Source organism: Ammodytes marinus (genome assembly GCF_949987685.1).
Source record: "Ammodytes marinus genome assembly, chromosome: 16".
NCBI lineage: Eukaryota > Metazoa > Chordata > Actinopteri > Uranoscopiformes > Ammodytidae > Ammodytes > Ammodytes marinus.
The window spans coordinates 5,536,138-5,605,526 of NC_137220.1; the positions used below are offsets into that span (position 1 = coordinate 5,536,138).

The window sequence follows — 69,389 nt, forward strand, 5'->3', positions numbered from 1 at the left end:
CAAATTGTTGGGTTCAAATGTGTATTTTGGGTGTCTTCTAGAAGCAATTTTCATGGTTTATTGTAAAAAAAAACTTTATTTATCGCACACTGCCCATTTAGTTTATTCTGATTTCTTGCCTTTTTCAGCCTCTGTCTGAAATGCTCCGTTTTAGCTCCTGTCCCCCTTCCAAAAAGCCCAGTCTGCTCTGATTGGCCAGATCCATGTGGGAATGTTAATATTAATTATATAGTTTACTGCATAGCTCATAATGTTTCTCTTTGTTTCTGTTGCTGCAGACGGAACTAAGAAGAGTTTTAGGATGAAGGGATCTTCCTTCCAAACAGTTTCTGCTCTCTTCAGGGTAAGAATAAGTGATATCACTCAGATACCACCAGCAAACATCCTCAAACGTTCTATTAAATTTTATATTTCTAAATTTAAAATGTTTAAATGAAGATCAACTGATTGCACATTAACGGATCATAATCTGTGTTAATACTTCAGGAAAACCTGAACAAACTGATGTCCAACCTCCGGTCCACACACCCACACTTTGTGAGATGCATTATCCCCAATGAAGCCAAGATACCGGGTAACGAGAAATTAAAGACGACTTGAGTTTTTAAGTTTAAGATAGATGAGAAAAATCTCTCACATCTTGGCGTCTTTTCTTTGGGTTTTTGTATGGGTTAAACTGAAGAGATAAACATGTTAATTTGTGAACGTTAGAGAAGTAGGTTGTTAACCGTTAACTGTTTTTTTAGGCTAATCTAATGAGTTGCTAGCTCCAGCACATATTCAATAGGCAAATGTGGATGTTATAGATCTTTTAATATCAGTGTTTGTTGATCTACTCATCTAACACATAATGTCTTGTCCCGTAGGCTCCATGGACAACCACCTGGTGCTGCACCAGCTGCGTTGTAACGGTGTGTTGGAGGGGATCAGGATCTGTAGGAAGGGATTCCCCAGCAGGATCCTCTACGGAGACTTCAGGCAAAGGTGATGATTCACACCACTTTGTTTCTGATGTGCTAGATTGCTTTCATGGGTGACTAAAGTGACTTTCTGAGTTTCTGACTCAGTTTCTAGAAAAGCGGCATATAAAAATAACATTTAATTTAATTTACCCTTTATTTATACTCAAGAGATCATTGAGAGGGGACCCTCATTTACAATGAAGTTGAGTCATCAACATTATACGTAATAGAATTATTATTGTACCGTTGAGTCCGTTAAAATTAAACCCAGGTGTCCAACAAGAAAACTAACCACATTTCATGTGGTGAATTGCATTATTGTAGACAAACTACAGTTTTGAAACCGCCCATATAAGGGATTTTATAAGAGACAACAAAAAAAAACTCACTCGACTCTGAACCTGAACTCTCTTTGTGTCAGATACCGGATCCTGAACGCCAGTGCGATCCCTGAAGGCCAGTTTATGGACAGCAAGAAGGCTTCAGAGAAACTGCTCTCTTCTATTGAGGTCGACCACGCCCAGTATAGATTTGGATACACAAAGGTATTCACCAGAAATATCAGACAATGGTTGTGTCTATACTGTACGTGAACTTCTTAAGGCTACAGTTTAGTCAATAATTTACTGACAGCTCTGGAAAAAATCCAAAGAACATTACATTGATTACTGGAAATGCTGGAAAGTAGTTCATAGAATTAATAAAGATCTTAATTTCATTCAAACACATACCTATAAATAGTAAAACCAGAAATACAGGTCATTTCAAGTGCAGAGTGGACTTTCAGTTATTGAAATACATTCTGAGGGCAGGATTGCATGCCATTGGTTCTCTCGGCCGCCCAATCAATATTCTAATACGGCTCTTAGAGCACATAACAGTATTTCCATGCAGCATTCATTGGCTGCTCTTAGGGCAACTTGTTGGATGTTGGATGGAAATACTGTAAGGTGCTCTAAAAGCAGCATTAGAATACATGCAGCAAAGGTGCCCTAAGAGCAGCCAATGACTGATAGATTTAGGCTGAATTCCTGCACAGACTACCATTTATAGCAGACATACAGTATACCAATGTAGAATAATTAGGAGATAGTTAGCTCAATATTCCCTAGGCAACCGCAAAATGATATTAAATTAAAATTCCCACTCAAATATCTTTCCAGGTGTTCTTCAAAGCTGGTCTACTGGGTCTGCTGGAGGAGATGAGGGATGAACGTCTGAGCGTTCTGCTGACTCGTATCCAGGCTGTTGCCCGGGGCTACGTCACCAGGCAACGACTCAAGGAGATGACCAAGAAAAGGTACATTCTGCTTACAGCTTTAGTTTGATGAATATATGTGGAGTTTCTAGTGCAGGTACATTCAGGGAATAAAATTAGAAATATTGTACAATCGCTTGAAATTTTATTTCACCTTAGAATGATCCTTTTATAACTACATAGGAGCGGGGATTGTCGCCATGTTGCACCGCCATGTTTCTACGGTAGCACAGAATGGACAAACTTAACAGCCTTACACTTTTTAAATATACTTCATCACTTGATATTGTGGAAAGACATGAGGCAGCATTGACATCTGGAATCTCACCACGGAATGACACTAAATATCACGCACTGTATCTTTAAAAGGGTTGTGGAAAAGTCATTACATTTTTCTTAAGCGTAGCCACCCCAGTTCAATCCTACCAATAGCCTAGATTGTTAAACTACTTGTTTTCCTTTTTTTCACTCCATAGAGAATCCATCTTCGTCATCCAGTACAACATCCGCTCGTTCATGAACGTGAAGAACTGGCCGTGGATGAAGCTCTACTTCAAGATCAAGCCGTTACTACGCAGCGCCGAGGCCGAGAAGGAGATGCAGAATATGAAAGAGGAGTTCACTCGACTCAAACAAGAGTTTGCAAAGTCAGAGACCAGACGCAAAGAGCTGGAGCAGAAAATGGTCATGCTGGTCTCTGAGAAAAATGACCTTTACCTTCAAATACAAGCGGTATGTAATCTGTCTGTCTGTCTGTCTGTCTGTCTGTCTGTCTGTCTGTCTGTCTGTCTGTCTGTCTATCTATCTATCTCTAAACACACACACAATGCACAATATGTGAAATATGTGAATTTTTTTAAGATGTACAGTGGCCCTGAAGGTCAAAAACACTACGACATTTCACAAAACACAATAACATTACAGAAATCTCTTTGCACCTATTTAAAAATGATTCTGTACAATAAAATAACACACACTTTTACTGCACTGCTAATGCTATAAAACCCCACCTGTGCCCCTGCTCTTAGGAGAGGGAGAACCTGTGCGATGCCGAGGAGAGGTGTGAAGGCCTGATCAAGAGCAAGATCCACATGGAGGCTAAAGTGAAAGAATTCTCAGAGCGGATGGAGGAAGAGGAAGAAATCAACGCCGAGATCACGGCCAAGAAACGGAAGCTGGAGGACGAGTGTTCTGAACTGAAGAGAGACATCGACGATCTGGAAATCACCATCGCCAAAGTGGAGAAGGAGAAATACGCCACCGAGAATAAGGTGGTTCCTTTAAAGAGCACCTATTATGCTTTTTTTAAAATATTTTTCTGACCTATAAATGTTGTTATAATGTTATACAGTCATGCTAAATGATACCAAAGTGTCAAATAATGATGTCCATGCATTTTAGAAACCTTTCATTTCATTTGCCACAGAGAATAAGGTTTATTTTTTCTTTTATCATAGGTGGCGTCAGTGATTTTGGAGAATGCCTTTTGTCGAAATCACTTTTTGTCAATATCAGTGAATATCTGCACACGATCCACTACCTGTCCGTACTGTGTGTGCGCACTTTTAATAAAAAGTGATTCTGACAACGAGCTTTCACCAGAATCGCTGACTCCCCCTTCAACTGCTCATATTTTATTGCTTAGAGTACATTGGTCCCTGCATCCATTTTGCTTTCTTCTTATGTTGCAGTCAATGTAAAGCACTTGGCACTTCAAAAACACCTTGATTCGTTTGAAAGGTGCCATAGAAATTTTTGATTATATTGATTGATTATCTTGTTAGGTGAAGAATCTGATCGAGGAGCTCACGTCTCTGGAGGAGAACCTGATGAAGTCTTCTAAGGAGACCAAAGCTCTGCAGGAGGTCCACCAGCAGGCGCTAGACGACCTCCAGGCAGAAGAGGACAAAGTCAACTCACTCACCAAGATCAAGCTCAAGCTGGAGCAACAGGTCGACGATGTAAGTATTTGGGGCGACTGTGTCTTAGGTGGTAGAGCGGGTCGGCCAATGATCGAAGGGTTGCCGGTTCGATCCCCGTCCTGCCACTTGAGTCATGGTTGTTGTGTCTACAACCATGACTCAAGTGCATCCACCTTGCCTCGTGTGAATGTTGATAGTTAGCCTGCTATCAGTGTATGAATGTGTGTGTGAATGGTAATGTGTAAATGGGAACAGGTCTCCCTTAAAAATGTGTTTTTGTGATGCAGTGGCTTGGAGCAAATTTCCCTATACGGGACAATAAATTATATATTATATCTTATAACTGGATTGGTCGAGGTAATAAGCCATATTTCGGTTATGTTTGGTTGATGTGAATAATGTGTCCTGTAGTTGGAAGGGTCCCTGGAGCAGGAGAAGAAGGTCCGAGCAGATCTGGAACGTTCCAGAAGGAAACTGGAAGGAGATCTGAAACTGACCCAGGAATCAATCATGGACCTGGAGAACGAACGACAGCAAACGGAAGAGAGACTGAAAAAGTAACATTTCAATTGATACATTTTCAGTAGCTTAGTAGTAGTAGTTTGAAAAATAAATTCCAAGTGTCTTTAGTTAACCAAACTAGATTTTTCCCTAGGGGTAGCTTTGCTGTAGTTCAACTGTGTCCACTGTGATATGAAGTCAAGTGGTTAAAAAATAGGGTAGATGTTGTCCATAAATGTTTTCTGTGCATAACAAAATATGTATATATTTTCTCTTTTTAGAAAAGACTTTGAAATCAGCTTCCTGCAGAGCAAAATTGAGGACGAGCAAGCCCTCGACATGCAACTCCAAAAGAGGATTAAAGAGCTCCAGGTGTGATCTATCTATCTATCTATCTATCTATCTATCTATCTATCTATCTATCTATCTATCTATCTATCTATCTATCTATCTATCTATCTATTTATCTATCTATCTATCTATCTATCTATCTATCTATCTATCTATCTATCTATCTATCTATCTATCTATCTATCTATCTATCTATCTATCTATCTATCTATCTATCTATCTATCTATCTATCTATCTATCTACTGTACCTATCTAACACATCTTTACACATGTCCTCCTAGGCTCGTATCGAGGAGCTTGAAGAGGAGGTGGAGTCAGAGCGCTCAACCCGGGCTAAAGTAGAGAAGCAGCGATCAGACCTTTCTCGAGAGCTGGATGAGATCAGCGAACGACTGGAGGTTTGCTTTTCAAAGTCGCTTTATAGTTAAAGGTGCACTGTGCAGTTTCAGGGGAGGGTAATTTATTCACATTTGCAGAGCCTGCATTCAGTTCACCAAACATATGTTCTCTACATGTTACTCTTAGTATTGAATAATTGTATAATGATAAATCCAAAAAAAGGTATGTAAGACTATGATATGCAGTGAAACAGTAACTTTCTTACTTCAAACAGTGTTACCGGGGATCCAATATCCCTGTGAATAAAGTTTGTTAGTTCAGTTATGAGAATAGAAAATGTTCTTATCTGACACACCCAAAGCTACATTGTGCACCTTTAACTACTGCATAGTATATACATCACCACTACTTCATGGCATTGCATGGCTTAAAAACATTCAAATACATTCAAACAACCACCCACAGGAGGCCGGAGGCGCCACCGTCGCTCAGCAAGAGTTCAACAAGAAGCGGGAGGCAGAGTTCCAGAGGCTTCGGCGCGATCTGGAAGAATCTACACTGCAGCACGAGTCCATCACGGCTACGCTGCGTAAGAAACAGGCCGACAGTGTGGCAGAGCTGAGCGAGCAGATGGAGAACATCCAGAGAGTCAAACAGAAACTGGAGAAGGAGAAGGGTGAGTTAAAGATGGAGGTCGACGACGTGCTGAGCAACATGGAGAGCGTCCTGAAGAGCAAGGTGAGAGTCTACGGGCCAGATCCACTAACAATGGATTATGTGAATTTATAGCTCCATGATTTTTGCATAGAAATAGCTCCTGCAATCCGCCCTGTTTTAGAACCTTATCCACAAAAGAATTTACACTACTTAGCTACCCATTTTTTCATTTTCTTATTGAATTTTTATTTATTATTATATGATGCAGTGGTAATGCTGTTTTGTTATATTCATGCCAATAAAGCTTCTTACATTGAAATTGAAATGAGAGACTAAACAGGTCTCAACAGTGTTTAATAGCAGCTTTATCACTGCTTTGGCAATTAGCACTGGTCTTTGTGAATTACATGGTATTACTGGAAATGATGCAAATAATTATGAATATATATATCCAAATTTAAATAAATGCAAATGGAAAAGGCGCGACCAGGACAGTTTGCGTACATTTCTCGCGCATACTTTTTGAATTGGACGCTATTTTTCTTAATCTCATTTGCAAAGCTTTAGTGGCTGTAACAGCTGTGCAATCATTTTGTGGATAGGGCCTTATTTTTTCTAACAATGTTTTACTTCGGGTTTGATGGTCTATATTCCAGGCTAACCTGGAGAAAGTGTGCCGGGGCTTTGAAGACCAAATGAACGAATACAAGACAAAAGCAGAGGAATCCCAGAGGTCTCTGAGTGAATATGTTACACACAGCGCTCGTCTACAAACAGAAAACGGTAAGTTTCTAAATGTTGAACATCTTAAAAATGATCCAAAGCATGTGATTTAGATGGATGGATACATTAGTTTGTGTCCTATTTATTGTTAACAGGTGATCTGACGCGTTCGCTGGAAGAGAAAGAGAGCGCTCTGTCTCAGCTGAACAGAGGGAAGTCTTTCGGGAGTCATCAGATCGAGGAGCTGAAGAGACTTTTGGACGAGGAAGTTAAGGTCTGACTCTGACGGACACAATTAGGTCTTATTAATATTCAGTCTGTTACAGTCATAGCAATGAACCTTTCAAACCTTTGCAAATCTTTCCTTGTTCCAGCTTTTCAAAATGTGAGGATATGGAAATGTTCTTTGTATAATGCGATATTCAACTTAAAAACTGCTTAACCTTAAGTCTTTGGGGTTTTTTTTTTCAGACTTTGGGTATTATGAAACTATAACTGTAACCTAACTTAAACCCAACCCTATTTGCAGTATGATTTCTGTTGGCACCATTCTCAAATTCTACAGTAATAAAAATGTAGCCCCACTGAACTACATTTTTCTTATGATAAAAAACAGCAAATAACCACAGTCGTATATGTTTTTCAGGCCAAAAACGCCCTGGCTCACGGTCTGCAGTCGTCCCGTCATGACTGTGATCTCCTCAGGGAGCAGTATGAGGAGGAGCAGGAGGCCAAAGCTGAGCTGCACCGCTGTCTGTCCAAGGCCAACAGCGAGGTCGCTCAGTGGAGAACCAAGTACGAGACCGACGCCATCCAGCGCACGGAGGAGCTCGAGGAGGCTAAGTAAGAAACCCCTACACTACAGAAGAACCATTGTAATGTGAAAAATGTTAGGAAAACTCAAATTATCAAGGCAATTGTCTGCGCTAAATTGTTTTGACTTTAGAGGCCACTAATTATCTTTTGTTGAAATAACTTGTAATTCATGTAACTTCAAGTTCTGAGTTCTGCAGACTTCCAAAAAGTAATAGTTGTTCCAACAAATTATTTTTTTGTTCAGAAAGTTTTTCAGACACCCAAACTGTTAAATGTTTGAATCAACATTTTGGTTTGGTTTGTTACCTGTATGACCAAGAATTACTTGGCTCAACTGTATTGTATAGAATTCAATTGATTTTTTTACATTAGAAATATAATGTACGTTATTACTTTAAGTTTTGAGTTCTACATACTAAGAAAACTGAGTAGCTGCCAGACATATTTTTCAAATCAGTGTTGATGGGTTTATGTCGATTTGACACGAGTTATGTTGTGTTGAAAGGAAGAAGCTGGCCCAGCGGCTCCAGGACTCGGAGGAGATGACAGAAGCAGCAAATGTGAAATGTGCTTCTCTGGAGAAAACCAAGCAGCGACTGCAGGCGGAGGTAGAGGATCTCATGGTGGAGATAGAAAGGTCAAATGCTGCCAATGCCTCTCTGGATAAGAAACAGAGGAACTTTGACAAGGTACGTGGGCAATCTTTAATTTTAGTCATTCAGAAATATGTCCTCATTTATATATCATTAAAGGTGGAGTGAACGATTGTCAAGAATGCTGGTTGTCAAAATCACTTATTGTCAAAATCAGTGAATATCTCCTCTTAATCTTCTAACTGTACTCACTGTGTGTGACAGTACATGGGCATGTTGCTAGCTACAGTTGTGCGCGCTTTCTTTACATAACCTTTGTTTACACCGTATTTTTTTTCGTGCACACTCAGTATGAACAGGAGATATTCATTGATTTTGACAACAAGCATTCTCCAGAATCACTGACTTCTTTAATAACACACACTGTCTCCTCCTCTGTTAGGTGCTGGCTGAATGGAAGCAGAAACATGAGGAGATTCAGTCGGATCTGGAAGTGTCTCAGAGAGAGTCCAGAGGGCTGAGCACGGAACTCTTCAAGCTCAAGAACTCCTACGAAGAAGCTCTGGATCATCTGGAGAACATGAAGAGAGAGAACAAAAATCTACAACGTAAGAATTCTGTTGTTTCTATTCGATGGTGAAAAGTCCTTCTAACACAAACACCCGTCAACGGGTTTGATAAAGAATATTTTGTTTAACCTTTTACAACAACAACAGAAAAATGTGTCTAATACAGCTCCAAAGTTAAAGGTGGATGCTCAGAAATTGGCATTGTGTAAAGATGGTTTTAAACCTATGAATGACTATTTTTTTCTATACCTTTTCAGAGGAGATCACAGATATCACAGATCAAGTTGGACAATCTGCCAAAGTTATCCATGAGCTGGAGAAAGCTGCAAAGCAAGCGGAGCAGGAGAAGAGAGACACGCAGGCAGCACTGGAGGAAGTCGAGGTGTGTGTGATGTATTTGGCAGCAATGGAGGAAGTATACAGATCATTGACTGTAAAAGTACAAATACCAGACTGTTAATATACTCTGGTACAAGTCAAAGTCTTGCATTGGGGTGAGTCGGACCAAAACAGGTGGTCTCGGTCCGGACTAAACCAAACCATGGTTCGGTTCATATCTAGTGAGATAGCATTTTTTGGGATGGTTCAAACCTTCGGACGAATTGAAGGAAATCCTGGCTGCCTATCGCCAGTCACAAAAAGAAAAAATTAGTATGTCATTGAAAGTTATTAAGTGCACTCACAGAATGGCAATGTAAAACCAAACCTCGGCGGATCAAAACTATACAGTGGAACAAAAACAGTCTGAAAATGCCCTTAATGTACCTAGGTACATTCCACCACTGGTCTTTTGTTTACAGTCATACTGCCATTTTCTATAAGGTTTTTTCTATTTCTGTTTCTAGTCTTCCCTGGAACACGAGGAGGCCAAAATCCTGCACCTTCAGCTGGAGCTGAGTCAGATCAAGTCAGATGTGGACCGACGTGTGACGGAGAAGGACGAGGAGATGGACCAGCTGAAGAGGAACCACCAGAGAACCGTGGACCTTCTGCAGAACTCTCTGGACTCCGAGACGCGCAGCAGGAACGACGCGGTTCGGACCAAGAAGAAGATGGAAGGAGATCTGAACGAGATGGAGATACAGCTCAGCCACGCCAACCACCAGGCCGCAGAGGCAACCAAGCAACACAGGAACGTACAGACGCAGCTCAAGGTTTGTCAATGTTAAGGACTTAGAAAGAAGGGATGTTAATGGTTAAATGCGAAGTCAGCAATTCTGGAGAACGTTTCAATGTGAGGGCTGAAAATAAATCCAGTGTTCATAAGCAGCATAGGCTCTGTAAACAGGCGTGTTGCTAGCAAAGGTGGGCCTCCTTTGTTTACATACCCTATGTCTACATACCTGTTTACAGAGCCTGAGCTGTGAATTATAACCAGATTTTTTTTCAATGCACCTGAGTACGGACAGGTAGTGGATCTTGCAGAGATATTGACTGATTTTGACAAAAAGTGATTTCAACGACAAATGTTCTCGACAATTGCTTACTCCACCTTTAAGGAGCGTTGGTTATCAATCAGGAAAAAAATAAAAATTAACATCCCATATAGAAATTTCATACAAGTGTTTTATACCAATACATTGGGTAGATTTAAAGCTCCAAACCTTTTCTCTCTGTCCCAGGACACTCAGGTGCACCTGGATGAGGCTGTCACCACTCAGGAGGATCTAAAGGAACAGCTGGCGATCACTGAGCGCCGTAACGCTCTGATGAACGCAGAGAACGAGGAGATGGTCGCCGCGCTGGAGCAATCTGAGAAGAGCCGCAAGCTGGCAGAGCAGGAGCTGATCGACGTCAGCGAGAGGATCCAGCTGCTGCACTCACAGGTTAATAGATGATAATAATATTGAGGTATTAATAATATGGATAACGGCTTGCAATATTTTTTTACTATATCTCGATACACTATGTATATCTCGATATATTTATAATTTCCTCTAGAGCACATAATAAATGCACAATTTAACATCAACAAGTGCCTTCTATTGGAACAATTCAAACTCGCTTGTATGCCAAATCACTCCGGTGCGATGGATAATGTATCTATATGTTACTTTGTCAGATTAAGAATGGCAATATGACGATGGTAAATCAAAGTAAACTTTGATTTAGTAACGTTCATGAACACAGAAAGGCTTTTCAGGTCTGCTTTTTAGACCAGAGCAAACGCATTATCATCAGAGGAAACATTTTAAGTTCCTTGTAGTCACTTTAAATGTTGATTATTAAAATAAAAAATAGGTGATTACATTCTTTGCTTAAAACACCGTTCTCAACAACAATATCAGCATTTAACTGTGGATCGCAAACCACTCAGGAGTATAAGTAATATATCTAAATGTTATCCAACGACCAGAACACCAGCCTCCTAAACACAAGGAAGAAGATGGAGTCTGATTTAACTCAGCTGCAGTCGGAGATGGAGGACACCGTCCAGGAGGCCAGGAACGCAGATGAAAAGGCCAAGAAAGCCATAATGGACGTAAGTAGAGTGTTGTTCTATAAATAAGAAACTGTTGGTCTTTAAAGAAATAGTTTAAAAATGTTTGTTTTTAGCCTGTTGCCTCACTCTCAGGTTCAAGACAAGGCGACAGAAAACATTCCGTTAACAGTGTGTCCAATCTTTGAAGAAGAAATGGGCAAAGGTCTCTCATCACTAGTTAGCTTAGCTCAAATACTGGCAGTCAATGGAAAGTGTTAGCCTGCCTCCACCAACAGTCAAAAGATAAACTTTCCAACATATCTAAACGGTCCTGTGTGCTTGTGGTGACTTGTTTATTTACCATTTTTATGCCCAAACCACTACGGATGTGTTTGTCAGTAGGTCAACGAAACAAAAAAATATGTGTTTACGAGAAGATGCATGCACTGTTTCCTTGCGGCATGTATTTGATTCTAAAATAGCTAAAAATAAAAATTAATTAAGTATTCCTTTAAGATGATATTTCAACGTGATTTCACATTTTCCTCTAGGCGGCCATGATGGCTGAGGAGCTGAAGAAGGAGCAGGACACCAGCGCTCACCTGGAGAGGATGAAGAAGAACATGGAGGTGACGGTGAAGGACCTTCAGCATCGACTGGACGAGGCCGAACAACTCGCTATGAAGGGCGGCAAGAAAGAGCTGCAGAAACTGGAATCCAGGGTAAGAAAACAAGATGGAGAGATAGACATTCATGTGGAGAAAGATACTGTATAAGGGAGAGTGTATGTGTATGTATGTGTGTGAATATCCAAATATTACTGTGTCCTGAGGTTATGAAATGCTGCCATGAATATAAATTAATCATTGTTATTATTATATTCCCTTTTTTATTGTTGTGAAGCCCTTTGTGAATTTCTTTTGTGAAAGCTGTTATACTGAATAAATGTATTTATTAACACAAACTGAACTTTTTAGGTCCGTGAGCTTGAAAGTGAGCTTGATGCCGAACAGAAACGCAGTGGTGAGGCTATGAAAGGTGTGCGGAAATACGAGAGGAAAATCAAAGAGCTCACTTACCAGGTAAAAGGTTTATCCTGTTTATGTGAATAAATTAATGTATTTATTTCGGTCATACAGGTGCATATCAAAAAATGTGATTACAATGGAAACGTTTATTTTTTTCTTTCATGTATTCTAGATTCAGTCGTTTATTGACCAAATTTGACTTTGAATATGAATATGCAAAAGTGATTTGTGAAAATAAAAACCTCTTCTATTTAAGGGTGAGGAGGAGAAGAAGAATTCAGCGCGGCTCCAGGATTTGGTGAACAAGCTGCAGCTCAAAGTGAAAGCGTATAAGCGCCAGTGTGAGGAGGCGGTGAGTAAAAAATACACAAATGCTGGATGACATAGTAGCTGTATTTGTACATTTAAAGCTATACTGAGTAATACAACAACACTGTCTGAATACTCACATGAGATAAGCCTTCAGTGATCGCGCATGGATTGTATACCTTCTGCTGTACGTCCAGGTTTTTTCTTAGCAGTAGAATCAATAACTGAAACATTTTGTGGGCGCTTCTTAGGATTTGTATGAGCTCCTGTGCCAGTGGCTGGTGTTTTGTGGAGCTGATAGGCTTAACCATCTTTGTATCAACTTGTTTGGCGATGGCTTGAATGTAACTGACATATATTCCTACTAAAAAGTTACGCACTATAGCTCTAATTAACACTTTCCTTTCCTTTTATTGTTTTCTGTGACAGGACGAACAGACCAGCACGCACTTGGCTAAATATCGTAAAGTGCAACATGAACTGGAGGAAGCCGAAGAGCGAGCGGATATCGCAGAATCCCAGTTGAATAAATTACGAGCAAAAAGCCGGGATGTTGTCAGTAAAGCCGAATAGAAGAGTAGAAATCTGCACTAGTTACCAAGCAGAAGAGCATTAACCTCCAATGAAATAGCTTTGCATTCAGTGTTGTGTCCATGCATTTAGCTACTCCAATAGGTTTCAATATGTTTGATTAAGTTTAAGAAGTTTTTTTTTTCTTGAAGGAGCATTTGGTCTGTTTTCTGTTCTATCTAAAACAATGTATATCACCACATTTGGATATGTAAGAGGCATTTGGATCAAATTTCATCATCATATCAAAAATAAAAATCATAGTAAAAGAAATTGGTAAAAAAGTACATGTTTGAAACTGGGTGTCCCAAGTCCCGACAAACATCTGTAAAGCAGTACAAATTTCCCGGTTTTCCCTCCAAATAAAATAATGTTTTTCAGGATTACATGGAGGTTTGACGTTCTGTCCCACTCATTAGTAACACATCGATACGAAAATGAGTTTTTAACTTGTGAGTGTGTTGTTTGTATTTTAAATCAACCTTGCGTCTCTTTGAATAAAACGTAAACATTGCACCATAAATCTGAACTCTTCACTGATTGGTCTCATCAATCAATCAATGTGTCATCATCAAGACTCTTACTAGACATTGCAGCCGGCGCTTTCTTACAGAATTTGTCAGTATGCTAGCGGGTAGTTCTCATGCTAGGATAAAGTCGGCCTTTTCATCTAAGCTCCAGGAGACCTACTTTAGGCCTACTTCTTACTTCTATAAAGTAATGCTGCCTTCATCTCATCCATGGACCATGGTGTTGAAAGATGTGCACATTAGGCGTGCTAAGCCAAGCCATCAAATAATTGCCCCCTGTGGCTACTCTCGTAGTTTACCACCACCGGTATGACTGTGTGCGAACGAATTGAACCAGGAACCCTGTAAAGCGTCTTTGAGTGCCTAAGCAATAAAGCGCTATATAAAACCTATCAATTAATATTATTATTATTATCTTGACCATGGATGCATTAGCGCATAGACGTACATCAAAGGCTTTGAACATATTGTCTACCTGTCTGAGGCTGATGGAAATGAGGTCAATAGATTTGCAGATGTTTGGTCATCAACAACATGTTCAGACAAATTTAAAATGGTGGTAGACTGCTAGATTTTTTTTGTTAAATGAAGGGACAACCAAATAAATTCCGATTCATCCTATGGTGAACATTTATGTCAAGACATTTAGCTCAAATTTGAAATGTGTCACCATCAGTGTGGGTCTAGAAGAAAAGTCATGGGATCACTAAAGGCATTATGATTAATCCTATGGGTAACATGTATGTCTGTAAAAAAAAATCCAAGACAATCCGTTTGATAGTTGTTAAGATATTTCAGCCCTAGACCAAAGCAGTGAATTGACCGTCTGCCTAATAGACAAACAATTATTAAGCTTCCATGTCATGTAAATATCTTTTTAAATACTGTCTATGGTAAAGATAGCAGTCAGAAAATGTTCAAAAGAAAACTAGTGTATAGTATAGACAGCATCTGGTCTGCATTCTGTGTTGGTAATCCCCTAGATCAGTGGAGCCCGGGCAAAGTAAACAGTGATAGCTCAATGTGTTCCAGGAATAGTGTCAACGCTGCAGTTATTTATGCACTGACCCGGACCAAACCGCATTCTGGCCAACACAGAAAAATGCTTTGAGAATGTATTTGGGACTGGAAAGCACCGTGGAATGGATCTGAAAATGTAATAATATTAATACATCTCTTTTAAATCTCTTGAAATATTTAAAAGGATCTCAGATTTAACGTTGTGATGAAATAAAACGTTATTGCGAAAAAACCAACACACAGACAGTACTTTACTTCTTTACAAGCTTTTGTATGTGAAGCGCTCAAGAAAGAGAAATATTTTAAATACAGTATATTTGGACTATTTCTTCAGTTTGCTGAAGTCACCCTTAGTCTATGACTTTGTACCTGCAGTAAAAACCCATCACCAAAAGATGGAGACACTTCATCCAGGTTCAAATGTATTCCTTTTGCAATGTTAAACTCTCAAACCAAAAAAGAGCAACAATTCTGATGTTTTTTCCGACAAGAAGGTGTTTATTTGTTCAATATGTCAAAGTTTTTAACAACAAAAATTAAAATTAGAGATATTTGAGATTGTACTCGTACAAACTGCTACTATTTATGAAAATACAATTTTATAATCTGTTGTGTAAAGCACATTTACTATAATACAATGAACACACTGTTGAGCTACTTTACTTGAGTATTTACATGTTCTGATACTTTATTATTCTACTCCACCAGATATCAAGAAATATTTTATATGTTTTACTCAATCGCATTTATTTACTCTAGTTACCAGTTACTTTGCATGTTCAGACTGATAGTGCAAGAGGTATAATCAACAGATAAATTATGATGTAATAATATAGATTACAGTCAAACTTTCTTGATCCTGGGAGGAAATCTGCAGGATAAGTAGCATATACTGTAAGGTGGACAAGTAGTTAAGATTATCTCAACCTAAACCAGTTGCAACATTAACACAATAATTATGATACAATAATATATGATACATTTTACTGATTCTGCATAATGAGTATTTTTACATTTGGTGCTTTAAGTGTATTTTGATTAGCCTGGCTCCGCCCGCCTACCTACTTCCGGACAAATTTAATTTTCCCAATGAAATTAAGTACGATGGTCTGGTAGAAATGATGTACGATCTTAAATCTTTCTTCTTTGTTTTACATTTCATAACATTAACAGTTTTTTTTTCTATGTGAAACTAATAGAGAGGCTTTTGGAACCCATAGTGTATAACAAGCAGAGGGTGCAAATATTTTGACATGTGCGTTTAGTTAGTGCTAAGAAAACAGACACAACATCATTTGCAGATAAGTCAAACTCAATAAGATGAAAGAACAATGATGCATTAAATGAGCATTAGTTACACTCAGATGCTCTCACACTGTTTTTTTGTTTAGCTCAAAGCTGTGGCCAACACTTTAGCTAATAATAGTGAATAAACATTGCAGTAACACTTCCACTGAACTGTAAGAATCACATTAGCATCGGTTCACAGCCCCAGCTATAAAAAAACAAGGGATTAGATAGAAGAGAGTAGAATAGATTATAATGCCTTTATTGTCATTGTATTGTAAAAAAGTACAACTAAATTCAGTGTGCTACTCGGGTAAGGTTGACTTGGAATTGACTTTTGGCTAATTTTGGCATTTTAAACCCATGTATTATCATGTGTTTTATTATTTTGCACTGTCCCCTTCTTAAATGAACTGAATTGAGTTAAAAACACAAATAAAAAATTCAAACCACACAGACCTGTTGTAGAAAGAGGCCGGTAAGTTCAAAATGACCCACATATAAAAATCCACCATTTTCACTCCTGTCAGTGGCTGGCTAATCAGTAGCAGCTGGTATGTTCATGACATTTGTAGAAATCCGTGTAAAGTCAGGGTTAGAGTTACTGTGTGTGTGTGTGTGTGTGTGTGTGTGTGTGTGTGTGTGTGTGTGTGTGTGTGTGTGTGTGTGTGTGTGTGTGTGTGTGTGTGTGTGTGTGTGTGTGTGTGTGTGTGTGTGTGTGTGTGTGTGACTTTGAGCAGAGGAGGGTTATGTGTAGCTGAAGGTAACCCTCAAGGGGAGAAGACAAAGTGTGAAGGAAGGGGGACGGCTATGGAGGTACTCAAAGGAGCTGACAGGTTGTTGTTGTTGTTTAGAGAAACAGGAAACCAAGACGAGGACAAACACTGTCCAACACCTTGTCAGCATGGTCAGCTTTGGAGACGTGGGCTTGTGTTTAACCTGCAATTTTTATTTTATTTAAATGTTCTATTTCTATTCATTAGCTTTTAAATGTTTTATTTCTATTCATTCGCCTTTCTAATGTGTATTATGTATTTTAATCTTGCCCCTGTAAAGCACTTTGAATGGCCTTGTGTCTGAAGTGTGCTATATAAATAAACTTGCCTTGCCTTGCCTTGCCTAAACTAACAGAATATATAGATTTTACAGAGAGTACATATACAGTATACAAACGATGCACACTCAAAATAAATAAAATAATAATGTACTGCCCTACAAAAGCAAAAACGCAGCATTTGTATTTAGTCGAGATTGTGCTATATTAATTTGCATTTGAAAGGTACTGTGTTGTCACAATGATATATAGTGAATGCCATCATTTTTACGGTAGTCAGGGTCTTTTTCTTTATCTTTCTCGTGCTATGTCACTGTCCAGCTAGAATCATGTATCTTTAAATTTGGTAGTTTTTAATTTTTTCAAATGAAGGACTTGTTGATTGTTCGTGTTGATTTATGATAATAATGATAAAATCCCATTTGACTATCTGAAAAATGAAAAGTCACAAAACCAATAACTGGGTTGTTATGTTTAGTTTTTGCTGTTGGAATTCTGTCATGCCTACTGTTGTACATTTCATTTAATAATAATAATAATAATAATAATAATAATAATAATAATAATAATAATAATAATAATAATAATAATAATAATAATAATAATAATAATAATAATAATAATAATAATATATTTTATTTGTAATGCACTTTATATTACAAGAATCTCAAAGTGCTACAGAGACGTAATATAAATTAAGAAAAACAAATCAATGAGAATAAAAGCATGTAAAACAATTAAAAGGGGAACCTCAAAGACATTTTAGCTAAATGCTCTTTTAAAAAGATGGGTTAAAGGTTTGTATTGCATTTGTATTACTATACACTCGGCATTACTGCCTAATACTCATGATGATGTGATGTATTTTCTGAATGACAAGCCGCCGTTCACACTTGCTCCAGAGCTGCACTCCTCCTAATATGATGAGAGCTCAAGTTACAGAGGCTTCTCCTGGTCTTATTCTAAATCTGGTGGACTACAGAGCTGGCGTCATGTGTTGCTAACCGCCGATGATGTTCACACAGCCTTAAGTATAGCACTCATTGGACACCGCTATGTGTTAACTTGTAAACAAAAAACACACTTTCCATCAAGGTGGCTGGCTATCACTAACCTTGCCGTGGGAAATACACAGGGAAAATAGGCGTGGGATACTTTGCAGATAAGTTAAAAGCAAGAAAACTATTTGATTCCAATCATAACAGAGATGTATTTTAGTGAATTAATGTATAAGCCACCAGGTTTTAGTTTTTGTCCCAAAACATTAAAATAATGTCTTTAAGTTAACCTGCCTCTTTATCGGTGGTTAGCGCCGCCCAAGACTATTGTGATTGGTTTAAAGAAAATATGTAAACAAGCAAGACCATTTTGAGACTACAAATACATTGGTTTGAGATTACAACAATTCCAGATGACAACTAAAGGAGCAGAACAAAAGATAATGAATGATTTTGAAAGCCTTGACTTTACTTATGGCAATATTTAAAACATTTTATACGATCCATTTATACTTACTGATCTGGCAGCCTTAATCCCCAATTACCATTTACAATCTATTTTTACACTGACCATTTGACTGGATGCAGGTTTAGCTGCTGTTTCTAATATGCAGTGTCCCCGCTGCAGTGTCAAGCTTCCCTTTTAGATTAAGAGATAAATATAATGTCAGGGAGACCTCAATTGCAATCATTATACTATTCCTTTTTTTCTCATGACACATTCGGAGAAGATGACATTGTGCTTACGTCTGTCCAGAATTTGATGCCACTGGAAACCTGGTCAAAAATAGTACAAATCTCCATATGATATCAAAGTTGGTTGACTTAATAAGATTTTATCTGATTGAAAATAAACTCATAAATATCTTAAAACTTAGTTAAAGAAAATGCTTTTTTACTGTCTAGATTTTTTTTTTACCGGACTGTGTGGTCGAGACCGTATTAGATGGTTTTCATGGCAACAAGGTCCGGGCGGAGAACTGCGATGATTGGTTCAACATACTTATTGTGTCATACGAACCAGAGCATAGCCCTGCTCATCTAAACTATATTTCTGTAAGGTTTATCAAACTTAAATAATAATATCTTAAATATGGATTTATATATGCCTTACTCTTTTCAGATGCTTTAACTAGCATGCAACTTACTCCCCAAATGACATAGTTAGAAGGATTTTGTGGATTTGGTTTTACAGGGGCTTAAATAAAGTTAATCCATGCAAGGTGTCTTGGAGGTGATTGAGCAGATGGTCCTTTGAGGTATGAACTTGAAGGTCAGGATGCCTCATGGAACCACTTGGTCACATATGGTTTATACCATTTCCACAGTCTCTAAATCAATGTCATAACACTAACTACACCAATTAAGCCATTCATAGTGCAATAAAGATGACAAGCAGTCCCACTTAACTGCAAACACACCTTAAATGTTAAGCAGCTAATGACAGCTCTGGACAGTGTAGAAGGCATGTAAAAATAGTGCTTGAGGATCATCACCTGCTGCTGCTGACATGTTCCTATTACCACTGGAAGATCCTGTGCCATTTTTAAGTGTGGAACAGAGATCGATAATGCGACTAGATTGAAATTTGAATAGAGTGACATTGCCAAGTGTGGCACGTCCGGTCTGTTTGCTTCAGCAGCACATTCATCTTGATAAAAGCAGCCTGGACCTCCTGCTGTGCCTCACTTAGTGCTGAGACTTCCACTGATCGTCGGTGTGATTTTTCATTTTTTAACCGTCTACCGTCTTTCAACATTGGCTGCTGGTGACTGACTTTCATCTCTGAAGAATCTCTTGTTGGATTCTACTGGGGTGTGTGAACCCGGTAAGTAAGACACAAAAGTATAAATAATTAGATAGGTGGTAGGATGGCCTAGAGCAGTGGTTCTCAACCGGTGGGGCGCGCCCCCCCGGGGGGGCGCGGACACTCTACCGGGGGGGCGCGAGGGGGATGAAAAAAAAAAAATCAGATTTTTTTTTTTTTTTTTTTTTTTTTTTTTCCTGATATGTAGCCTAGTTCAGACATGATATGTATTTTTTTCTTTCTTAACTTTTTTTGATAGGTAGTTGCCAAGTTCATCACACAAACACTCCAATCCACTGATATGAGATCAGTTTGCAATTTTCAAGTACTGAATTAATGGTAGGACTGTGGCCACTAGAACTGGTCTCTGGTCAGCAAAGGTCTTGAAAACAGCATAAGTGTGCTTGTGACATGCGTGCCACCCATGCATGTGTATGGGCACGTGTCCCAGCAGATTTTGGAAATCTGAATAAAAAAATTTAAGTTTGTAGTTAGCAAGTGTAACATGTTCTTAGGGCAGAATTTCATAAATAAAGGTTTATTTTTTTAGCAAGATATTTGGTCAAAAGCTAGTGGTCATCCGTCCCTCTGTCCAGTTGTTAGGCATCTGGCTGCTAGCAAGTTATGTTGTCTTGCTAATTTTACTATTCATCTGAACTGAAATAAATATTGACTTTTTCCTTTATTATCTTCGCCAGAATGCACCAGAATGCTTAGATTACATGTTAAAAACACAAAAAAATCTTCTGGGGGGATGCCCCCAGACCCCCCTTCAGGGGTTTAGTTTTCTGACAAACATTACAATGGATACTAACATGATTTGGGCATTTGGGATTATAAATCATCTTTGAATTGGTTGTACAGCATATCACATGCTATTCATTCAGGGGTGCGATGGCCACCCCACTCTAGCTCTGTGGCCCACCTTGGCCACCCCCAGTCAAAATTTCCTGGAATCGCCACTGAGACACACACAACTCCGCGTTCAGGCTGCACAGCACATTAATCGCAGGTAGCATTTTGAGCTAAATCTGGCCACTTTCCAAATCCAAGACTCAATAGTTGAAACATTCTCTGAACTGGGTTGTCAGACAGCAGTGTTTCCCATTGATCATAGACTTTGTTTTGTGACTTTTTCATAACAGGTATACCTATTGTAGAATTTATTCTGTGTATGTTCTATTTAGGCTACTATTTTCTTCTCTTCTAAGGAGATTTTAAAAAAAAAAACATTTCCTCAGTGTCTCATTGATACAATCTCATAATTAGCTTTTAAAGTGCACCAGAATTTAACGTTAAAATATAAGAAATGTCCGGACCCCAACCCTAAACCCAATGTTCAACTCAAAGGTGCGCCACTGGCCTAGCCCTTGTGATAATAACAATAATAGATTATCTATCTATCTATCTATCTATCTATCTATCTATCTATCTATCTATCTATCTATCTATCTATCTATCTATCTATCTATCTATCTATCTATCTATCTATCTATCTATCTATCTATCTGTGTAGGGTGGTGTGTGTGTGTGTGTGTGGGGGGGGGGGGGTTGTCAGGGTCGGTGGGGGGGCCCAACTGCAATGACCCAGCTTTGGGGGGGCCCAGCTTGCAGAAGGTTGAGAACCCCTGGCCTAGAGGAAAAGAGGGGCCAACCAGTAGCCAAGAGGTCCCTGGTTTGATCCCTGGCACACTACAGTAGGGTGCTATTTGTAAAACTAGTGGTGGCTGGTATTACATCTACGGGGCCCACCACTCCTACCATTGTGTCCTTGAGCAAGGCAAAAATCATTTTAAAAAAAGACGAAGGGCTGGATTCGAACCCGGGTCTGGTGCAAAGAGGTTTGAGCGTTATGGGTTCGAGCTGCTCTATCCGAAAAGACATATTCAAATGTAGCCTTGTGTTTATTGATAAATTAAGCAAATTAACATACATTTGATAAGACTTTACCTAGAGATTTTTACTTTTTAAAACTTGCTTTTTTATTTTCAGATACTGTGTCACCATGAGCAGCGATGCTGAGATGGCCCAGTATGGGCCGGCCTCCATCTATCTCCGCAAACCTGAAAGGGAGCGCATAGAGGCTCAGAGCCGGCCGTTTGATGCCAAAACGGCTTGTTTCGTGGCCGATCCCAAGGATCTGTATGTGAAAGGAACTATCCAGAGCAGAGAGGGTGGCCAAGTCACCGTGAAGACTGCTAATGATGAGGTAAATATCCCTGGTGACTTATACCTGTGCACTTTAAGAGACACTGCAGGGGAAAAGGGAAACAATTTCAACCTAGAGATCATCATAGACATCCATAAACAATTTTTTTGTTATCACATTTTCTTTAGTGATGTTTGAATAAATATGCAAGTTTGGTTATATCTGACTAATTATGTGAAATTTTGAAAATCGTTAAAAAAACAAAAAAACATTTTGAAGTGGGGTTAAGCCAGAGTTAAAATCTTTTGTTTAATTTTTACAGCCTATTAGAGTCCAAGGTTTTTACAGAACAACTTAATGTATTCTTCTATTCTCACTTTATTCTTCAGATTGTAACAGTCAAAGAAGAGGATTGCCATCCGATGAATCCCCCAAAGTACGACAAGATGGAGGACATGGCCATGATGACCCACCTCAACGAGCCGTCCGTTCTGTTTAACCTCAAAGATCGTTATGCAGCCTGGATGATTTATGTAAGCAATGAGGAGGGACAACCTTGTCTTTTTCAGATAGATATAAACGTATGGATGGATGGATGGATGGATGGATGGATGGATGGATGGATGGATGGATGGATGGATGGATGGATGGATGGATGGATGGATGGATGGATGGATGGATGGATGGATAGATAGATAGATAGATAGATAGATAGATAGATAGATAGATAGATAGATAGATAGATAGATAGATAGATAGATAGATAGATAGATAGATAGATAGATAGATAGATAGATAGATAGATAGATAGATAGATAGATAGATAGATAGATAGATAGATAGATAATTTTAAATCTTGAAGAGTCATGCCTCCATTTCTTGCATTTTGGATTTGAAAGCATTAATATAATGTTCTCCTCCATAGACCTACTCTGGGCTCTTCTGTGCCACCGTCAACCCTTACAAGATGCTGCCGGTGTACGACCCAAGAGTCGTGTCCGCTTACAGAGGGAAGAAGCGCATGGAGGCCCCACCGCATATTTTCTCAGTGTCTGATAATGCATATCAAAATATGCTTACAGGTAAGAAAGAGTCACTTTAACCCAAACAAATGTTTAATGTTGAAACAAAACCTTTGCTGAATCTTGATTTTTTGTCCCTGACAGATCGTGAGAACCAGTCTGTCCTGATTACGTAAGTCCTGTTGCACATTATGTCAAAATGTATCGTAGATTTCAGTCAGTTAATAAATGTACAGTGTGGTTATTTCTGCTATTATTTTATGTTTCACAGGGGAGAATCTGGTGCAGGGAAGACTGTCAACACCAAACGTGTCATCCAGTACTTTGCGACAATCGCAGTGTCCGGTGGTGCTGACAAGAAAGACCAGCCATCCAACAAAATGACGGTAATATACAGCCACAATATAAAAGTCTGAAAACATAAAAAAATACCAAACAATGGGATTCTGATAAAGTTGGCTGTGTTTTCCAGGGAACACTGGAAGATCAAATCATTTCAGCCAACCCTCTGCTCGAGGCTTTTGGGAATGCCAAGACTGTGAGGAATGACAACTCATCGCGATTTGTAAGCACTGAATATGAGCAAGAGATTCCTACTTTATAGCCCATAGAATTGTCTCAGAACTGTTACCTTGTCTTCTATAAATATACCTGAAATCAGTTACATAAACGTATATATTTGTTGCGCAATTTGCCCAATGTAATTTACATTTCATAGGGTAAATTCATCAGAATTCACTTTGGAACGACAGGAAAACTGGCCTCGGCTGATATTGAAACTTGTAAGTTTGTTTTTCCAAATTGATAATATTCATTATATGTATTCTCGCAAATGAAAAGAGTAATTTAAAGTTCAACCAATCTAACTTGGCACTACTTACACCTGTAAAAAGCCACACTCCTAGACACCCCTGATTTAGCTAGATTCAAACCAGCAGTTTGATTCAGGGCCAATGAGAGCAGACTGGGCTTTTTGGAAGGCGGGACAAAGAGACACGCTCTAAAACAGACCATTTCAGACAGAGGCAGAAAAGAGGACATTCAGCAATGGCACTGTGGGAAATATGAAGGATTTTTTGGACACTGCACCATAAAAACTGTTTCTAGTAGAAACCGAAATTAAAATTATGAACCCTGAAAATAGGCACTATACCGTATGTGACTTTTAATACACAATTCTATGTAGATTTGCTGGAGAAGTCGAGAGTGACGTTCCAGTTGCTTGAAGAGAGAAGCTACCACATCTTCTATCAGATAATGACTGGCCACAAGCCCGAACTTCTAGGTACGTTGAGAATATCATATATCTTGCAGATTGTAAAGCAGAACTTTTGAAAATAAGTTCTTGTTTTTGTTTCCCTCTTCAGAAATGCTTCTCATAACGACCAACCCATATGATTTCCCCATGATAAGTCAGGGGCAGATCACTGTGGCCAGCATCGACGACAAGGAAGAGCTGGAGGCCACAGATGTAAGCTACTTCTGGTCCACCACTTCCATACATTTGCAGACACAGTACATTTTTAATAATTTTGTCCTCAAATGATTGTGTGTATGGAACAGTGGAGAGAACAACCTATTAAACAACAATACATTCTTAAGTCGTACTTTCATCTCTTTAAAAAACAAAAAAATACAAAAAATATTTTCAGAAAGCTCACAAAGAGATTAAAAGGAAACTAACTAAAACTGAATTTATCTGAAACAGATGGCCACCGATGTCTTGGGCTTCAACTTGGATGAAAAATATGCCATCTACAAGCTGACGGGCGCAGTGTTGCATTATGGGAACATGAAGTTCAGGCAGAAGCAGCGAGAGGAGCAGGCAGAACCGGAGGGCACTGAGGGTGAGACTTCCCACTTTAGTTATTTTAGTATCAACGACCATCTTAATGAAATTAAAGATGGAGTCAGTGATTCTGGAGAACGATTGTTGACAAAATCCCTTTTTGTCAAAATCAGTGAATATCTCCTCATGATCCGTTACCTGCATCTGTACTATGTGTGCGCTGAAAAGAAAATCTGGTGTTAATACAAGGCCTAGGCTCTGTAAACTGGTATGTAAAATGGAGCCCACTGTAGCTAGCAAAAGGCCAGTTAACATAGCATAGGCCGTAGATTAGAACTGGATTATTTTCATTGCACACAATTGGGTAAAGGTAGCGGATCGTAAAGGAGATATTAACTAATTTTGACAAAAAGTGATTTTGACAACAAGAATTATCCACAATCACTGACTCAACCTTTAACAAAACAAATGTCTTTTTTGTCTCTCAGTGGCAGACAAAGTCGCTTTCCTCATGGGCCTGAACTCTGCTGACTTGCTGAAAGGCCTTTGTTACCCCAGGGTGAAAGTGGGGAACGAATATGTCACCAAGGGCCAGACAGTCCCTCAGGTACTGAGACACATTTAATAAGAGATAATGCATTAATATAAATACAAACGTTGTTGATACTTTTTACTGAATTATTCTCATTTTCATATTAATGAGGGGCTAGAGGCCCAAAATTGAGCCCTCATCAGGGGGAAAATAATACTGTTTCATACACATGCAACAGTTCTTTGTAGTCTAAATGATGAAATAAACTTGTTTTACACATGTAAAAATTTATATTTTGTGTCACTGATTCACGTATCTTGTGAAAATCTTCTTAAATCACCTGATCAGGTCGCCAATGCAGTTGGTGCTCTGGCCAAGTCTGTCTATGAGAAGATGTTCAACTGGATGGTTGTAAGAATCAACGAGATGTTGGACACCAAGCAACCAAGGCAGTTCTACATTGGAGTGTTGGACATCGCTGGATTTGAGATATTTGACGTGAGTTCGGAGTCATTGGAGAAGATTTGCTGTAGTCATGCTTGTTTCAAATTCTGTCTAAAGTTCAATGGTTTGTTCTTGTCAACAGTACAACAGCATGGAGCAACTCTGCATTAACTTCACCAACGAGAAGCTGCAACAGTTTTTTAACCACACCATGTTTGTGTTGGAGCAAGAGGAATACAGGAAAGAAGGGATAGACTGGGAGTTCATTGACTTTGGTATGGACTTGGCCGCCTGCATTGAACTCATTGAAAAGGTAGGCTTAATCAACTGCACATGAGTATATATTTTACTTCATTTTAGACCCAATGTATAATGTATGCCTGTGATTCATTCAATAGCCATTGGGGATATTCTCCATCCTTGAAGAGGAGTGCATGTTTCCCAAGTCCTCGGACACTTCTTTCAAGAACAAACTGTACGAACAGCATCTTGGGAAGAACAATGCTTTCCAAAAGCCGAAGATTGTCAAAGGCAAACCTGAGGCCCACTTCAGTCTGGTGCATTATGCTGGGACTGTGGACTACAACCTCACCAACTGGCTGGAGAAGAACAAGGATCCTCTTAACGAGTCGGTGGTGCAGCTTTACCAGAAGTCGCCAATGAAAGTGCTGTCTCAGTTGTATGCGACATTCTCTGGTGGTGATGCAGGTAAAACATTTACAAAGGTTACTGAGGGCGCTTTTACACCTGCCTTGTTTCGTTTGATTGAAACAAACCTGGTTTATCTTCCACCTTTGCTGCCATTCATTTGGGCAGATGAGAACACAGCAATCGTACTCAGTTGTGCAACAAAATCGTACCAAACAAGCGTATCAAGACCACCTCTTCAACAAGGTCTTGGTACACTTCCAAATGAAATCTGGTCTGGTCCGTTTGTGGTAATAATGAGAGTGGCCCCAGCCGCAGGACGTACTGAGTATCTTTTGTCGCTAAGCTATCTTTTGTCGCCACCTACTCTATGCATTATGGGATGAGGAAGATGATCTACTTCTGTCATTTCTATCTGTAGTCTTTCAGCATTGACATTTTTACCAATTGTGGAGCAAACGAACCAATGTTTAATTTTGCCATCTGGTGCAAAACCAAGTGGGCGAACTATTAGGTGTGAAAACGCCCTGAGTCTTACTGGAGTTCTTAACACAAAGACCAGTGGTAGTCAGGGGTGGAAATGATCTCTACCGGGCTTCATATGTTGTCAAATGTCAAATTATACTGTATGTCTGTTTATGCTTTGTAGATGGCGGTGATGCTGGGAAAGGTGCAAAAAAAGGAGGAAAGAAGAAAGGTGGCTCGTTCCAGACGGTGTCTTGTGTTTTCAGGGTACAGACGTGATAATAGTTTATTTAGATGGGACTTTCCTTGTGTCAGTTCAGTTCTGCTTTCGATAGGCTCCATCAATCAAATCGTAACAGTTTGGTATATTGCTGAACTTTATGGAGACAGAATTTGAATTTAGCCCGACTGGTACTACTGCCTCAGGCACAGATATGGGCAAGAAGCAAAACACTTTTTTTTTTAATCTCCTGTAGGAAAATCTCGGGAAACTAATGACCAACTTGAGGAGCACCCATCCTCACTTTGTGCGTTGCCTGATTCCAAATGAGGTCAAAACCCCAGGTACAAAACGAGGCTCTTGTTGGTGCTATTAATGTCCAAAAAACCACAATGTGCTTTGTGTTTGTAGCTAATCAGTTCATGTGGACTTCTCTGCAGGGATCATGGACAATCATTTGGTCATTCACCAGTTGCGCTGTAATGGTGTGTTGGAGGGAATCAGGATCTGTAGGAAGGGATTCCCCAGCAGGATTATTTATGCTGATTTCAAGCAGAGGTTGGCAGTGATACTTACCTAGTACTTTATTCATAGTCATTGTGTTTTCATAAAGTTCTTCAATTTGTGATAATCTATCTTTATCCTACTATGAACAGATACAGAATCCTAAATGCCAGTGCCATCCCTGAGGGACAGTTCATCGATGGAAAGAAAGCTTCTGAGAAGCTTCTTGGTTCCATTGACCTTGACCACACACAGTACAGATTTGGAAATACAAAGGTATTGTAGAAAATGTCTTTGGGTATGGACTTAAGCCTTTACAATAAACCAAATTGTATTAATTTTAATGGACTGGACGCAGCCTTACTACAGCATATTGTTGCAGGTCTTCTTCAAAGCTGGCTTACTCGGCACTCTGGAGGAGCTTCGGGATGAGAAACTAGCTTCACTCGTAACGCAGACTCAAGCGGTGTGTCGCGGGTTTATCATGAGAAAAGAATTCAGCAAAATACATGCACAAAAGTAAGATCAACATCAAAGATTTTTTTCCTGTAAATGATTGAAAATTAACCAAAACCACATAAGACTAAAAACTGTTGCGTTTTTATATATTTCAGAGATTGCGTCTGGACTCTGCAATATAACTTGCGCTCGTTCATGAGTGTGAAAAGCTGGCCGTGGATGAAGCTGTTCTTTAAAATAAAGCCACTTCTAAAGAGCGCAGAGAGCGAGAAGGAGATGGCGAACATGAAAGAAGATTTTATCAAATGTAAAGAGGATCTGGCAAAGTCAGATTCTAGGAGAAAGGAGCTTGAAGAAAAATTAGTTTCTATTATACAGGAGAAAAATAACCTTCAACTGCAAGTTCAATCCGTGAGTATCATAACTAAATGCCAGTGATCTTTGGTATAGGCAATTTTTTAAACACTGTTCATTATTTTTTATTTTTTACTGTTTTTATAATAGGCTTTGGGAACTAAATCATAATTTTCATTAAACATTTCTAGTTTTTTTTTCAGAACAAATTTTGTTTTTGTTTGTTTACATTTTGTCATGGGAAAAAGGTAACCCTTTAACTCTGAAGAATATTTCTGATTTCATCGATGTCCAAACTATCGTACCTAAGTCTTGTTCTCATTATGGTTTGCTTAGGCTTTAAAACCGCAATCAGTGCAAGAGAGATAAAATGTTTCTGCCAAATTGTCTGCCTGTATTTGTTCTTTGTTTTTAATACTCTCTTGAATGCAATGTCTAATCTTGCTGTATTTGTATGCCCCTGTGAAGCACTATGAATTGACTTGTGTCTGAATTGTGCCAAATAAATACACTTGCCTTCCCTAGGACACGGAAACCCTTTGCGATGCAGAGGAGAGATGCGAGGGATTGATCAAGAGCAAAATCCAGATGGAAGCCAAACTCAAAGAGACGTCTGAGCGGCTGGAGGATGAGGAGGAGATGAACGGTGAGTTAACGGCCAAGAAGCGCAAACTCGAGGACGAAAGTTCTGAGCTGAAGAAAGACATCGACGACCTGGAGATGACCCTGGCTAAGGTGGAGAAGGAGAAACATGCCACTGAGAACAAGGTTTGTTATTTCGCTACTTGGTTTGGGACATACCTTGGGACATACATTTGCTGGTTGTTTGCTTTTTTGTTGAGTTTTTATGACATGACAAACAAAGTTCAATTATCAGTGTTCAATCAGTGTTTTTGGTCCCTTAGACTGTATTTTATTGCTTATCTCAGCAGGGAGAGAGTTCAAAGATTTTTGAGTGGTCTCTTAATTTTTGTCCAGAGTTGTAAATATCTTAAAGAAAATGTGCTATAGTGAAATACCACAAACAGTTGGTTTAAATGATAATTGGATAGCCTTGGATAACCAGAACTACAGTATGTGTGTTCTTTGAGACCTTCTCAGTTGTACTTACAGCTCTGGAAAGAATTGAGAGACCAGTCCAAATGTTCAGTGTCTCTTGTTTGACTATTTATAGGCATATCTTTGAGTAGAATGAACATTTTGGTTTTAAACTATAAAATACTGACAACATTTCTACCGAATTCCAATACTTTGTCGTCATTAAGAGCATTTTCAATAAGTAATGTAGAGATGGAGATTTAGGAAAAATCCAGAATGGTCTCTTAATTTTTTCTGGAGCTGTATGTGTTTTGTTCATATAAGTTGTATGTGCTACTTGCAGGTTAAAAACTTAACGGAGGAGCTGGCTGGTCTGGATGAAAACATTGGCAAACTGACCAAAGAGAAGAGAGCCCTCCAAGAGGCGCATCAACAGTCTCTGGATGATCTACAAGCCGAGGAAGACAAAGTCAACTCGCTGACCAAAGCCAAGTCCAAGCTGGAACAGCAAGTGGACGATGTGAGTTACTGCAATGTCAATAATTAATAATTCAAACACTGGTTTTATTGGTTGTATTATTTTTTGTGTTATTTCCATGTACAGTATTCTATTTCGTCCACATTTGTTTTGGTTTGATTTTGCATTCTAAATGTACTTTATATTTATATGCTGGACCTTATCTCTACACTTTTTATCTGCACCTTGCACTATACTGTTGTGTTTATTTGTGTCTCAGGTGTTGCTCTCTTCACTTGTGTTTATTTCTTTTTCTAAATTGCATTGTTCAGAGGAGCCTGAGGCTTAATAATTGCATTGCCTATGATGACTGCTGCTGTAATTGTTTGTTCATATGACAAACAAACGTCTTAAATCTTGGTGTTACTAAACATCTTGATTAACTTTTATTTTGTATAAGATAATTTTTTTGGCATTATTAGACAGATTGGAGAGACAGAGTTGAAATGGGTCAAAGAGGGGAAGACATGCAGAGAACTGAACCGGGCGGGATTCGAACCCGGGTCTGCTGCGCCCCCATCTTGATTAACTTTGTGCATTTTGCTTTAAAGCTTGAAGGTTCATTGGAGCAAGAGAAGAAGATCCGCATGGACCTGGAGAGAGGCAAGAGGAAGCTGGAGGGAGATCTGAAACTCAACCAGGAAACTCTAATGGACCTCGAAAATGATAAACAACAATCAGAGGAGAGGATTAAGAAGTAAGCTCATGCACTGATTGTAAACAGTGTGGGCCAGATCCATACAAGATTTGATTGGGCTTGCTAATATGTATTATGATGCTTGGTAATATTTTTTTGTCAAAATCCAATGAATGCCAATGAAGTTTGTTTAATTGAAATTGAATTGAAAGAAAGAGACAGAGATTTTACGCCTATTTAATACACTGGTCTCAATGGCGTTAAATAGCACCACTGTATCTGCCTGTGGCAATTAGCGCTGGTCTTTCTGTATTAGATGGCATTTGCAACTAGTCTTATTTGCACAGGAAGGGGGATATCTTACGATTTGTTTTTGAATATTGTGTGAAAAGGCAGCTCAATAATTTTGTGGATTTGGCCCTATTTGTGTGACTGAAATAAATCATTGGGTTTAAACTGACATTGTATACTTTGTTGTTTCCTCGCAGAAAAGAATTTGAGAACAGCACGCTGACCAGCAAGATTGCGGACGAGCAAGCGATTAACAACCAACTTCAAAAGAAGCTCAAGGAGCTCCATGTAATAGAACTCACATTAAAGTCATACACCAAAGATGCTCCTCGGAACTTTCAATTTATGTTAATTCTTACACCCCCTTTGGACAAAAGCGGTAGTGTTTTTATTATGCCAGCTGTTGTTCCTGGGTGAGCGTACCCATGACAAAGTGATTATGATCATCAGAGGAACAATTTGAGAAATATTTAAAAGTTTAATCAAACTAATATGAACTGCTTAATGATATTTACGCTTTACTGTTTCTGTTTTGTTTTAAGGCCCGAATTGAGGAACTAGAGGAAGAAGTGGAGGCTGAACGAGCCGTCAGGGCAAAGATCGAGAAGCAGCGATCCGATCTGTCCAGGGAGATCGAGGAGATCAGCGAACGTCTGGAGGTTTGATTTTCAAAGTCCATTTATTATACAAATGTTTTATTTCTTTTTTCCTTTTTTTTAATCCCATGTGTGGGATGCAAATAATGTGCACAATTTAAATGAATAACTATACACATGCACATACCTCTTCATCTATATTACATAAGAAACAGCCTCATACACACCTAACATCCTAGCACCCACCCTTAGTGTAAAAAAAAAACACAAAATATATATATAAATAAATAAATAATACTAAATAAAAAATAAATTAGGTCACCACAAAAATGTCAACTGAATATAGAACTAATATAGTATTTCCGATTCTGATTCTGATTTCTAAAAAACACCCGCACAGGAGTCCGGAGGAGCCACCGCCGTGCAGATCGAGATGAACAAGAAGCGTGAAGCCGAGTTCCTCAAACTGCGTCGCGACCTGGAAGAGTCCACGCTGCACCACGAGGCCACGGCCGCCGCACTGCGCAAGAAGCAGGCGGACAGCATGGCGGAGCTGGGCGAGCAGATAGACAACCTCCAGCGCATCAAGCAGAAGCTGGAGAAGGAGAAGAGCGAGATGAAGATGGAGATCGATGATTTGTCCGTTAATATGGAGACAGTCGCAAAATCAAAGGTGGGATTATTTTTTTAAACCTGAAGTATTGCATGAGCTTGGAGGCTAAAGTGTGAAACTTTTGTCGCCCCCCGATAAGGAATTCTGAGTAGTTACAATAACATTGTCGGTGCATCTACTGTAAATGAGGTAAGGTTTCGGTGATCGCGCATGGATTTTCTACCTTCTGCTGTACGTCCAGGTTTCTTCTTAGCAGTATAATCAACAACTGAAACATTTTGTGGGCTCTTCTTGAGCTCCTGCACCAGTGTCGGGGGGTGACACCAGTTTGTAAACGCTGCCATACTGAGAAATACCGAGAGAGTTTTTGGAAATAATAAACTTAATCAACTTTGTGTCAACTCATTTGGAAATGGCTTGAATGTAACTGACATTCATTCATATGAAAAAAGTTACGCACTAGCTTTAAGGGAAAACAGAATTCGATTAACTTGAGGATTTTTTTTCTTATCTTTACACCTTTTTAAGGTCAACCTGGAGAAGATGTGTCGCACACTTGAAGATCAGCTCATTGAGCTAAAGAGCAAGAACGAAGAAAACATGCGGCAGAACAATGATCTCTCCAACCAGAGGGCCCGTTTCCAGACCGAGAACAGTAATAATTTTTTCTCTATTTGTTGAAATTTTTTTAATTTGCTGATTTTAAATTGAAATGTATGTATCAATATTGTATCGAACAAGTGTTTTAGGGTTGGCTATTTCACTTCAAGGTTCAGTGTATAGATTGTATTGGCATTTTCCCTGGCAGAATTGGTAGAAATGGAATATAACAATCATAAGTATGTTTTAATTAGTGTATAATAAAAAAGTGTATGTAAAAAAAAGTATTACTTTAGTATGAGCCTTTCTCTATTACTTAAGGAGTGGGGCACGCTGCCATGTTTCCTCGACTTGTTTCCAGAGCACAGAACACTGCCTCAAGACTTGAGGCATCTTTAGTAACTAGGTTCTTGTCCTTGAAGGCCACTGTAGTTTCTGTAAATTGAGGGGTTAACAATGGAGTCTAGAATCTAGAGAATTGTCACATTAATATTAACATATACAACCGAGCAACTCTTGGCAACAGCATGATTCTTTCTATAACTAAAATAAAATAATGAAGGAGGATTGTCTTGCCTTGTCAAAACTAAATACATTTTTTTGTTTGGCTTGGGGTAGCGGAATTATCCCGTCAACTGGAAGAGAGAGAGAGCCTCATCTCCCAGCTGACCAGAGGGAAACAGGGATTCACAACACAAGTCGACGAGTTAAAAAGACAGATCGAGGAGGAATCAAAGGTAATTAAAGGTTTTTCAAATACTTTTATAATTTACTTGGCTATTTTTACTTAAAGGTGGAGTCAGCGATCCAGTGTTAATACACAGTCTAGGCTCTGTAAACTGGTATGGGCCCCCTTTGTTTACATACCAGTTTACAGAGGCCAAGGCTGTGTATTAACACTGGATATTTTTTCATCACACGCAGTATGTAGAGGTAACCGACCTTGAGGATATATTCACTGATGTTTACAAAAAGTCATTTTGGCAGCAAACGTTCTCCAGAATCACTGACTCCACCTTTAACAAAAACATTTTTCATGTTTACCTTTAATATCGGTGTTTTCCTCAACAGGCTAAGAACGCCCTGGCCCACAGTGTACAGTCTTCCCGTCATGACTGTGATCTCCTCCGGGAGCAGTATGAGGAGGAGCAGGAGGCCAAAGCTGAGCTGCAGCGGAGTCTGTCCAAAGCAAACGGTGAGGTCGCCGTGTGGAGGAACAAATATGAGACGGACGCCATCCAACGCACAGAGGAGCTCGAGGAGGCCAAGTAAGTACACTGAGATAACTTTGAAATATCAGGGTAATAACTTAGGCTTTAACTACATTTTATCAATAATGTATACAGTTATTAATATGATACAAGAGTGTAAGTAATATATGGATTGATTTTACATTTTTTATATTTAAGACATTTTAATTTAAAGGTACAGTTGCAAGATCTTATCAAATTTACTTACTGTACATATATGAAAGATGGTGTTTCCAATATCTATATGAATATCGTAATACTAATGACATTGTGTCGACTTTGTAACTCAACATAACTAATTAAACTATAACCAAAACAATAAAAGAACTCTACTTTTAAATTGTATCATTTAACATCATCCAGAAAACGTCCAAGGAAAGTATTGATTGATTGATTGATTTTATTTGACCTTTTGATATAAAATATGAACAGCACTCTTCAGCAGTTTCATACATTAAAATGCATAAATAGCCAGGGATAACACAAAAAAGCCCGAAGAAAATTACATGCCAAAAAATGAATTATTCCCTTACAGACACATTGATTTCTTTGACCTTTGTTTGTGTTAAGGACACTGCTGATAATACCTTAAGTCCTTTACACACAGTTGCCCATTGGTAAATAAAATCTCACCTTCCACAGGAAAAAGCTGGCCCAGCGTCTCCAAGAGGCTGAAGAACAAATCGAAGCGACAAATTCAAAGTGTGCGTCGCTGGAGAAAACTAAGCAGCGACTTCACAACGAGATGGAGGATCTGATGGTGGACGTGGAACGGTCCAACAACCTAGCCGCCACACTGGACAAGAAGCAGAGAAACTTTGACAAGGTATTTGCTTTGGCATTTTGACTTAAAGGTGCAGTTTGTGAAAGGAATTGATGTTTTTTTTAGAACAGACTAGGTAGAAATTGAATATAATATTCATAAATATTTTTTAATTAGTGTACACTATAAAGAAATTGCCTTAGAATGAGCCATTTATCTACGGAGCAGGGCGCGACGCCATGTTGCACCGCCATGTTTCTACAGTAGCACAGAATGGACAAACTTAACGGCCTTGTGCGTTTTTATATATGGTGGGTGAAGACGAAGAATAAGTACTATAAAATAAATAAATAAACATACATACAATTCCCTAAATACCTCTTCACCTCATCACTTGATATTGTGGAAAGACTTGAGGCAGTGGTGGATGATGCCATCTTTAGTAACTAGCTTCTTGTCCTTGAAGGCCACCGTAGCTTTGGTAAACATGTGGCATCAATTATGATTTTTCACCACTAGATGGCCCCAAAAATACACCTTTATTTCATGCAGTCCCTTAATTAACACTTCTTTATAAACATTATAATAATCAAGATCTATTGTTCCAATGACGTCAGATTCTAGCCGAGTGGAAGCAGAAGTTTGAGGAGTCTCAGGCGGAGCTGGAAAGTGCCCAGAAAGAGTCTCGGTCTCTGAGCACGGAACTTTTCAAACTGAAGAATTCCTACGAAGAAGCTCTGGATCATCTGGAGACCATGAAGAGGGAAAATAAAAACCTGCAACGTAAGTGAAATATTTTTAGTTCTACAAAACCAATTTGGTCAAAATGCTGATACAAACGTTAGACAGTTTTCAAAATGCGTGAAGAAATTCTGAAGAAAAATAACAAGGCACAACTTTAACTTTTTGGAAGTCTTAGTATGTTGAACTCAAAACTTACAAGTTTAGAAGTTACATTATGTAAGATAAGTTATCTCAACTAAAGATAATTAGTTGGCTTGAATATAGGCAGTTTTCCTTAAGAAATTTGGAGTTTTTGTTTGCCTCAAAGCTCAAGACAGTTGCCGTAGAAATTTGATATTTCCTCATTTCATTTTTACGTTATTGAGAGAAGTGAGAAACCATTTTAAATTGTTTATTTTAAAACCCTCTTCTTCAACACGCAGAGGAGATCTCGGACATGTCTGGACAGCTTGGGGAGACTGGGAAGACGGTTCATGAACTGGAGAAATTCAAGAAGCATGTGGAGACCGAAAAATACGACATGCAAACCTCTCTGGAAGAAGCTGAGGTACAACTGAAAACAAACATAGCCAGTAAAGCAACAATATGTAACTTTTAATAGATAGATAGATAGATAGATAGATAGACAGACAGACAGACAGACAGACAGACAGACAGATACCTCATTTATACCTAAGTAAAATTTGGACATGTAGAAAGTAACCAGAAACAACTTTATTTTAAGGCCACCCTGGAGCAAGAGGAATCCAAGATCCTGCGTGTCCAGATGGAGCTGAACCAGATCAAGGCGGAGGTGGACAGGAAGGTCGGGGAGAAAGACGAGGAGATCGACCAGCTGAAGAGGAACTCTCAGCGGGTTCTGGAGTCCATGCAGGCCACGCTGGACGCAGAGGTCCGCAGCAGGAACGATGCTCTGAGGGTGAAGAAGAAGATGGAAGGAGATCTGAACGAAATGGAGATACAGCTGAGCCACGCTAACAGGCAGTCCAACGAAGCACAGAAACAACTGAGGAACATACAGGGGCAACTCAAGGTACAATGACAAAGAAATAGTGTTAAAGTGGCTACGAGAAACGAGGAAATACCAGAAAAGCCTGTGTTCATGAACGACACTAAATTAAAGTTTACTTTGCTTCACCATGGTCATATTAAAATTATCAATCTGACATAGCCACATATGAATACATTTACCTCATGGCCATGCATCCTGCCGTCTCTCTTTCACTCGCTTCCAAAACAAATGTACGCGCCAGCACGGGCTAGAAAAGATCTTTAGCACAGCAGGTGTAAAAGTACTACCGCTTTTGTCCAAAAGGAGATGCTATAGTCTAGAATAACTGAAAGTTCCTTGTAGCCATTTTAAGCCCAAACTTAAAATTGTGGCCCGAATGCATGACTACAAAGTTAACCTCTTTACATCTAGATTGTCCAGCATTTGAGATGCTTAAGGAAGTGATCTTAACTATGGGTAAATGCATTTTCAGGACGCCCAAATCCACCTGGATGACTCTATTCGAGGGCAGGACGATATAAAGGAGCAGTTGGGCATGATGGAGCGTAGAGCCACATTGATGCAGGCGGAGGTGGAGGAGCTCAGAGCTGTAGTGGAACAAACAGAGCGAAGCCGCAAGATAGCAGAACAGGAACTGGTGGATGCCAGTGAGAGAGCAGGACTTCTGCATTCACAGGTAGGCTATTAACAAGTAGAAATGCATTATGTCCACTATAGAGTGCATCTCTACTATCCTTCACTGTATTTTTCAGTTCTGATCCGATTCTGATGTATCTGTGTTTGGACATTGTACCGATACTGTCCCATGATAAAACTAAAATAAAAACTTCAAATCTAAAAATAAAAGGACCAGCCCAAACTCCACTAAGAGAAGAACAATTGGAACTAAAGTAGATTTAATTTGCAGAACTTTTTTATTACTAAATTTTTTACAAGTTATGCTATATCACGTAGATTGAAATTATATCTTCAATAGTTATAAAAAAAGAAAGGACTATTGAATATGGATCGGTAGGTGGATGGTTGGCGTCAGTCCGATATCCGATATTGGATTGTATTGGTCCCATCCATATTTACAAGCATTTACATAACTAACGAAATGGCCATTTGATTTGTAAGAATTTACACATCTCTTCCATCTCTTGGTTAGAACACCAGTCTTCTAAACACTAAGAAGAAACTTGAGGCGGATGTGACTCAACTCCACGCTGAGATAGAAGAAGCCGTTCAAGAGGCGCGGAACGCCGAGGAGAAAGCCAAAAAAGCCATCACCGACGTAAGGCGCTTTTAAACAGCTCTTATTGGTTAACACAGGGTTCCCACGGTCACGAAATTCCCGGAAAAGTTATACAATTTGTAGAAACATTTTCCAGACCTGGAAATGGTTTGAAAATAACTGAATGTTTTGGAAAAGTTTTGAATTCACAAACATTTTAGGTAGTGTTTAAAACATGTTCATGAAAATGACGTTTTGTGTAACAATAAGTTACTATTGTTTAAAATCTTGCTTGTTTGCCTATCCACAAGATTGCCTGGGAAGTGCGTGTTTAATAATGTATGGCTTTTAAATGACAAAAAAACAAACACATGGAACATTTTAAAGTCATAGAAAAGTTTTGAAAATGTTAGTTTCGGAACCCTGTAACACAGTCTTGATGCGATTATTATTATTATTTTTTTTAAATAAAATGTACTTGTTGTGGCACTGTCAGGCGGCCATGATGGCTGAGGAACTTCGTAAGGAGCAGGACACCAGCGCTCACCTAGAGAGAATGAAGAAGAACCTGGAAGTCACAGTTAAAGATCTACAACATCGACTGGACGAGGCCGAGAACCTGGCCATGAAGGGCGGCAAGAAACAACTCCAAAAACTGGAGGCTAGGGTATTTTTATTGTGTGTTACTGATGTCCATATCGCCCAATAAGAACATACTAATAATAACAAAATAATCTGTACGCAAAATAGACAAGATATTAGACAATAATTGATCCGATCAAGGAAAATCAAGGCTTTCTAAAATGATAAATTGTCCAAAATGTTTATTCATTCAGGATGTTTTATTTGATAATCTTTATTGTTCCCAAAGGGCAATTGGTTTGCATAGAGTAGTATGAAACAGAACGCATCAAACAAATGAATAAATAGACATGTCCATCCAATAGGGTTTACGAGATTGTTATTGCAAAATAAAATATACATTATATACACGTACGTATGTCTGATTATATAGCTACCAACTAACTGAACTGATGGCGCACTACACAGATATTGAGGAAGCTTTTTTAATTTAAAATCAGCCCTTTAAGACTGAATCACGCTCTCATACGAAGGTCCGTGAGCTGGAGAATGAGCTGGACGCTGAGCAGAAGCGATCGACGGAGGCCATCAAAGGAGTCCGGAAATATGAGCGGAAGGTCAAGGAGATATCCTACCAGGTAAAGCTACGACTACTGTGTTTTTATATGTTATTATATGATTCCTTAAAGGTGCACTATGTACTTTTGGGTGTGTCAGAGAAGTGAACATTTTGTAAGGTATATTCTCAAAACTGATTGGACAAACTTTCCTCACAGGGAATTTGGATCGCTGGAACACTGTTTGAAGTTAGAAAGCTACCTGAAAACTTGTTGTTTACAGAAGTAGGGTCTACAGTTTGGTTTACAAACATATTATAGTCTTGCGTTTGGTTCCAGGTTCCTCAAAATGATTGTGTTTTGATTTATGATGATAAAAACTATTCAATACTAAGAATTAAATGTAGAGTAAGTATGTTTTGTAAACTAACTGCAGGCTTTGCAATTGTAAACACATCCCCCTCCTCTGAATCTGGATAATGCACCTTTAAGTTGTTCATTGCCATTTTGTAATTGTAAAACAATTAAAAACAGAATTCAACAGTTCACGTGGCTTCTTTTCAGGCTGACGAGGACAAGAAAAACAACATCCGACTGCAGGATTTGGTGGACAAGCTCCAGAACAAAATGAAAGCCTACAAACGCCTAGCTGAAGAAGCTGTGAGTCTAGAAAAACATCCATTCAGTGATTGGGAAATTGGGTAAAATATCATGGAAAGGTCATGAAAAAGTTTTAAAAAAATGTAATTGGTACAAATGTGCGGGAAACCTGGATTCAGTAACGTATGAGGTCACCAGTTCATTAAAGTAATACTTCACCCATGTGTGATGTCACACATGGGGAAATGTAGGGTTAGACAGTGAGACCATAAAACACTCTTTCTGCCATTTGTCAGGCTAGGATGAACCGATTTCTAAAAATGTTGCACATTTATACTACATAGGATCTCAGTGTTCAATACACCTTCATAGTTCCACCGGTGAGGTAGGTCTTTAGAATAACATGGTGGTTGATTTTCAGGAGGAGCAGTCCAACGTGCACATGGCCCGGTTCAGGAAGGTTCAGCATGAGCTGGAGGAGTCCGAGGAGAGAGCCGACGTCGCTGAGTCTCAGGCCAACAAGATGAGAGCAAAGAGCCGCGAGATTGGGTCCAAGGTACTGAGAAATACTTTGGTTTATTATGTAAAGTAAATCAGAAAAGGATCAGTAATATAGTTATACTATAAATTGTTATAATTCACAAGTGACTTGTAAAGTTTAATAATTGCACAGATTAATTATTGCAGAGGATTAAATATTATAAATAGATAGCGGTATTACAGATCTGCTTAACCTTTTGAAAGTGGAGTTGGGATATTAAGAGATGTTTTTTAACAAAGTCAAACATTTATCTGTTCTAGTTGTTAAGTTATTATTTTTAGTTTTTTGAGTATGCAAAGGTCCTAAATGGAATTAAGCTTTTTTTTCCAGTAAATTATTTTAATATTTTTGGTTTCTATAATCAATTTTTTTTTTTTTATAAAATATTGCATTAATATTCACTGTTTTGCTTCATGTATTTGTTTTGCAGGTGCAGGAGGGACAGGGAGAGTAGCTGGATGTTGGACACAGATGTGCAAGACGGGAGTGTGTGAGAGAGTTCATACTTTACCATATAAATATCATAGCATATTGAGTTGACTCTTATCAGTCATATCAATCATACTAGGATTAACTAAGCGATCATTCTTAAAATAGGTAAACAAAAGCCATGTAGAATTGTTATACTAACATATGCTACTATGCACGTCGTCACCTTTCCAAAAATATATTCGGTTTATCTGTATGAGAAAGTTTTGATTTTCTCATATTATGGATACAAGCTTGTTTTAGAGAGCACTTTGAGACCCAATATTGAAATAATAAGCTCTTGTTTGTAGAAATAGCTAATTGTGAAGAAAAATTAAACATTTAGCACAGCACAAAAACTAAAAACCAGACGAGACACTTAAATCCTATGAAGCCTTGTTCGTAAAGGGCTGCATGTCAAAATGTACTTAAAAAAATCTTTATTTTTTCAGTTAAACGTTATATAGTATCTATATCACCACGAGAGCATTTCATTGTTCTGGTCAAATTCATCCTTGTCCAATCATTTCCTCTCTTGATAAATTCCCGTGAGTCTAGTTTCCATTATTTTCTCATTTCTTTAGCTGTCTTCACTGTCATAGATTCTGTTTAGTGTCTTGTCTTTCTGTTAATTTAAGTTAAAAAAACAGCAATAAATGTTAGTAAAAAAAACTGTAAGTGTCCTGTGTGTTTTGTTTTTATCACATTTGACTCACTAAACAGGTCCAGATCTATGCTTTACTTTTATGTACAGTAAATAATAGTTATGGTATTATATGTCACCTTGTAAAAATACAATAAATCAATGAATGGGATTTTCTGAGATTTTATTTAAGTTAAGACAACATACATCCACTAAACACAACAATACAAACAATTCATTTTGCTGCACTCCACTTTTAAAGCCATCATGTGTAGAATTTAACAATGTCCTGCTATGGTGCCCACCCAGCCCTGGATGGATACAAAATTATTTTCTAGAAATGATGTTAAAATTTGGAAAACATTTAAATGAAAACTCGGCTTGTGCTTATTATCCTAAATGTGTGCTGTATTCCAACTGTTTTTCCTGGAATACTTTTAAATCTTTGCACCTCAAGATAATGTAAAATACGCCATGATCATACACAATTATACACATTATGGCTTTAAAGAAAGAAAGCAACATATAGTATGTTAAGAGTATGTTGTATACTAGTTCAGCTTCAGATACACAGCAGACTTCGTCATCCTCAAAGACGCTACTCTCTGCTTTCTTTAGCCTGGTGAAGGAGAAAATGAGAGAGGGATAATTAGTATTAAAGGTGCACTATGTAACTTTTGGGTGTGTCAGAGAAGTGAACATTTTCTAATGTTTTTTCTCATAACTGAAAAAACAAACTTTCCTCACAGGAAAATTGGATCCCTGGAACACTGTTTAAAGTTAGAAAGCTTCCTGAAAAGTTACTGTTTCACTGTTGTTGTTTACAGCAGCAGGGCCCACAGTTTGGTTTACAAATATGTTCTAGTCTTTCTAGTGCCAGGTGCCTCAAACTAATTTAGTTCTGATCTATGATGATAGAATTATTCAATACTAAGAATTACATGTACAGAAAATATATTTTGTAAACTAACTGAAGGCTCTTCAAATGTAAACAAACCCCCCTTCCCCTGAAATTGCATAGTGCACCTTTAATAAGATTCAGTTTTTGCCTGGTGAAACAGAAAATGAGAGAGATATATTAGTATTAATGATATTCAGTGTGTAGCCGGGAGCCTTTAGTGATTGACCTTGCCCATGTCACGACTCTTGACTTTCATCTTATTGATCTGAGACTCTGCGATGTCTGCGCGCTCCTCCGCCTCCTCCAACTCGTGCTGCACCTTCCTCAGTTTAGTCAGATGAGTGTTGGCTTGTTCCTCCTGTAATATAGACATAAAAGGCACGGTTAATATAATATAAAGAATATCCTACTGTTAATGTTTAAGACACTGGCCATGTTTCCATCTATTTGTCAGTGTATCCAAAGTTGACTTTAAAAATGAATTTGAATATTTTTTAAATTTGTATTTATTTGAAAGTGAAGAAATGATTCATAATGCACTCATTGTCATAATGCTTGTGCCAGCAAATACCAACATATCTAGCTATTATCAGACGACAACAATGGCGGTGTTAAAACATCAGTATGATGCAGCTGTAGTAAATGCCACACGACAACGGCGGCAATATTGTTTCCGTCAGTGTAAGCATTCTACCAATTAACAGAAGATCCCATGAGATCGAACACACAAACTTTGAGTCGATATTCATGAAATAAGGCATTTTGCATAAATACTTGTGGATGGAAACATATCTTCTGTTAACACTCTCCCTGTGTTCCAAATCACATACTCTTTCTCTTTACTACACTACATACTAAAGTACAGAATCATTTTAGGGCCACAGGAGAGAAAAAAAATCAGATAAGGTAGATTTTTATTTCATTATGTCAAGAAATGTCAAGAATAAAGACGAATACTCCAAAATGCTATTGGAGTTAGTGGAGCATATTATATATATTTTCAGCATATTACAATTGAAGTGCATGTATTGGGACATCCTACATCTTTTTCTGGCGTACTAAATAGTATGGAAGTATAGGGATTGGAATGCAGCCTCTATTTCACTCACAGCTTCCTCCGCCTGCCTCTTGTAAACTTTGACCTTCAGCTGGAACTTGTCCACCAGCTCCTGAAGCCTCAGCGTGTTCTTCTTGTCTTCTTCAGACTGACATTCAAACACAGAAACAAGAGACAAACATATTAACAGTGGCTGAAAATAACAAATCTTGTACTTTTTACTTTATTAAATTTGATTCATAAAGATCCATTCACAAACATCAGATATAATAGGAGTCAGGACATTTACTTTCATACTTTAAGTACATTTTACTGACAATACTTAGATATTTTTTACTAGAATTTGATTCTGATTGCAGGGCTTTCAATCATAAAAGTTTATTTTCACAACTTAAAAAGGGCTGGAATACTTCTTAAACCACTCAATCTAAAACAAATAAAGGTCAAGTGTGAGTTTACCTGATAGGTGAGCTCCTTGATCCTGCGCTCTAGTTTGCGAAGCCCTTTCACAGCGTCCGACGCGTGTCTTTGCTCAGACTCGAGCTCAGTCTCCAGCTCTCGTACCTGCAGAAGAGAAGTTCCTAAGATGTACATACTGTACATTCAAAAACCTCAGTCAGATTTCTCTCCCCTTATGAAGTCATACGGGAGAAGCCACGCCCTTTCATTAGCAACCTAACCTAGCACTACCTCCACCTGTCATAAGCCACACCCCTGAGTCCAACTGGCGATTCGATTCAAACCAGCAGTTAGATTCAGGGCCACCAGAGCAGACTGGGCTATTTTGGAAGGCGGGGCTTAAAGAGACATGCTCTAAAACAGACCATTTCAAACAGAGGCAGAGAAGAGGACATTCAGCAATGGCACTGTGAGAAATACCAATGTTTTTTTGGACACTACATCATGAAAAGAGTATCTAGCAGAACCCCAAATTACAATTTTGAACCTAAAAATCACCTGCAAAACGAGCCTAATATGTGACCTTTAAGTTACAATACGTTACCCTAGCCTCCAGTTTTTGGAGTTGTTTCTTGCCGCCTTTCATGGCCAGGTTCTCGGCCTCGTCCAGTCGATGTTGTAGATCTTTAACAGTGACTTCCAGGTTCTTCTTCATCCTCTCCAGGTGAGCGCTGGTGTCCTGCTCCTTCTTCAGCTCCTCAGCCATCATGGCCGCCTGAAAAAAAATTTAGTTTAGAATTTACAAGATTGTCGTTTGGGGATTTAGGATTCAGAATGTATGCTGATGATAGACTCCTGGAAATATCATGAAGGAATAGGTAGAAAAATCCCTTACCTCGCTTCTTTATCATTATTATTTTTCTCTCTGTCTTTTTTACAAGATGTTTATTCTTGTATATTTGCTTGTTTTATTTATTTATTTATTTATTGCATTGCTTGTTCAGTATTTTCTTAATGTTTACATTTCATTTTGAATCTTTGATTATGATTTGTTAGGAAAAAACAAATGTCTAGAATTAAATAAAAATAAAGTTATTAAAAAAAGAGATGGTTACTGTATGTATTTGGGCAGGTAAGGATTTAGAGCAAAATGGGCCATGCAACCAGAAGCTTACATCAGTGATGGCCTTCTTGGCTTTTTCTTCAGCGTTCCGAGCCACTTGAACTCCGTCCTCCATCTCGCCCTGAACGTGAGAGAGATCGGCCTCCAGCTTCTTACGACTGTTGAGCAGGCTGGTGTTCTGTAGGAAATAAAAAAAAATAAGTTGCTAAAATAAGATCCCAAAGTACAAATTAAGTTTTTTTTAGGTCTGTCACAATCTGGATTATACAGTAAGTGGGAAATTGTTTAAAAAGACATCATGATTTTAGACCTTTGAAATTGTGAGGGTGGAATCAACAATTCTCAAAAAAAATTAAATGACTTGTGATGGCACAACACCAATTATCCTAGAGTTAATCTAACAGGTTATAGCCATCTGTGCAAAGAATAAATACATTAAAATAAGGAAAATTAAAAATTAAATTGAGAATGGAATCTAACCGAGTTGATGATTTGGCGAATTGTAACACCCCTAGTAGTTGTATACAGTATATGAGTCTGAACATAGATATCGGGGCCTTGACAGTTTAAAATCTCTGCTAAAACTCAGGTAGAGGGGTGCTCCGGTGGCGAAGTGGATAGAGCGCGTACCATATTGGCTCAGGCATCATTGCAGTGGTCGCGGGTTCGAATCTGTTACTGCGTGTCATCCCCCCTCTCTCTCTGTCTCCCCGTTTCTATCAAATAAAGCTTGAAAATGTCAAAAAGATTAATTAAAAAAAAAGAAAAAAAACTCAGGTAGGTGTGTACCTGTGAGTGAAGCAGTTGAACCCTCTCACTAGCGTCCAGCAGCTCTTGCTCTGCTAGCTTGCGGCTGCGCTCCGTTTGCTCCAGCGTGGCTCGTATCTCCTCCATCTCCGCCGTCAGGAGGTTACTACGGCGATCAGACATGGCAACCTGCTCCTTCATGTCATCACTGCTCCTCAGAGCGTCGTCAAGGTGAATTTGAACTTCCTGTAAAGAATTAAAAAAAATAATGTATCATATATAATGATATAATAATCCTTCTGTAATAACCTTCAGAATAGTTCTTAGAATGATTGGAAAGGATTTTTGTTCACTGTTTTGAGAAAAAAATTATTGAATGTTGAGATAATGTCCGTTAAAGATGGTTGTATAGGAGAAATATACAGATGCAAACAGGTCAAGGCTTAGTCAAATGAACACCTTAATGTACGGTGTGGACCTTTTATTTATACTAGTATGAAAGAAGACATGTTATGTAATCAAAGTAGCCAACACATCTCAAAACTTTAATTTTTTTTGTATCTCACCTTTAGTTGAACTTGTATGTTCCTCAGTTGTTTCTGGGCCTCGGCAGACTGCCTGTTGGAGTGGCTCAACTGTATCTCCATCTCGTTCAGATCTCCTTCCATCTTTTTCTTGACTCTGAGCGCGTCGTTTCTGCTGCGGACCTCGGCGTCCAGGTTACTCTGCATGCTGTCGATGACACGCTGGCTGTTTCTCTTCAGCTGGTCCATCTCCTCTTCCTTCTCCGCCACCTTCTTGTCCACCTCAGACTTTATCTGGTTCAGTTCTAGTTGGACCCGTAAGATCTTGGTTTCTTCATGTTCCAGAGAGGCCTGAGTATGGTGTGAAATGCAGACATATACGTAGATTGATGATGTTTGAATATATCTGGTTTGGAGAAAAAAAATTCTAGTCCACACAATCGAGCAAATACTTATCAGTGTGTAAATTAGATTTTTTTTTTTACTATTGAAAATGAACACTTCCAGCTACAAACAACAGGTTTCTAAGCTTCAGTTTGATGTAAAAGTTGTGGAGGTTTGAAAGAAATGAAAGGGAGGAAGGGGATGATTTTGACTGGAGGCTGAAGGTGCTGCGTCAATGAAGCACATAATATAAAAATGTACTTTCTATTTGATGTGGATAATAAAGAGCATATATATTCAGAAGTAAAAAAAATATCAGTGTTGATCTCATCCATGTGTTCACCTATTAACATTCAGCTTCGGGCTCATCCCTTCCTCTTACCTCTGCCTCCTCCAGGGAAGCCTGTGCCTCCATCTTCTCTTGTTCGGCCTGTTTCTTCAGTTTCTCGAGCTCATGGATGTTTTTGCCCGTTTCTCCCAACTGCTCCGTCAGATCCATTATTTCCTCTGGGAAAGGAAGCATAAAACGTTATTATCTCAAGGCAAGACACAGCAGGCAAACTTATTGTTTTTTTCAAGCACTGATCAATTTCGTGATTTTTGGCTATTTTGCCAACTTCTAAATCACTTACATTAAAACTATTCATAATCATTCATTGAACTATTCTAAAGGTTTTACAGAAGGATTTCTTCAAATGTTGTTAATGGTCTGATTTATGATAAATTTTCTCTTAAAAACAAATTTGAACCTATTCACCTGCAGTGTCTTGCATTAAAAATGAATAACATTGCACTGCACAGTTCTATTATGTAAAGGATGGCGCTGACTTACGTTGCAGGTTTTTATTTTCCCGCTTGAGCGTCTCCAGTTGTTCCAAACATTCCTCGAAGGCGTTTTTCATCTTGAAGTTCTCTGTTCCCAAACTACGAGCGTCTTTATTAGCCGACTCCAGCTCGGCCTGACCCTCCTCGTATTTCTGCTTCCACTCAGACACAACCTGCAGGAAGGAATATTACACTATGAATATTTAAAACAAACTTCTATCACTGCTTTAAAAGAAGAAAGCTGGTTTAACTTGTGAATTTATTGTCCAACAGAAAATGAGAATGTCCTCTGAGCATTTTCATAAGGTTGAGTTGTAGCTTCCACTCAAAAATCTGTGAATGTTCAATGATTCTTTACCAATTATCCAGATATGTAACTTGAGAAACCAAAAATTAACATTTATATTAAACTAGTGTGTACACTTTTAGCATACAATTAAAGCATCCAAAAACACAAAATCGTACCAAATTTGTGCTGTTTTGAGGTTGTTGACACCACATGTGGAGCTCATTTCTGTGTATAGTGTTGTATGCCGGATTGAATGGATGCTAAATAAACCTGCAAAGTTATTGTACTATTAGACCGCCTTTGAAAGTCTTTCTTAAGGTTGAAAAGTCACGCATTGTTGCTTTTAAGTCTTGAGATTAAAACCTTGTCAAAGTTCCTCTGCTTTTTGTCCAGGGCAGCAGCAGCAGAGTTTGATCGCTCCACATCCATCATCAGATCCTCCACTTCTCCCTGGAGACGCTGTTTGGTTTTCTCCAGTGACGAACATTTGGAGTTAACGGCCTCCACGGCTTCTTCTGCGTCCTGCAAACGGAACGCAAGCTTCTTCCTACAGCAGAGAATTAATACAGTAAGATCTCATGCACTGTAAAAGTAAAACAGTGAGGATAAATCATAATTTTAAAGGGAATCGTCTGCATTAGATTTCTTAGTTTTGAGGCCAACTATAATTCTTCAGTTTTAGGGAAAACTGCCTACATTTCAGCCAACTCATTTTCTTTTTCATTTGTAATGTAACTTCAAGTTTTGAGATCTACAAAGAATTTAAAGTAAAAGTTGAGCCAACTAATTATCTTTTGTTGAGATGCTGAGAAAATTTAACAGAGTTAGAACTGTATGAAAACTTTCTGAACAAAAATAATAAGTTGGCACAACTAATATAGTGAAGAGAATTGCCTTGAAATTTAGAATTTTCCAAACGTATTCACATCTACAGTATAATAATCTATCTCCTGTTCTGTCCTGTAGTGTAGGGTTTTCTTACTTGGCCTCCTCGAGCTCCTCCGTGCGCTGGATGGCGTCGGTCTCGTACTTGGTTCTCCACTGAGCGACCTCGCTGTTGGCCTTGGACAGACAGCGGTGCAGCTCAGCTTTGGCCTCCTGCTCCTCCTCATACTGCTCCCTGAGGAGATCACAGTCATGACGGGACGACTGCAGACCGTGAGCCAGGGCGTTTTTGGCCTTTAAAGAAAAACCAGGGTCGGCCTTAAAGCCTCTGCATGGAAACCTGACAATATCTTTCATTTGGATTCAGAAAATCGCTTAAAATGCTTAAAATATCTCAACATATCATATCATCACCCCTGTATCAGGATATGTATCGTAGCGCCATATTCCTTCTCAATACACGGCCCTACTGTATAACCTACATCTTCAAACTTTCAAAATTTTCATTTACCTTAATCTCCTCTTCATGAAGTCTTTTGATCTCCTCAATCTGCTGAATAAAGGCTTGCTTTCCCCGAGTGAGCTGGGACATTAACGATTCTTTTTCTTCAAGCTGGCGAGACATTTCAGCTGGATGACAAGTGCAAAAGAAGACGTTATAAATTAGAAACGGCTTCATTTATGAGTGTGTGTCTGTGTGTGTGTGTGTCTGCTAGATTGATTGTTCCGATGTGTTAAATTATTCCTCACCATTCTCTGTCTGCATTCGAGCTTTCTGACTGGAAAGGTCATTTATGAGCCTCTGATGTTCCTCGTCTTTGGTCTTCATCTCGTTCAGTTGGTCTTCGAGTGAACGGCACAATTTCTCTGTGTTAATCTGGAAATGTGAAAGAGAAAAGATGTACTTGTTAAATATTTACACGGACCAAAGAAGGGCTGCACCACTTAGAAACAATGTCCAATTGCTCTTCAAATATTGTGACTGATATTGCAATTGGGATATGAATATGATTCAAGATCTTAGAGGGCATGATGACTTTTACATCATTATTCTCATTTTCTATAATGATAATTATGTGTTTTTGGTTGGAATCTGTATTGAACAAAGATGTTTTAATAAGTCTGTGGAATAGGATGTGTAGGCCGGACATCTCTGCAGCATGCAAATGTTTGATTTAAATTGGCGCATATAGCATTGAACAAATATTGCACCTTCCTGCGATTTGAGAATTACAGTAGGTCATTATTTCATAGTGTTTCAATTAACTGTGCAGCCCTAGAGCTAAGCATTATAATCACTAAGAATGTGAAACACCAACCTTAGTTTTGGCCGTGGTCTCCATGTTGCTAGCCAAGTCGTCTATCTCCAGCTTTAACTCGCTCTTTTCTTTCTCTAGTTTCTGTCGGACCCTCTGGACGTTATCCAGCTGCTCTCCGAGCTCCGACACACTGTCCGCGTGTTTCTTACGCAGTGCGGCCGACGTGGCTTCGTGCTGCAGCGTAGACTCTTCAAAGTCACGACGCAGTTTGAGGAACTCGGCTTCACGCTTCTTGTTCATCTCGACCTGAGCGGCGGTCGCTCCTCCGGCCTCCTGTGGGTTGTTTTTCACTTTAGTTAGTTAAATTACTCTATTTGTCAATTAACACAAGGATTCATTGAAAATGGGTCTTTGCGCATATCGCCTATGAAGAGACCACACTTCGGAGGGGGTCAGAGCGCAGGGTCAGCTGCAGTAAAGCGCCCCTTTGACACAATGGTAGAGATGGTGGGCACCGTAGATGTAATACCAGCCACTACAAGTTTCATTCATAACACCCTCCTGTCAGATGCCAGGGATCGAACTGGCGACCTTATGATTACTGGTCGACCCCTATTTCCCTTTTTTACTCTCGACCATCCTACCAACCCCCTTTTATTTTCTTTGATTGTTTTTAAGCCAAGCATGTTGCTGTGGTGATGTTTATACTATGCAGTAGTTACATAAAGGGACTGTGAAAACCAAACCTCCAGTCTTTCTGTGATCTCCTCAAGCTCTCTTGACAGATCCGATCGCTGCTTCTCCACTTTGGCTCGAGCCGAACGTTCAGCCTCGATTTCCTCCTCCAGCTCTTCGATACGGGCCTGAAGATGACAGAAAGGGATTACAATGATGTAACCCTGGGAGAATAAGCTACACCCAATAAAGTGTTTTAACATTTTGAAAGTTAAATTCTTCACCTGTAGTTCTTTAATTTTCTTCTGTAGCTGAGAACCAAGAGCTTGTTCATCTTCTACCTTTGTCAGCAGCTGTGAAGACTCAAAATCTTTCCTAGAAATCAATAAATGTGTCGGAGACTTTCAAAAAGTAAAAGATGTGCAACAACTTATTTTTTGTTCAGAAAGTTTTTCAGGCAAATTTGGCGCTGTTTACTGTTTAAATCAACACTTTGACAGACTTGGTTTTGTTTGTTATTTTTTCTCTTTCACAAATAACTTACTTTTTTAACTTTTCATCCAGCTGCTGCTTCTCATTCTCCAGATCCATGATGGATTCCTGAGCCAGTTTCAGATCTCCCTCCAGTTTTCTCTTTGCTCTTTCCAGATCCATACGGATCTTCTTCTCTTGTTCCAGGGAAGATTCAAGCTAAAATAACAATAGTAATTTTTTTTTTTATTGAAGACCAATTACTCGTGACTTCACTTGGACTTTGACACTTTTATTTTGAAAATCCTTGGTACCTACTTAACAACACCAAAGATGAAAAAATCTGTTATTTCAACCAATGTTAACACTGTTCATTCCCAGCAAGTCGACACCTAATGAGCCAGATCCACTTTTTGTTTTATATATATAACGCATTTCATTCTTAAATAACATCTTAGATAGATAGATAGATAGATAGATAGACAGACAGACAGACAGACAGACAGACAGACAGACAGACAGACAGACAGACAGACAGACAGACAGACAGACAGACAGACAGACAGACAGACAGACAGACAGATAGACAGATAGACAGATAGATAGATAGATAGATAGATAGATAGATAGATAGATAGATAGATAGATAGATAGATAGATAGATAGATAGATAGATAGATAGATAGATAGATAGATAGAAAGAAAGCAGGACTCTACTACAACATTAATGCTACTTTTCTGTACATGCAGTATCTTACCTCATCCACCTGCTGCTCTAGTTTGGTCTTGGCCTTGGTCAGAGTGTTGATCTTGTCTTCTTCTGACTGAAGGTCGTCCAGCGTCTGCTGATGTGTCTCCTGCAGCGCTCGACTCTCCTTCGTCAGTTTGGAGATATTGTCCTCCTGGCTCATGATTTCCTCAGTCAAGTTTTTCACCTAAAGCCATTTTTACAAACTCATGTGAAATTTGTCCTTAAACATGGTAATAAAGCTACAACAATTAGTATGATGTACAAACAAGAAAAGTGAAAAGTTATGGAAATTCAAATTTCACGTGTATAAAGAGCTATACATGCTGTACTTATAATTTCAAACAATAACAGTTGTGCCAACTAATTCTCTGTCATTCAGATAAAAAACTAAACCAAGTCGCTCAAAATGTTCATTCAAACATTAAACAGTGTTAAAACTGTCTGAAAAACTTTCTCAACCAAAAAATAAAAAGTTGGCATGACTTTTACTTTCTAGAATTCTTAGTTTGTAGAACTCAAAACTTGAAGTTACATTAAATATGAATGATAAGTTATCTCAACAAAAGATAATTAGTTGGCTCAAACGTGGGTATACATAGTTGTCCTTAAAACTTCAGAGTTTTAGTTTAATTTAAACACTGTACATATTGTTACCTTGTTTTCGACTGCATGTTTCTCCTTCTCCACTTTGGCCAGTGTGAGCTCCAGATCATCGATGTCTCTTTTCAGTTCAGAACATTCGTCTTCGAGCTTCCGTTTCTTGGCCGTTAACTCAGCGTTCACTTCCTCCTCATCCTCCAGTCGCTCTGAAACCTCCTTCAGTTTGGCTTCCAGATGGATTTTACTTTTGATAAGACCTTCACATCTCTCCTCTGCATCCTGGAGGCTGTCTGCCTCCTGATATAAAGCATTTGCACCAGTATTAGAGATATTAATCATGAAGACTATAGGGCCATTCCACAAAGAATGCATTGTGCTAAATTATATCAACTTGAATTGAGAGACAGAGAGAGAGAAATTGTGCATATTTAATACAGGGGTCGTTAAATAGCACCACTATAACTGCCTGTAGTAATTAGCAATGGTCTTTTTTTGAATTGGATTGTATTTGCAATGCAGGTTTAGAGCAGTTTGTACACATTTCAACCTTTACAGAACTTACGGACTGGACTTGGAGGAGGAGATCATTCTTCTCTTGTATGATGGAAACCATTTTCTCTTCCAGTTCCCTCCGTCGGTTGTCAGATTTTCCCAGATCTTCTTTGAGCTTCGTGAAATCCACCTTCATCTGGATCACTTCCTTCTCAGCCTCAGCGCTCTTCAGGAGCGGCTTGAGCTTAAAGTAGAGCTTCATCCACGGCCAGTGTTTCACGTTCATGAACAAACGGAAGTTATACTGGATGGTGAAGATCGCCTCCCTGTCAAAGTCAAACTCAGATAAGTTTACTCTAGAAGTTTAAGCCTATATGGTATTATTGTTCTACAAATTAAATTATGGTGGTTTGTTTGTTCATGAGGACAAAAGAAAAAGGTGTAATGGCCAAATGTATATCTTCTCTAATACTGCCAAACCTTTTCCAAGACAAACCAAAGGTTTGTCTATGTTAGGTTAAGTGGTACCGGTACAGTTTAAGGCTAAATGCTAACTTCTTCATGCTAAAATGGTTATGGTTATTATGGACCTAAGTAGTTTTAACAATAACATAATGTCATTGGTAGAACTGTAAGACGGACCAAATGATACGGTCCAGAATCATTTGAAACAGAATTTCTAGACGCCAACATGTAAATTTGCATCTTAAAAGCAGTGAATGATTAAATATATTACTTTCTGTCCATCATCTTCTTGTACTCCAGCCGGACGATGTAGGCCCGACACAGAGCCTGAGTGGACGTCACAACCTGGGCTAACCGATCATCTCTTAATTCCTCCAATGCGCCCAGAAGACCAGCTTTAAAGAACACCTGAAATAGAAAGGTAATTATTGATCTCTACAGCTCATTCACCCCTTAATATCGGTTCCATTTAAAGTGGCTATGAGGAACTTTCAGTTTGTGTACATTCTAGCGGCCCCTTTGGACAAAAGAGGTAGTGTTTTTGCCACGCCAGCTGTTGTTCCTGGGTGAGCGTTCACTGAAAAAGACATTAAGAAAAAATTGTGTTTCTTGCACTGATGGTCTCATTTGCTGTTACAGGTTATTTATGCTCATTAGAGGAAAAATCTGAGACTTCACAAATTCTTCAAAGTTCCTCGTAGCTACTTTAACCAGAATGCTGAAAATGACAAAACCTTTGTGTGTCCAAACTTGTACTGTGTGTGATCCACGTCGATGGAGCCCAGAAGTTTCTCTGCAGCTTTTTTGTTGTCCATGAACTGTCCCTCTGGAACAGCGCTGGCGTTAAGAATCCTGTATCTGTTGGAGGATTAAAGGTGCAGTCAGCGATTCTGGAGAATGCTTGTTGTCAAAATCACCACAAGAAATCCAGTGTTAATACATAGCCTAGGCTCTGTAAACTAATATGTAAACAAAATATCACTCACTGATATTAACAAACAGTGATTTTGACATGAAGACTTTCTCTAGAATTGCTGACTCCACCTTTAACACATATGAGTATTGAACTAAACACGAGATGATATACAAATATAAAGCTTCATCTACCTCTGTTTGAAGTCCCCGTAGAGAATTCTACTGGGAAATCCTTTCCTGCAGATCCGAATGCCTTCCAGGACGCCATTGCAGCGTAGTTGGTGGAGAACCAGTTGGTTTTCCATCGCACCTATCATCAAGGCCATAGTTAGCTTCATGTATGTTGTATTACAAGTACATACATATGTATAATAATGGCAGGTTAATCAAAACTACCTGGTGTTTTGGTCTCGTTTGGGATCAAACATCGCACAAAGTGAGGATGGGTGGTTCTTAGATTTGTCATGAGTTTCCCAAGATTCTCCTGTAAAGCAGTTTACTTTACATGTCTTTGCTAGTTTAGATTCCAATAGGAAGTTACACAATCTTTATTATGGTTTCAGAAAATATCTGACCTCGAGTAAGTGTTTATGGCTAGTTTATTTCTATCTGCACCTTACCCTGAACACCGCTGACACAGTTTGGAAAGACGCTCCCTTCTTCTTAGCTGCTTTTTTGGCTCCTCCTGCAGCTGCGTCTCCTTTAACGACACAATTAATAAATGTTATTAGCAATATATCTCACTCTCACAGAGATAACTATAACGTTGCATGTGCAATATTTCCTCATGTGCATCCAGAAATTACCTTTTGCAAACAAACCCTATTTTATTTACGCTATATCTCAGAAAGGGCCTAATTTGCTTAACATTTTGTAAATTCACATGACTTTATGTACTGTAAAGGTACAATACAAAGCTCCTCCCCTCTCAGGAACACATAAGAACGTCTATCCTGCACCGGTTGTTTTGTAAATATCATACACTCATTTAGGGGTTTCTTTTTTTTAAATTCAACAATATAACATGATTTACTTTGAAGTGCAAATTATAGTCAACATCGCTGATAACATGGTGATGACTACAGAAGCTTGGTCCAGAATAAGCTACAGCCAAAAGTTTAATGAAAATATTAAGACAATACCCCCACAATGGTTTATCAATTAAACGTACCTTCGGTTGCAGAGAAGTTTGCGTACAACATCCCCAGTACTTTCACAGAGGATTTCTGGTAAAGTTGCACCACCGTGTCGTTGAGAGGATCTTTGTTCTTCTCCAACCAGCCCGTGATGTTGTAGTCCACAGTCCCTGCGTAGTGCATCAGACTGAAGTGGGCCTCGGGTTTGCCTTTGACAACCTTCGGCTTTTGGAAAGCATTGTTCTTTCCAAGATGTTGGTCGTACAGTTTGTTCTTGAAGGAAATGTCTGAGGACTTGGGGAACATGCACTCCTCTTCAAGGATGGAGAAGATGCCCATTGGCTGGGATAATTCAAAAATATTCTTAGTAAGTCCATTATCACAATAGAAACACTTGATTCAATACTCAGTCAGCGATTCTGGAGAATGCTTGTTGTCCAAAGCACTTTTCATGAAAATCAGTGAATATCTGCTCACACGATCCATGTAGGTTGTACTGTATGTGTGCACTAAATACAAATCTGATATTAATACACACCCTAGGCTCTGTAAATTGGTATGTAAACAAAGGGTTACTAAACAAATGGGCCCACCGTAGCTAGTAACACATTCATTTACAGAGCCTAGAAAGTGTATTAACACTGAATATTTTTTCAGCGCACACACAAGGGGTATGAGGGGATATTCACTGATTTTAACAACAAACATTCTGCAGAATCACTGACTCCATCTTTGTATCAGATGGTTTACCTTCTCAATAAGCTCAATGCAGGCAGCCAAGTCCATACCAAAATCAATGAACTCCCAGTCTATCCCTTCCTTCTTGTATTCCTCTTGCTCTAACACAAACATGTGGTGGTTGAAAAACTGTTGCAGCTTCTCGTTGGTGAAGTTGATGCAGAGTTGCTCCATGCTGTTGTACTAAAGAACAATTTGGAAAGATTAAAGTTGTATACACAGTTCTGTTTAGTAAAAGAAAATGATATACAATAGACTTTGAGAACCCACGTCAAAGATTTCGAAACCGGCGATGTCGAGAACACCGATGAAATGCTGTCTGGATTGTTTTGTGTCCAGTTGCTGGTTGATCCGTATGACCATCCAGAAGAACATCTTCTCGTAGACGGATTTTGCGAGGGCACCGATAGAGTTATACACCTAGGAAAGAAAGTTAAAGTTACTCATATTTTTTCTTGACAATACACAGTAAAGGAAATGTTTGGACAGTGTACAGTCTTACAGCTGTTAGGTGTATGGCACAATTTTTCTAAAGTGCTTTGAAAACTTGACAACACATGCCTCCCAAATCTGTTTAAACAAAGCACTAAAAAGACGTCATAATGAAGAGAAATGCTGGAATGAGTTTTGCTGTGATAATACGAGACAGTTTTCACTTTGACAAGAAATATCGAGATGTTTTACTATCGCGAGATCTCGTGTCACGATTTTTCGTCACACCCCTATCATTGCTATCAGTCTTACCTGCTGGACACTTTGTCCCTTGGTGACGTACTCATTCCCAACCTTTACTCTGGGATAACAGAGGCATTTCAGCAGATCAGCAGAGTTAAGACCCATCAGGTATGCTGCTTTATCAGCCTCTGCAGAAAGAGAATGTTTCCTTTACTTGACAGTTTTTAATGTGGGTGATACAATGCAGGTCAGGAAAATAATTATTTCACACCTTCTATATACTTGATGTAATTTCATCTTGATGTATTTCACGCCCCTGTAAAGCACTTTTAATGGCCTTGTGTCTGGATTGTGCTATACAAATACACTTGTCTTGCCTTCTATTACAAATACTATATTATGCAGATATTGTTTACTAGAATTCCTCAAAAATGTATAACAGTCTCTGTATGAATGTATTTTGTGTTGTTTTGTTGTGTATCTCCTGTATATTTGTTAAGGACCCCCTTTAAGATAACATGATTTGTCCTAAGAGATTTATCCTTCTAATAAACGTAATTTGATCTTTCTCACCCTCAGTGCCGTCGGGCTCGGCCTGCTCCTCTCGCTGCTTCTGCTTGAACTTCATGTTCCCATAATGCATCACTGCGCCGGTCAGCTTGTAGATGGAAACTTTGTCTTCTGCGGTGAAACCCAGGATATCAATGGCCTCCTGTGGCATGAGAAAAATGTGCACAGACCAGTGTAAGTTACTCGGAACGTTGAATAAGTTACTCTTTACTTATCACTTGTTACCAAATGTTATATAATAAGTTACATTAATCATAATATTACTACTTTCACAACAACCCTTTTGAAATACACTTTATTAATTCACTTACAGGAAGAGGCTTCTCCAGTTTTTTTTCTCATACTTTTAACAACACTTTGCTAACGGAAATATTGCTTCAATAAGTTCAATGTTGTATTTGAACAAGCATTTTTTGTTGTGTTCTTTCACCGATTGGACTCACATCGGTGGCCATTACTTCCTCGGCGTCGTCAATGCTTTTGACGCTGATTTCCCCCTGACTGATGAAGGCAAAGTCGTACGGGTTGGTGGTGATGAGGAGCAGATCTGAAAGGGAGAGAAAGTCAAGGTAAAACATTGCTTTGTATGAAAGTCTGAGTGAATAACATTTAAAAGAATAATTTATCATATTACCAATCAGTTCGGGCTTCTTGTTGCAAGTAAGCTGATAGAAAATATGATAACTCCTCTCCGCCGACAGCTGAAACGTCACTCTTGATTTTTCCAGGAGATCTTTAAGGAAGGAAATTTAACTTTTTAGCAGGAACATTATTTGTCTCATTTTATACAAAATATGGCTGCACGATATCATGAAAACATGCAATATGCGATAAGATCGTTGAAAGTTGCGATGACGATAACAGTTTAAACTAATATTTGAATTTATAGTATATATTCAGTAAGTAGCCTATGCAAACACCAACACAATTAAATTCATTATTTCCATTCCAACAACATGGTTGGTTATCGGTTTATTGCTCCTCAAAGGTTGATATTGCGATAAAGATAAAAATTTGACACATTGTGCAACCCTAATTTGAAGTCTGTATGAACTTACATGTTTCAATATCTGCCGATGCAAGCTTCCCAGTTGCGCCAAAGTGTATACGAATGAATTTTCCCTATACAAAAACAGCAACATATTTCTGTCTGTGTTTGAACACAATTCTTGTTCAAATCAATTGCAAATGAACTGAACCCTTTAGGCTGACTCACAAATCGTGATGAGTTGTCGTTCCTCATGGTCTTGGCGTTCCCGAAGGCTTCCAGCAGAGGGTTGGCCTGGATGATTTGATCCTCCAGAGTTCCCTGTATCCATAACACAAAAAATCTGAATCACACTTCTCTCTGAAAAACAGTAACTATGTTTATATTGTCGGCATAGAACTTATCTCTACACTTTCTATCTGCACTGTGCCCTTGCACTACTTTGTGTTTATTTGTGTCTCAGGTGTTGCTCTCTTCACTTGTGTGTTTCTATTATTAATTAATTTTTGCATTGTTGAGGGGAGCCTGGGACTTAAGAATTCCATTGCCAATGACTGCTGCTGTAATTGTTGTTCATATGAGAAAAAAACCTATTGAATCTTGAACCTACCTTCATTTTGCTAGCGTTCTCTTTCTTCTTTTCTGAAGACACTGCGATTGTCGCAAAGTACTGAATGACACGTTTGGTGTTGACAGTCTTCCCTGCACCGGATTCTCCACTTAGAGGAAGAAAACATTTATTTCATTCATATTTTCAGCAGTTTTATCCTTTAATAGTCCATCAAAGTCTCTGATAAACTTACGTGATGAGGATAGACTGATTTTCCCGATCTGACGACATAAGAGAAGCGATATAGTCACAAATGTATTGTTAATTTAAGTAATTCAACCTTTATTTATACATTGAGGGGTGTCCAAGTATAAATAATATACATTTAAAAAAAATAATAAATAAATACAATTTTGTTAAATGACATTCAGATCACTGAAAAGCCAGTTAGATAATAAAAAGCAGACAGTGATGTAGAGTGGCTGCAAATAAAAATACCAGTGAGCATGAGCTGGTAGGCGTTATCAGACAGGGCGAAGATGTGAGGGGGAACCTCCATCCTCTTCTTGCCTCTGTAGGCCTGCACCACCTCAGGGTTGTACACCGGGAGCCATTTATAGGGGTTCACAGTCACACAGAAGAGACCAGAGTAGGTCTGTATGGAAGAGAAAATGCTTAGCATAATAGCTGCTCTAGGATGCACAGATCTAGGGAAGGTAAGGAAATGGTTGGTTCAACTTTTTGTTTAAAATCAAATATGACAGACAGACAGACAGACAGACAGACAGACAGACAGACAGACAGACAGACAGAGGCTGTCTTACGTAGATCATCCATGCAGCATATCGCTCCTTGAGGTTGAAGAGAACAGCCGGCTCATGGAGATGTGTCATCATCACCATGTCCTCAATCTTATCGTACTTTGGAGGGTTCATGGGGAAGACTTGGTCCTCCCTCACTGTTACAGTCTGGGGAAACACAATACATGTACAGTATGTCTAGATCACAGGAACATACATCTCTGGAAGAAATTAAGAGACCACTCCAAACGTTCAATGTCTCTCGTTTGTACTATTTATAGGCATATGTTTGAGTAGAATGAACATTTTGGTTTTATAATAAAAACTACTGACAACATTTCTACCAAATTCCCACCAAAAATGTTGTCAGTAAAGAGCATTTCCATTAAGTAATGTCGAGATGAAGATTGAAGTAAATCCAGACGGGTCCCTTAATTTTTTCCAGAGCTGTATATATATAGAAACACAGGAACATAAATGTATTTGGTCTTTGTGATGCCTTAAAGTGAAAGGTTCTGACAAAGCATCCGACAAATGGGTTTCCTACGGCCAATACAATCTTTATGAACTTAATATCCTGATGTGGACAACGTTTTACTCTTTTACGAAGCATAGCAGCATTTGGAGCTTCAGGGGAAACTAGATGTCTCAGTTAAAAGCAAGCCTAATAAAACACAGAAGATTCTTTATTTCAGGTTGTATAGATAGACAGCCTGAAGCCATCACCATCAACCCTGAAATAAAGTCCCAAATGCACTGGTGTAACTTAAGTTATCAGATAAATGTAGTGCCTGAAACTTGTACTTTTACAATACAAAAAGCACCTTGAACATTATATGTCGGCCTATGTATTCTGAATTTGTTTTCCATGTTGCCATCTTGCTGTTTTGATCGAAACATGCAAGAATACTAATGTTGCCCTTGTTCAACTTGCACATTTCAAATAAGGTTTATTAAAAAAAAAATTAAAGGACACCAGACTGAAAAAAAAGTTAGTTAGTTAACATTCCACCACTGCCTAAAATGATAGAAAAAAATAATAAAAAGTCTAATAGAAGGGTCAAATTCTCAGCAAGACTTTTCGGCCTACTCACTCTGTCATCCAGGGTCTTGGCGGTGACTTTGCCGTCCGCCTTGTCCTGGACCACAGCCTTCACATAAAGCTCTTTGTCATCGCTGACGAAACAGGCCGTCTTACTGTCGAACGGGCGCGACTGAGCCTCCACGCGCTCCCTGTCTGACTTACGCAGGAACTGGGCGGCCGGCCCGAAGATCGACAGTTCTCCATCTCCGCTCATTTTATCCTTCTGAAATAAATACAGGCAGAATAAATATAAAAAATGTAAAGCACTAGTCACTGGTCAATTTCGAGATTTACGGCTATTTTGCTTCCATAACTTGTCTTCTTTCATAATAGTGTAAATCAAAGTACCAGTGTACAGGTGTTTATTTGACTAAACCTTGACGGCATCTGTTTATTTCACCCATATATTCATCTTTAAAGGCCATTACCTCAAAAAAAATTCAATACTCTGAAATACAATTCTGAACTTCTAAAGCACTTACACTAAATAAACTTTCCATACTCGTTATTAGCACTCTATAAGTTTAAAGAAATGTACACAATTCACCTGCAGTATCTCGTCGTAAAGAATAAAAACACATTTGGGCATCTCAACACCTCTCTACATAAGATCATTTTTAAAATCTTATTCCAATATACTCACCCACTTACAGCAGCGGTAGGTTTTCCCGTAAATTCAGGAAGTTCGAAAAATTAAGTTTTCCCAAAGCTTGAAACACAGAGAAGTCCCTGAAAGATGGCTCCGATAACAAACAATAGCATTTGGCCTGTCCCTTTTTATATCTGCCCATTGTCCTTGGTGTGAATCCTCTGTGCTGTAAAAGGGCATGTGGTGCTAGAGTTACACAAACCTGTTGCTCCTCATGGATAAGGATGGATCAGGGATTAAACACAAGATGCACCATGGTTATTAATAGAGAACAGACTGACACTTTTAGAATAATATTCTGAGAATACTGGATTCATTCTATAGAATCTATTTATGAATTAATTTGCATAGCCACACTAGGACAATGAAGCACATTATTGAACTTTTCGGCTCAATGGGTATACCCTTGTCTTATCTTTCACACATCTACTTAAGAACCTTTATTCTGTTATTTTTTTCAAACAAACAGCGAACAATTTAAAATCTCCTTCAATAAATAATGAAACAGTCACACATTCAGTACACAAAGTAAAATAAAGAACCACGTTGTGTTTCATTTGGTTCAAGATAAACTGCATACTGAAATTATACCTTAAAATTTAAAAGTAAGGGTACAAATATGCACCTTTTTATAGCGAGGGAACATGGTTCATTAGTTTAGATAGTATAAAAATAAATTTTCAAAAGCAATTTAAAAAGGCAAAAAGAGATTGTGTGGCTGTCAATGTAACAATGTGATAAGAGAAAATCCTAAACTGGATCACTGATTTGATCACAAACTAATTATTCAACAAGTACATTTGTCTTTTAATAAACCCCTAAACAATATTTAAACAAAAAAATGTTTAAACAGGGTAAAAGTTCTCTGAATTTAATGTCAAAAAGACAAAAAAAAATAAGTAACTTTTCTTTGCTAAAAACAAGAACATTACAATTAATTCCACAACAAAATCTTGGGAAAAGAAAGATAACCAATAAATTGGAAATGTGAAATTATTGCACTCAATGTGTCAAATGTGTTTTGGGACACAGAAATAAACTACATCACATGTGAGTGTCTTGCAAAAAAACTTCCATTACAATTCTTGCTTTTTTCCCTCTACATTTCCATGTTTGTTCACATTCTTTAAAGTAAATCTTGCATTGTACTTGTTCGGTCGTCTTTTCTTGTGTTAAAGCAAATTAACCAATGACCTCGACGCTTATCCTACAAATTAAAAGAGCTCCACCTGCCTATTAACAGAGCCAACTTCAAGCTACAGGTTATTTATACATCTTCTGAGATTAAGTGCACAGTCACACACACACACACACACACACACACACATAGAAGCCTACACTGAATATTCCCTCTCATTCACCGACATGTTTTTAAGGGTCTTATTAGTGCAGACTGAGGTGCTTAATGCCCGGACACGGACATCCACACAACCTTTAAAAGTGGATTTGAAGAAGGATTTAAATTATATTCCCTTTTTCGAGGATTATTCTTGCAAGCAGCTGCTGGCCGGAAATAAAGGCCACCACCACCATCAAAGGCCCCAAGCGCGCCACTGTGTTTTAACAAAGACACAGTTAGGCAGGGCTCCAAAGTCAACAGTAGTGTGAGAAGTGCAGGGTTGTATGTGTGAGGACACTTCAACACAACACAGGCTTTTCCCTGGAGGTCGTCTTAGTGTAATGTCATAGCAAGGTGAGGTACAGGACGGGAGACAGGAATATTTGGGAGAGAGGTTTGGTTTCACTTTGATTGCCCAGTTAATTAATTTCATTTTATTTAACCTTTAGATATTCGAGGGATCATCAGGGGGGGTGACCCTCATTTACAATGACATTGAGTCAATATCAATGGTTAATATCAGCTGGAGATGGGAGTTATTTGAACCCAGTGGTGTCACCTCGTTTTTCAGTCCAAAAATGCTTTTAAAAAGTCACACAAAAACATTCTAAACCGTTTGTGGTTTCTAAAACCACACATAAAACGTGACCTTCAAAAGGATTTTTTCCCTTTTTTTAGTATACCTGACACCTCGGAATCTGACTGAGGGGAAAGGACATTGAAAACCAGGAATTTATTATTATATTTTCCCGTTTGGTTGTTCCAGTACAGTTTTTTTTTTTAGATTTTTTTTTTGGTATTTTTATGCTTTATTGATAGTGTAGAGACATAGTTGAAATGGGGCAGAGAGGGGAGTGACATGCAGAGAACGACCGCGGGCTGGAATCGAACCCGGGTCCGCTGCTGGCCGAGGCCCATGGGGGGGACGCCCTACCAACTGAGCTAAGGGCGCCCCTGTTGTTCCAGTACATTTTCACAGAACAACACAAGAGGGTGCATGTTTTATATTATCCATTGTTTTTACTGTCTTTATATACTGATTCATCTCTGCCTTTTATTTGTTACCCAACAAAGGACGATAATACTCGAAAGGAAAAGGAAAAGTATATTTTTGATAATGGAAAAGAAGAAGTTACACAACAACATGAAACCTTCTAAACTGTTAAACTGTTTTTGGTTCTTAAGCCGCACATAAAACTTTATCATCAAAATCTTTTTTTTTACTAGGAAGAGTTTTTAAGTAGGAAAGGATGGAAGAAGGCTATAAAAGTTTATTGCAAGTCAGTGAGAAGACTAATGCATTTTTCTACACATTTATTCTATCACAATCAACCTTTGGGTCTTGTATCTGTCCACAACTCTCCATACATCCTGCCATCCTCACCCCGTCCACCAGATGTCCTTAGACTTTTCCAGACTGCCTTGTTTACCTGCTCACCTGTTCTCACTTCCCTTCATCAACCACGCCCCATATAAACCAACCCATGTCATTTGTTAGTTGCCACTTGGTTGTGTGTGTAGTTGCTATATTTGTTGTGCTTGTTGTGATATATTCGAGGCCTGCCAAACATGAACTGATCTACCTGCCTGTAAGCCTTTATTATCATCACTCAGTTTGCCATTCGGGTTTGTGGACTTTGTGTTGTGGGAAGTACGATTAATCACTATGGGTTTATTAATTATGAAAATGTTCAGATATTTCACAGGATAAGGGGACAGTTGTTTACTATGTTATTTTCGTCACACTGCCGTTGTAATTTTATATCAAAAGCAGATGGATGTCTCACTGTGAAACTAAAATCCTAGAAAATACCTTTAAAATTAGTGGCGTTTACAAATGCATGACGTAGAACAGCTGCTTATAGACAAAACTGAGAGGAAGTAGCCATTTACAAGATTTTATGAATATGTTTTTTCTTAAATATTCATATCACAGACCTCATTTCTACCTGCTCCATTATACTACTGCAGCCCCTCAGGGTGTCAAAACAGCTTTCCACACATCCATTATAAAACTGACATGCCCTGCAATTACAGTGATTGATGAGGGTCAAACTTAGAAGGTGTTTGAGTTGCGGTTAATTTCCTCCCATGCAGCAATAATCAAAAGATTAGATTTGATAATCACTGTGCTGTACTGTTATCAAATTTCACTTAATTACCATTATTATTATTATTTTTACATTTCATATTTTTAGCCTGTTAGAAGTTTCATAAACTTCGGGGGCACCATAACAAGACCAGAGTACAGTATATCAAAGCTTTATTAACATGTACAGTGTTATATACTTTTGAGATTTACACAGAATAACCTGTTTTTTAACACCATATTTCTATTCATTTTTAACTTGCACTTAAATACCCATGAACTGCACATCTGGACAGTTGAAAGTAAACTCCCAAATCCTGCTCTGGGTCCCTGAAGGCCCAGTCCTGGCTCTGCAGTGTCATAATCACAAGTAAAAGGGGCTCTTTCATGTCATTCATAGAGACAGACTTTATCTGTTTGAGTAGGACCAGACCACATACTGTATAATGACCAGACTGACACTTCACTTTATGCAATACGGTAACTACAGATTTAATAGAAGAGGGAAGTAGCAGGCAAGTACAGAGAAGTCATTATTTTGTCCCAGTACATAGCAGTTCCGTCTGACAGTGTGTCCTTTTGTGTGATTGGGACACCGAGTGAGAACAGCTGGACATTTCTACTCAACAAAGACCCATAGAAAGTGTCTTGCACTGATCAAAACCAAAGCATGTCTCTCTGCTAGGCCCTGTGTGTGTGTGTGGGTGGGGGGGGGGGGGCAACCCTGCAGGCTTTGGATCATTTTGGACAGTATTGTGATCCAATAATCCGCCCCTTGTCTCTTCATTCATATTTCCAGCGGCTGGTTTTTCGGAAACAGCTCAACAGAATGGTAAGAACTCATTTTAATTGCCTTATGTGTTGTTTAAATAAGTTAGGGGTTTTCTATATAAATATGGCCATTATAAAACATACAACTGAACTAAACGAGGAGATTTTGAGGAGTTTTAGTTTGCCTCTGCACCAGTAAATATAGCAGACTTGTAGACATTTCAAGGGGTGTTAAACTCTTTTTCTGCTTAATGTAGACACTTGTTTACAGTAGCAAGCGACACATTTTGCTCCCAGCTGCTTATTCAGAAGCAAAAACAAACAATTAAAGTTTGTGATGTGTGTAGATGAAAGAACGCTGGATGTAAAATGTGCTGTTCACTCTCCAAACTGATGCAGAAATAAACAATAACTTTTAGGGATCCGGTGTGCAGCGAGATTCTGAACAGAAGGGGAATAAAGTCAACTGTGAAACATCTTGCATTATATTGAGTCTGGCACCAGGCCCATGCCCAACAAAAACTTCTCTAGCAGTTACTATAAAAAAAAACAAAAAAACAATGACACTGACAAAGGCAAACATCTTGTCACAAAGAGACTGACTGAGAAAGGGAGTCCTCAGGTTTCCATCTTGGACAGCAACTGCGAATTATCCTTAACGGCGGGCATTATCGAGAAACAATTGCCCGTAGATTGCCGAAATTGACCAATCAGAACACAGCATTTATCAGTGCAGTGTAAAACATAATGCTCGTTTAGCATTCAGATGTACATTCAGTTGTTATCATGTAGCTCAAATCACCACTGTGTCTTAGTACAGTCTCTCAGAGAAGCTAGCATGACTACAAACTCCCTTCATTCATATTTTCATTTCCACCATTTTCCCCTAAACTGCAGCATCATGTCAAAGCATTTAATACTGACAGATTCTAAGATGCCAGAATCTCTGTCTCTGTTACAGGAACAAAAGCCGACCCGCCATTAGTCTGAGTAACACAATTGCATTATGCTTATTCAGGCTCTGGGATAAAATAGGACACAATGCTTTTTTTCTCTCCATGCCCAAGACTGCATTATACTTCTGTCAGCATGCATCTTGCGTGTAATGCCTGTACTTTTCTACATTAGATTGTCCTTGTTTTTTTTTTACTATTGCTGCTGTTTTGAAACTCCGTGCCGCTGCCTTCAGGGCTCAGGAACAAACCATGTGAAAAAACTTCATCTAAAATTACACACACTGGAGCTTTTTCCCTTTTGATAATCTAAGACGGCTTATACAGTTCACCCAGACTCCACAATAGATTCATTCTAATGCGATGAGATGAGATGTCCTATTTTTAACTCATCTGTCCTCATATACAGTATTTCTTGGAGGAGCTAAACCTACAATGCAGTGCTGTCTGTCCAGTGTTATCTTGATTTTATTGATTGTTAATGATTTGCACACATTTAAATACAAGACAATGCAGTGACCTTGGTAAGCTGGGGAGGTTAAAGTGAAACCTTACCAGGTCACTAAATTTTTTTTTTTTTTTTTTAAGAATTACATTCTAAAAGTCGATTCAGATTTGAGATTTATCCACAGTGGCAAACAGCTTTCTTATTTTAAGTAAACCGTTTTGAACTGTTTGAAAATGATTATAACACCATGTGGTATGGGGGTGTACAAATGTTGCACAAAATCATAAAAAAAATCAGCTCTCCTGCACCATCACAAGAAGGTTTCTGTTCATTAATCTAATATTTTCTTGGTAATAAAAAGATCTCTGCGCCTTTCTAGATTTCTCTGTCAGCACAAGGAACTTATTGAAGCAGCAACAGTCACTCTCAGATTGTAATTTGTCCATTAAACATTTATCCAAACGCATTTGAATAGTCAAATTATAAGTTTTAATTATTTAGCTTGAATAAAGGAGGTGTTGTGTTTAGGGTTTGTCTTGTATGGACTTAAGATCTTATTGATTCTCTTAGCCCAGCCTTCCTGGTCACTTTCAGAGCATATTGAGCGATCACCAGTTAAGTGGAAATCCTGCGTGTGCGTGTGTGTGTGTGTGTGTGTGTGTGTGTGTGTGTGTGTGTGTGTGTGTGTGTGTGTGTGTGTGTGTGTGTGTGTGTGTGTGTGTGTGTGTGTGTGTGTGTGTGTGTGTGTGTGTGTGTGTGTGTGTGTGTGTGTGTGTGTGTGTGTGTGTGTGTGTGTGTGTGTGTGTGTGTGTGTGTGTGTGTGTGTGTGTGTGTGTGTGTGTGTGTGTGTGTGTGTGTGTGTGTGTGTGTGTGTGTGTGTTTAGGTGTGTGTTTAGGTGTATGTGTGTGAGTGGAAATCCTGGTTTTAAGGGTTGAATCGAAGGGGCAGAACCCAAGAGGATTGTGGGACGTGGCAGTGATATCTTAGATCTGTTTTTTTTCTTCTTCTCCAAACATTAAAAAGCTCAGCCACCATTGGGCTGCACTTCCCTCTTGAAGCCCAGAGGACGTGTGAAATCATTACAAACAGATCAGCACTGGTGATAAACATCTAGTGATAAGAGTTTATCTTTAACATCTTTGGATCTTTCAGTAACAAAGCAGGAACGATATGCACTTGCTAGAGAAAGAAAAAATAAGATTAGATAATGTTAGAGCATTCAAATTTTCAACTCATTCAAATGAAAATCTTCCACTTTATTTACTTTAGGTCCAATAGCAAAGAAGGTGGACATTGTATAGATTGCAGTGAAACGTTTACACCAGGAAATAGTTTATGGAACAGATTTTTTTTTTGTCATTTGACTGCAATCTGTCCTCAACCTTGTCCTTGTGTGTGTGCCTAAACATAACACTGTATAAACTACAGCTGTTTTTTTCATTGATTTAATCTACAGTTTAGAATTGCCTCCCCTCTCATCCATACAGAGGGGCTGACATGTTTTATGATGAAGCATTATGTATTAGACAGTCCCCTGATGTGACCACAACAGTAGGGGAGTGTATGGCAAGTTGTTTGAGCATATATACTGATCGAATACTGTATGCATGTAAACACACATATGACCGGTTAACTGAATTTAACGTCCATTTATATGGTTAAGTTGGAATGTTATATAGAATAATGTCCATAAACTCAGCTAGTGTTAAATTTAGCAGTCTCAAACCTACATCCCGACACAGCCCACTCTCTGCCTCTCTCTCACTGCATAACTTGAATCAGTAGCAGAGATATAAAGGGATCTGATGAGTCCCTTTAATGTTACACATCAATGGGGATTTATCCGCCCACTCCGCCCCGATGCCCAGCCGAGAAGAAAGGGACACGATACGACTCCTTTTATCGCTCCGTTAATAATCCCTCCATTTATTTATCTGTCCGATCACGTCCACCCACCTCTCGCCTTTTAGATGTCTGGCTGCAGTGTAGGTTAAAGGTGCAGTGTGTAGAATATAGAGGCATTTTTCAGATCAGACTGTAGACAGAAGGTATGTTTTTTAAGTAGTGTATGAACATTTGAAAATTAAAGTTGTTGTTTCATTAATTTCCCTTTAAAATGAGCCTTTTATATCTACGTAGGAGCGGGTCACCCTACACGGAGGCCGCCATATTGCACTGCAATGTTTCTACAGTAGCACAGAATGGACAAACTTAATGGCCTTACGCGTTTTTATATATAATGGGCGTCCTGGGGAAATACACCTGTTGGAAGACCAAGAAGAAGTTCCATAGAATAATAAATGCACCTTCTCCTCATCACTTGATATTGTGGAAAGACTTGAGGCAGTAGTGGTGGATGATGCCATCTTTAGTTACTACAGCTTCTTGTCCTTGAAGGCCACCGTAGCTTCTGTAAATTCTCCCTGGGAGGTGGTAAGGGAGCGTTGACATCTAGAGCTTTTACCACTTGATGCCACTAAATACTCCGACATGATACACTGCACCTTTTTAATCATCATGGCGGGACATGTATTGCAGCCAGCCAGCCATCCCATCCCTGTATTATTTAAAATATAAATAAATAAATCATCTTTTTTCCTATTTAAAGCACACTGCAGTGATTTCTGTCCAGGCGTAGAGTGTGTACAGAGTGATTTCAAAGGGTTCTGCCTATGGTGGAGTCTCCTGGGGCCTGCTGATAAGGCTAAGCGAGCATTTATCATTATGTATATGTTTAGTGGATCCCATTTCACTGTATGAATAGCGCCATTATTTAGCAACTCAGAGCTGCTGAAAAGCCAAATGGTAATTTGATGATAATAACATTACATATTGCAGAAGGCTGTCATTGTGTGTGTGTGTGTG

General features: G+C 38.7%; 4 protein-coding genes across 4 annotated transcripts in view; 3 read left to right on the plus strand and 1 right to left on the minus strand.

Annotated features, from left to right (window-relative positions):
• Positions 1 to 13,024, plus strand: part of LOC307263562 (myosin heavy chain, skeletal muscle, adult-like) — a gene marked incomplete at both ends in the record, with an annotated part of 19,412 nt that extends 6,388 nt beyond the window's left edge. The window contains 25 exons of the mRNA XM_080044738.1: positions 279 to 343; positions 487 to 574; positions 867 to 984; positions 1,384 to 1,507; positions 2,126 to 2,262; positions 2,697 to 2,952; positions 3,249 to 3,491; positions 4,005 to 4,181; positions 4,554 to 4,699; positions 4,925 to 5,015; positions 5,277 to 5,393; positions 5,800 to 6,072; positions 6,648 to 6,774; positions 6,870 to 6,988; positions 7,361 to 7,557; positions 8,036 to 8,219; positions 8,566 to 8,731; positions 8,950 to 9,074; positions 9,538 to 9,846; positions 10,315 to 10,518; positions 11,049 to 11,174; positions 11,666 to 11,836; positions 12,092 to 12,196; positions 12,399 to 12,494; positions 12,881 to 13,024. Of these exons, the coding sequence (XP_079900864.1) occupies positions 279 to 343; positions 487 to 574; positions 867 to 984; positions 1,384 to 1,507; positions 2,126 to 2,262; positions 2,697 to 2,952; positions 3,249 to 3,491; positions 4,005 to 4,181; positions 4,554 to 4,699; positions 4,925 to 5,015; positions 5,277 to 5,393; positions 5,800 to 6,072; positions 6,648 to 6,774; positions 6,870 to 6,988; positions 7,361 to 7,557; positions 8,036 to 8,219; positions 8,566 to 8,731; positions 8,950 to 9,074; positions 9,538 to 9,846; positions 10,315 to 10,518; positions 11,049 to 11,174; positions 11,666 to 11,836; positions 12,092 to 12,196; positions 12,399 to 12,494; positions 12,881 to 13,024 (3,908 nt within the window). The remainder of the gene's footprint in view (positions 1 to 278; positions 344 to 486; positions 575 to 866; positions 985 to 1,383; positions 1,508 to 2,125; positions 2,263 to 2,696; positions 2,953 to 3,248; positions 3,492 to 4,004; positions 4,182 to 4,553; positions 4,700 to 4,924; positions 5,016 to 5,276; positions 5,394 to 5,799; positions 6,073 to 6,647; positions 6,775 to 6,869; positions 6,989 to 7,360; positions 7,558 to 8,035; positions 8,220 to 8,565; positions 8,732 to 8,949; positions 9,075 to 9,537; positions 9,847 to 10,314; positions 10,519 to 11,048; positions 11,175 to 11,665; positions 11,837 to 12,091; positions 12,197 to 12,398; positions 12,495 to 12,880) is intronic.
• Positions 13,025 to 21,722: 8,698 nt separating this feature from the next.
• On the plus strand, positions 21,723 to 40,314 carry LOC307263561 (myosin-4-like; the record flags this gene model as incomplete). Its single annotated transcript, XM_080044737.1, has 40 exons — positions 21,723 to 21,926; positions 22,256 to 22,399; positions 22,792 to 22,948; positions 23,033 to 23,060; positions 23,160 to 23,274; positions 23,361 to 23,453; positions 23,607 to 23,670; positions 24,075 to 24,173; positions 24,256 to 24,359; positions 24,597 to 24,735; positions 25,166 to 25,284; positions 25,558 to 25,707; positions 25,796 to 25,966; positions 26,052 to 26,361; positions 26,951 to 27,033; positions 27,243 to 27,330; positions 27,427 to 27,544; positions 27,643 to 27,766; positions 27,873 to 28,009; positions 28,105 to 28,360; positions 28,829 to 29,071; positions 29,685 to 29,861; positions 30,410 to 30,555; positions 30,984 to 31,074; positions 31,329 to 31,445; positions 31,783 to 32,055; positions 32,524 to 32,650; positions 33,214 to 33,332; positions 33,667 to 33,863; positions 34,488 to 34,671; positions 35,226 to 35,391; positions 35,775 to 35,899; positions 36,077 to 36,385; positions 36,837 to 37,040; positions 37,515 to 37,640; positions 38,077 to 38,247; positions 38,696 to 38,800; positions 39,284 to 39,379; positions 39,741 to 39,875; positions 40,291 to 40,314. 40 exons carry the CDS (start codon positions 21,723 to 21,725, stop codon positions 40,312 to 40,314), a joined length of 5,838 nt encoding a protein of 1,945 aa, XP_079900863.1.
• Positions 40,315 to 42,086: 1,772 nt separating this feature from the next.
• On the minus strand, positions 42,087 to 60,488 carry LOC307262984 (myosin-3-like; the record flags this gene model as incomplete). Its single annotated transcript, XM_080044003.1, has 39 exons — positions 42,087 to 42,230; positions 42,982 to 43,077; positions 43,389 to 43,493; positions 43,933 to 44,103; positions 44,504 to 44,629; positions 45,241 to 45,444; positions 45,765 to 46,073; positions 46,489 to 46,613; positions 46,939 to 47,104; positions 47,584 to 47,767; positions 48,203 to 48,399; positions 48,617 to 48,735; positions 48,856 to 48,982; positions 49,425 to 49,697; positions 50,111 to 50,227; positions 50,324 to 50,414; positions 50,584 to 50,729; positions 51,269 to 51,445; positions 51,916 to 52,158; positions 52,424 to 52,679; positions 53,090 to 53,226; positions 53,553 to 53,676; positions 53,926 to 54,043; positions 54,130 to 54,217; positions 54,354 to 54,433; positions 54,905 to 55,211; positions 55,620 to 55,790; positions 55,878 to 56,027; positions 56,352 to 56,470; positions 56,856 to 56,994; positions 57,296 to 57,399; positions 57,487 to 57,585; positions 57,911 to 57,974; positions 58,069 to 58,161; positions 58,451 to 58,559; positions 58,644 to 58,671; positions 58,889 to 59,045; positions 59,215 to 59,358; positions 60,285 to 60,488. 39 exons carry the CDS (start codon positions 60,486 to 60,488, stop codon positions 42,087 to 42,089), a joined length of 5,811 nt encoding a protein of 1,936 aa, XP_079900129.1.
• Positions 60,489 to 65,056: 4,568 nt separating this feature from the next.
• gas7a (growth arrest-specific 7a) overlaps positions 65,057 to 69,389 on the plus strand; it is a 34,428-nt gene continuing 30,095 nt past the window's right edge. Inside the window, exon 1 of the mRNA XM_080043183.1 lies at positions 65,057 to 65,183. Coding sequence (XP_079899309.1) covers positions 65,181 to 65,183 — 3 coding nt within the window. The 5' untranslated portion in view covers positions 65,057 to 65,180. The remainder of the gene's footprint in view (positions 65,184 to 69,389) is intronic.